The following is a 62,371-nucleotide window of genomic DNA, read 5'->3' on the forward strand; positions in this document are numbered from 1 at the left end:
CAAGGAACGTGGACTATCGTTGTCGGTCCGCTGCTGAACTCTCATCTGAGCATTAATGCAAAGTTAAGCACATACCATGTTTAAGAGGAGCTTAATCTGCTTTTGACAGTGGCCTACTTCAAACGGAAAGCATACGGAGGACCTTCTGCTAAGTAAGTGCGTTGAAAACAGATGGGTTTTGCATAAACGACACAAACATCAAAAACAGTGAGTTAAAGAGCTTGGCAGTCACAGTTGATTAAACAGGGAAGAATTGCGGCGCCTTAATGAGCTGGGTTTCTGTTTTGTGAAAAAAAATAAAATAATAATGCGGTGAAGTTTTCTGATGTACGCCGAAACTGTCAGCGTTTAATGCGCTGCTCGTCAGTTATCACGCCCTTGTCAATGCATTCAACGAGAACACATTCCTGGGTTCCTTTCAGAAAAAAAGAAATCAAACCCAATTCATGTACGGTAGCAAAGCGATAGGATGGTAACGGTTTATATCAGACATATCATTTTCATCTTTCAGTGTGCAGGTATCAAGGCAATAGTGTTCTTTATTTTGTAACAAATTGAGCAGGCATAGCCTACATTGTATAACTGAGTGAACATACATTGCTGTCCTAGTTATCACCCATCTGTAAAATAAGGACTCTTACATAAGAGTGCTGTTCGTCCTGCATTAAATACATTCATTCTGATTAAAAAGTAGGTAAAGCATGTTCTCTGGGACTGAATGCCACTTTCTGCAACTGGGTTCTTCATTTCCCCATAAACAGGCCCCAGACAGTTAGAATTGGTGACAGCATGGTGTTCTGTTAACAACTTGACTCTCAATGGCAGCAAAGCAAAAGAGCTGATCATTGACTTTTGGAAGCATGGGAAGAAAGCACACTCCCCTCATCAATGAGGCAGAGGGTGAAAATTGAAAACTTCAAATTTCTTGGAGTCAACATCACAACAGATCTCACCTGGACCGTACACACCTCTGCTATCCTGAAGAAAGCCCAGAAATGCGTGTACTATTTAAGGAAAAGCTAACTTTTGATTCTCACAAGCTTTTACTGAGGCACAATAGAGAGCATTTCACCAGTAACATCACTGTCTGGCATGGCAGCTGTACAGCTAAAGACCGCGAGTGTGTGCAGTGGGTGATAAAACTGTGCTTCCAGACCTCAAAGACATAGGCAAGGGGAGATGTTTGCAGGGAGCCCTCGGGATTATAGAAGATAGTACTCATTCCAGCTATGGTCGCTTTGACCTACTGCCATCTGGGAAGCGTCACACACTTCAAAAACCCACACTGCCCCACTTACAGGCTTGTAAACAGCTTTTTCCCCCTCATGCAGTGAGACTGCTGAACTCTGTTCCCTTTGTCTCCCTTCCCTGTACTACAGCCAAATGACTCTTGTTGTTGGTCTACTGAAAAATGAACTTTTTAACTGCACTTTAGGCCATGTTCCTCCTCCTCTTTTAATTTTTTAAAAATTGATTGTATGTGTACAGTTTTATAATTTGCATCGTGTCTCTCTCTGTTGGTGTGTTGTAGCACAGAAGACCCACCACCTCATTTTGTTGCGCATTCTTGGATTTTATAATGACCATAAAGTTGATAAAGTTGACCTTAGTGAGAGCTTTCGAACAAGTAGCTCCAAATAATTGTGTCTCTGTGGATTTGGACCTTACATGGCCCATGGTACTGGGGCATATAAAATATACTGCATATGAGACACCGTACTTGGGTCAGTCCACTGCTTTTCAATTCCAAGGTTTAATTTTCTCGTTTTAAAAAAGACAGCAAAGACATAAATCATTCATTCGCATTACCAGGCAGACGGCAATTCGCCCCTATATTTCACCAGTTTCACTTCGAACCCAAGAACGAACACTTCATTATAATGCTAGGAGCATGCCCACAGGTGGCATCACCAATTATTGTCCCTTTTAAGATGGTAATGTGTGGCAAATGCACATCGACTGACAAGCAAGATGCTAATTGTTATGAGAAAGCCGAGTCTATAATGCAGATGCAGAAATTTAGCAGAACTAATTTTGGCTGCAGTGCATAGCTAGCCCTAGGGTTTCTGTGGCCCAAAACAAGAGTGCTGTTGTGGTCCCAATGTGCTCCAACATGGCAGAGGAGGCTGGTCCATAGACGCAGAGGAGGATGCTCCTCCTATATTGAGAGGCAAGAGAGATCAAAATATGAAAATCGTTTTTCTCTCTTAGGAAAAATCCACTATTGAAATTGTGATTTAAAAGCTTCCAGCGTGACACCCGCAGACAAAAGTGGTGGGTCGGTTTTTCTCCTGTCCTCCCCAGTTTTTTGAGTCACCAGCCGCCACTGAATCACATCCACCAGCTAAAGTTGAAATGCGCGGTGCAGGGCTGGCTGTGGCCCTAAACGACCGCGCAGACTGTTTATGGCGACTCTGCTGCACTGTTTTGCTGTCACTACCCCAGGAATGTGCAAGACATAAACCTCTCAAAATCAGAATCCATCTTTGTTGCTCACTGGCAAGCAGGCCTAGAAGTGTCTTTTCAGCTTTGTTTTCAGTGACCCACAGTGCCATTAATGCCATACCCAGGCCCACAGCAACTCCATAAATTCAGAGAAGTTACAAATTGTGGTCCTAAGATGAGTTCCACCCCCATCTACGAATTTATGATCACGGATCTAGTGACAGTACAGCACGACTAGCTGTGTGTTTCTGTTTTTTCCACGCTTTCTGCCTAAGTGAACGAAAGGTGAATATACAAAATGTATTTTGTTACACAAGCTGCGTTAATGTGTTTGGTCATTGATGCGAGTGGAGGGTGTATTAATAATTCAACAGTTTAGATTAATATAGGCCCAGGCAATACCACAAATAGGTGCACTTAGGAATATAAAGAATAAGAAGTGTCGGATTTAGCTGTCACAGCATTTCCAGTGTCCTTGTGAAGTCCTGAGACAGAAGCCATGCTGCCAACAGAGGGCACTCCAGTCAAACGTGTTTCAAATTCAATATGAGGGGAAAATGTGCCATTTACAATTTACCCGATTGCAAATTAACCCCTTAAGTCGCAACAGCTTACATTTGGGCTGGAGTGGATTTATTTACATTCATTCCATTTTTTCCATTCCAACAGTATACTATTTGAAAGTGTTAAAACTCACGGTTCTCTTGTTATAATCTATTTTACGATGGCAGTGCTTTAGGGACAACGGTTTCTTATTTTGTAACATTTTGGGAGGTGAAACAGGTTTGGGGAGGGGGGGTCCTCACCTTCTATGCATTTTGGAAATCCACAGACGACATGGATCGAGGTAAAGTCAGCATCAGTATCAGTCAGTATAAAGTCAGCCAATAGTAAACTATTATAGTGACAACTGAAAAACATTTTAGGCAATGAAATTATGTTTCTAATGGTATGGCTTGCATAAAAGGACATGCATTGCTTCTCCTGTGTAAACAAACCATAACTTTCTCAGTATGCACGTTGAGAACGTTTGGCATCAGCAAGAAAGTTCTTGAGACTTTATACCTAAAAAGGTTGTTGTTTTACAAAAAGAAATTTGCAATGCGTAAAACTAAACAGAAGACTCAGCATTTGGAGACCTTGGAGGAAATCACTCATCTGAGTAAATATTTATTACTCCACAGCAGAGAAAAATTCAATGAAGTGTTCAGTGACTTGATCCCATTCTATATTGGTGAGTATATAAATACATTCACAGAATAATTTTATTACTATTCAGTATGCTTATGAAACAACGAGTAGGCCTGATTTTGAATAAGAAATGTGGCATGTGAAATTGTAGGACGTGTTTGACATGTTGATGGGGGTGGGGTATTTGACTAAAACTTCAATCAATGGACCTCAATCAATGGGTTAGTAAAATAAATAGCTAATGTAGTTTTTTTCTACGATCTTCCAGACCTGGTGCTGCTAGAGGTGGTGAGGGGAGAGCAAGGAGAGGAAGGTGGAGAGGGAGGGAGAGGCAAGGGGAAAGAGTGCTAAATTCAGAACACTTCTTCCATGAGAAAAAAGTACACAATATATAGTATTTTATACCTCTGAAGACCCACAATATCATTTGGTTATCAAGTGTCCTCTCCTGAAGCTCAGCAAAAACAATGCAGAATACTCATTTTGGTGGTCATTTCATTTAATTTGAACTGTGATTCATCCTGCATGGTGGCTGTGGCTCCAGTGTGTTTGAGCTTCTGTTACTTTGTTGCAGTGATATTTAGAGAAATTCTGACTCTTGGAAAACAAGCTCCCAAGGGTTACCTAGTAACCATTTATTTAGGGTGTGCCATTTTCAGGCTTGTTTTTAAAAAGGGGGTACAGAAGGGATTAATCTGGATTAATGGTGATGACTGACAAAAATGTAAAAGATTATATGCAATTTAAAATGAGAAAAAGAGCTTTACCTGCAGTACACAGTGAATTTGGCAGTAACTTCCTGCGTGCCACATGAAAAATGATAAGAACTCACAATTTGACATATTTTTCAGTGACAGTATGACTGGATATGGCTCTGTGGACAGTAAAATGTCATAACAATGTTGTTAAAGTGCCAATGTGCACTGTTAGGGGGGAAAGAAGCAGCAGATGAGGACTGGACAGGTCCATGGACATCCGGGCAGTGCTTTCATATGGAGAGCTCAAAGCTGCTGTTAATGGAGATCAATCAGTTTTAAGAAATATATTTTTAGAAATATATTTGAAAATATTTTATAGGTGTTGATTAATTTCTGCCAAACTTTATAACTGTTTCATGAATTTGACACAGCCAATAGTGTGGGTGCACCATCTTATGGATTTTCATAACAAACTATCTATGACAATCAAGAGAGATGAAAGAGTACAGATTGATGGTTATAGAAGCAATGGACACATTTACCCATTTGAAGAGCTATTTCTGTACAGATTCAGTTCTCTGTCAGTCTATTGCATACAGCACCCAAATGTGTTTTTCATGTTAGTTTCAAACCTCCATTACATTGGAGCAAAGTGGTTTTAATCTTGCTTGACAGCCAGTAGTGTAGTCCCCAATGTTGCCTTCTCAAAATGAAACTAGCCTGTAGCGAAGTAACTATAATGCAAATTGTACACTACATGCATGATTTTCCTGGCTATGTGTAGCAACTAGAAATTACTGAACGTGAATTGCTGAACAAGTATATGATCAGATTGCAGCACAGCTGAATGGGTCAATATGCACCATGTTAGCACCGATCCAACAAATGAGAGAGTGAAAGGGGGATGGGAGGAAAAAGGCAGAGAGAGAAAGCAAGTGAGAGAGAGAGAGAGAGAGAGAGAGAGTGATGAGACTGCTACATATTGAAGATTTATACATTGGGGCCCCTGGGTATGTACAGCCCAGCTGGAGTTCAAGTCAAATGTTGACTGAGCAGATCGAGTCAACAGATCGGATACATATCTAAGGCCAAGTGAATGTAAATGCTAAATGCTTTGGATCAATATGGAAGTGTCAGAGGCATTACCTGCTCAGATGACCAGCTGCAGATTATTATGGGACTGATCTGAGGCCACAGCATCCCAGCTAGCCATATAGAATTTTTTAAATGTCATTTTTTTAAGTCGTGGAATGTTGTGAAAAGGTTTCTCGCTTTTGATTTTGTCACAACCTCATCCTTAAAAAAAACTTTTCCCAGAGAAAAAAATAAACTGCCATTAGAACCTATTGTCAACATAGCCACAAAAAACCTTGTCTGTTGGGAGTTTAGTAAAAGAAACACTGCAAAAGTATTGGAACCAATAAAAGAAAATACTGCGACATTGTGTTGCAATAGTGTTTTGTACTGGATAGGACTGAGGCTGGCTCAATCTGCAGTGACTGCCAATGTGAGATGGCACCCGGCTTCCTGTGAAAGGACTGGAAGGAAATTGTTGAAGAACTGCAGACTGTTTCTCTCACACTTGCATTTTCCAAGCATCGATCATCACGTTGTGTTGTCACTAAACACATTCACCAAGTGGCACAAACTTATGGAGTTATGGGCGTATGTGCGAATCTGGCCTTGTGTAACCTCACTTAAGCACGGCGCAAAGCAAAGAAAGCCGATGCATTTTTGTACCATAGCTGTGATATCCTTGGCACTTAGTGACAGCAGTGTACTGTTTTGGTTGTGATATTGTCTGCACATGATTTATCATGTAACTAACATATTCTCATAAATAATTCCAAGTGGTGGTTTTTCTGTAGTTTGTTTATGATTATAATGTAATTGTACCCTATCAAATACTCGACTGCCACACAACAACTTCTCATCTTTCAAAAGTGAGAAAAAAACCAAAATTCCTGCAACATGCTGTAATATTCATGGAAATTTGGGGCTAGACAAAGGATTATGCAATGCGTCATTCCCACACTCTGAACCACAAGTATCCAACTGGTTTTGAGTGAGTCCCTTCTGTGAACTACATTACATTTCCAAATGTATGTGGATATCTGAACTTCACACCCATATGTACTTGTTGATCATCTCATTCCAAAACCATGGGCATTAATACGGAGTTGGACCAGTAGATTTTGGAACATGGTTGCGACGATTTGCTTCCATTCAACCACACGAGCTGGGCATAAGGCCTGGCTCGCAGTTGGCATTTCAATTCATCCAAAAAGGTATTTGATGGGGTAGAGGTTGTGGCTCTGTGCAGGCCAGACAAGTTCTTCCCCACCAAACTCAGCAAACCATTTATTTATGGACCTTGCTTTGTGCAGGAGGGCATTATCCTGCTGAGACAGGGAAGGGCCTTCTCCAAACTGTTGCCACAAAGTTGGAAGTGCAAAATTCTCTAGAATGCCATTGTATGCAATAGCATTAGGATTTCCCTTCACTGGAACTAAGGGGCTTAGCCCAAACCAAGAAAAACAACCCCAGACCAATATTCCTCCTCCACCAAATTTTACAGTTGGCATTATTTGGGCCAGTACAGTTGGCATGATGCATTCTGACAAGCCCAGATTCATCTGTCAGACTGCCAGATAGTGAAGCGTGATTCATCACTCCAAAGAACACATTTCCACTGCTCAAAAGGCGGTGTGCTTTACACCACTCCAGCCAAAGCTTGGCATTGTGCATGGTGATCTTAGGCTTGTGTACGACTACCCGGACATGGATACCCATTTCATGAAGCTCTTGATGAACAGTTCTTGTGCTGACATTGCTTCCAGGGGTAGTTTGGAGCTCTATAGTGAGTGTTGAAGCCGAGGACAGATGATTTTTACGTGCTACACGCGTGAAAAATGTGTAGCTCTTTGTTTTTACAGGCTAACAATGTGTATTAGAGGTTTCAGTCTGGATTTAGGAAGCACTATAGCACTGAGACAGCCCTTGCCTTAGTGATGAATGATTTGTTTCTCTCCCTGGATTGTGGCTTTATTTCCATACTCATCCTACTAGACTTAAGTGTTGCCTTTGATAAATAGCCAACCATATTCTCCTCCGCAGGTTAGAAAAATCAGTTGGTCTAACTGAACAAGCTCTTTTGTAGTTCAAATCCTATCTGTCAGATAGATTTGAGTTTGTGAAGGTAAACAAGGTGTCATCTGAGACCTCAGGGGTAAACATTGGAGTTCCACAAGGATCTGTTCTGAGTCCCTTGCTTTTTTTTCTGTACATGCTTCCCCTTGGGGACATTATGACCTGACATGGTGTTTACTACTGCTGCTATGCAGATGACAGACAACTTAATATATCGGTTAAACCCAGTTAAGTTGCCCAGCTTGCCAAACCAGAGGCTTGTCTTAAAGACATAATGGCCTAGATGACGAAGATATCCTCTTGTTGAATTCAGATAAGAGATGTATTGGTAGTAGGCCCCAAATTTTTTTGAGATAAATTCTTAATTGTATCTTTAAATGTAGATGGCTTCTTAGTTTCAGTCAATGCAGTTGTTAAAAATCTTGGTGTGACTATTGATTCAAATCTCTCCTTTCAGGCCCACATAATAATAATATCACAAGAGTAGCCTTTTTTCATATTAGGAACATATCTACATTGAGTAAGGTGATGTCCTGAAAAAATGGATCCTGCCTTTGCAACCTCTTTGTTGGATACTGTAATGCTTTATTGTCTGGTAGTACTAATTCAGTCTTGAAATGGCTCCACGTTTTACAGGATGTGGTTGCTCGACTACTTACAAGAACTAAGAAATGTGAGCATATCAGTCCAGTGCTCGCTTCTCTTCATTGGTTGCCTGTCAAATTTAGAACTGGCGATAAGATTCTACTCCTAATGTATAAGGCTTCAAATTCTTTGTCTCCAAAATATCTTACTGAGTTGCTTATCCTCTATTCTCCTTCCATATTGCTTCACTCTCATAAGGTGCTGGCTATTTGAAATTTCCAAGTATATCTAAAATTACAATGGGACGCAGTGATTTCTCTTACAGGGCTCCCTTTTTATGAAATAATCTCTCTTTCCATGCTCAGGCTGCAGACACACTCAAAATGTGCCTCTTTAGTCATTACTTTTGTTAAAGATGTCTGGGAAGGGTAAATCAAGAGCTGCCACGTGAGCTAAGGTGAGTGTGCTTGCCACTGCATGTGAATGCGTGGGTTTGTTGTTCTGTGTCTTGTTGGGCTACTCTCTGTTCAGGATAAGTCTCATGGTTGAGTATACCCCCCTTTCTTCACATCTTTTGGATATGCTGCCATAGCATAGTACACTGGGGCTTTTCCATATTACACTGAGGTCACTACATATGCAGCAGTTAATCTCATAATTATGGAGTGTCAAACCTTCTCTTCTCCATTTTCTTTATGGGGGCTTCTGCCCCTTCCCCTGTCCTGAGTTTGCTGATTGTTCCAGCCTTGTTTCTTGGTTCAAGCCCACAGCATGATGCAACCAGGAGGCCTAAATGCATCACCATGAATTGCTTATTACTATAGATCTCTCTGCTTGGACTGCCTATTTACCAGCTAATTTAACTACCACTCTAACCTGCCCAACCAGTATTTTACTGTTTGCTCTGTTAGACCCCCCTTTGCATTTCTTTTAACATTAAATTTGAACTGTTACACAAGTCCGGCTAGTGTCGGATTGGCTCCCCCTCTATAGCCTGAGTTTGGGGAATTTTTTCCCCCTCAAGTGCTCTCTTTTTGAGGGTTCCAGCCTGATTTTGCCTGATTTTATTTTGTATTTTCACTGTAAAGCATCTTTATGACAGTGTCTCTGTAAAATACAAACACTCTTTAAAATTGAATTATATTAAAATGTAACAAATCATCGCCCTTGTAAGGAACTGTGCATCATACAGTTATTATTATTTAGTGTCCTTATTATAAATAATAATGTTGGAAGTGTCACATCCATTTGTCTTATAGCATGTTTTTCTTGTAGGATCTCAGTTAAATGGACAGTTGTTGATGTAGTTTGTTTACACATTTGTACCAGGCTCTCCATTAGCTGTAAATTATTATGATTAATGCATATTCTACAAAGCCAAACCTGCTCCTCCCCAGTATCTCATTATGCAGTTTATATACCGGCTGGAGGACGGTGAAGGACACCGTCAATTGAATTCAGGTCTTGTATATTCCCAGGAAACTAATCTAGTGGAGCCCAGAGTAAAAATCCCCCATCCACTCCCATGATTAATTTTTATTTTCTCCCATATTTTTTTCCACTCATTTTTTTGAGTCATGGTGAAAAGACTCTAAGATGAGTTCCAGCATAAAATCAATGTTCCATTAAAATTTAATGTCGAAGTATGGCTTAATAGCATTTGAGCAGATGCTCCAGTCATAGAACCACTCTCTGTCTCAGTAACTGTTACACAACAACATATTTCTCCTTTGTCTCATTTTTGCTGCACCCTTTTCTGTTTGTTGATAGTGGTGGTGTCACCATAAATTACATTTGACAGGTTGGGAGAATATTACCCGTTCTCAGCTATGTACTACGAAGGTGGAATAGCAACTGAAATTGCATATATGCAGTATATTATCAGTTATGCTGCTACAGTGGCAGTGTCCTGTCAGGGAACTGAAACCAAAACCGATGGGTTACAAACCCTTTTAGGCAGCAATTCAGGTTAATCCTTCTTTTCTTCGACCTAAACAAAAGGCCAGCCAATCAGAGGTCTCATGCTGTGATGTTGTAATTTGCTTCTTACAGGTATTGTCTGTCAAATATTATTGATGCACAAACTACAAACTAGGTATAAAGGCAGCGACAGGGAGAACTTCCTGCTCCTGTTTTAATGGCGGCATGTTAAACGTTGAGTTGTCTCATCCCAGAATTTGGGAAATTGCTAGAATGTAGAGATATAAGAAAAGTTAAAAGTTCAGTGGGGCTGGATTTAAGATCTGTATTAACTAAAGTGGAATGCTTAGACAAAGCAATTAAGAAGAAACCCGAACACAAGCTAATCAACTAAACCCCCAAATGAAATGCTAGAGACAAGGGAATCAGAGAAATGCTTCTCGAAAAGAAGACGACTATCACAAATAAGATAAGATACACTTTATTGAACCCCATGGGGTAATCTGTCCTCTGCATTTGACTCTAGTTACTTAGGAGCAGTGGGCAGCCACAGTGCAGTGCCTGGGGACCAACTCCAGTTCTGAGGCCAGTGCCTGCATCAAGGGCAATGGCAAGAGTATACCTAACCTGATATGCATGCCTTTTGGTGTGGGAGGAAACTGGAGTACCCAAAGAAAACCACTGGGAGAACATACAAACTCCACGTAGAGAGCATCCGGCCGGCCAGAACTTCAACCTGATGCCTCCTTGCGAGGCAACCGTGCAAGCCACCATGCCATTGTGCTGCCTGAATGAAATTATACAGTTCAGGATGGAGTTTTAGGACTTTCATGCTGACAGGGTGGAATATTGAACGGATTATTCTCCAAACAAAACTAAGGAAGGACTTGAAAAAACAGACACTCGAGTGGAACTAATAGAGGACAAAATTGGTGAGTTTCAGAACACCAAAATACTACAACACAGAACTATCCAACACTTGGTGAATACACCTCAATGATATAGAGGGAAAGGTGGAGTATCTGGAAAACAAACTGAGGAAAAAACAATCTGCACATTTCAAACATTATGTAGGTGCATAAAATGGTGCGGTTTCTTGGAAATTTTGTTATGAAGTTGGCCTACTGGACATACAGGAAGATTTTTAAATCCTGTGGTCACATTGTGTTTTGTGGAATATTCTGTGGAAATTCACAGAGTAGACCCAGGCCGATTCATGGAAACCCACAAACAGCAGTTAAGGTATTGAAGGACGGGGTACAGGAGATTATGCTGCCTGGGGGAAAAAGCTGGAAACATTTGCATGGATTACTAAGGGACAGCAGCACAAAGCTGGTTTTTAGGCCAGACTGGACACAAACTGGGATCTCACAGGCCTTCTGCATGGATCAGAAGCTGGGACGGTAATTCTGCAAGTCAACTCAGAATGATTCCACAAAAGACATTTAATTATTGAACTCAGATTTAATGAAGGGGATTTTTCCCCACACGGACATCTGTTGAACACTTAAACTGGAATATTTCTCACGTTGTATGAATAGAGTGATGTTGCTCGCCCTCTCTCTCTCTCTCTCTCTCTCTCTCTCACAGGCTGTTTTTCTCTTGTTCTCTGTCCCTCCCTACCTCTTTGTGTGTGTGGATTGAGTGGGCGTGTCTTGGGTATAAGTGTTAGCTGTGAATAGGGGTATGGGGGTAGTGGTGAGCGTTTGTGTAGGAGTATATAGTCAGTTTTTTCCCCTCAGATTTTATCTAAACTACAAAAAATCTATCAGGTTGAGGAAGGGAGGAGAAGGAGAAGAGTGGGGGGGAAAGCAGGAAGGGAAAGATACTCATTTAAGTGATGTATTGCAACAGGTTGTTACCCTTTTGAAAAAGGTTTTTGTGTAAAATGTAGCAGAATTAGAGGAAAGAGGAAACATGATGGGTGAATCCATTAATGTTCTTTTCTTTACCTTTGGAATTTACTGCTCTTCCTGAGTCTCTGGTTAATTATAAGATAGGGAGTGGAGATAGAGAGAAGAGATAGAGGGAAGGAGTTGAGGTGATGGGGAGCAGGGCAGGGTAGGTGTATTTAACCAACCAAAATTGTCTTTCCTTATTTTGGATTAAAATAATTGTATTTGGGGAACGGGGACATGACAGAAATGCAACTGCCTCTAATCAATGTTTTACAGGTATCAATGTTTCAATGAGTGAGTAGCAAACATGCATTTACTTTTATATGCCTGATGACCCATGTGATTGAAAACTCATGGAAGAAAAGAGTAAGCTACCAAGATTTAAGGTAGCAAAGTGGGAAGTTGTTTTTAAATTTTGTTTGTTTTTTTGATGCACACTTCACTTATTTGTGTCTGTTTTTTTGTTGATGGTATATGGTATTTTCATATTCACTAAGTACAGAAATCATTACGTACATTGAATGTTTCAAAAGTTGAAAAATATGAAACTCCCGAAACATAGTGCATATTTTTGGATTAGATGCTCGGAGTACATGGATCAGTTGAAGCAGCTGCAATTTTAAGGAATGCCTGCTTAGAAATGGGATTAGTTGATATGTGGAGAACAGACTGGACGATTATTTTATGTTTAAAAAAGATATTTCAGCAGTCAAAAGGTTAACCATAGGAACAATCACCTTATTTGATCACATCGTAGTTTCCCAAACAGTTGACTTGACTGTGGAGAAAAGTAAGTCTTGAGAATGAGCAATTCCCTACTTCAGATGTTCTTTTAAAACATAAAATCAAAGATTAAAGAATATTTAGAATTTAATGACAGAGAGGAAATTGGCCCACTTGCATTGTGGGAATGGGCTAAGGCAGAGTGAAGAGGTAAGCTATTATTTCTCCTATCTGCTAGAAAAAAGAAAAGAGAAAAAACTGAGAGATTTGGAGAAATGAAAATTCTCAAGACTGAGCATAAAGAACTACACAAGACTGAAATAAAATAAAATCTTCAGGAAATTGAGAAAACATTAGTATTCACCAAACAAAAATATTATGACGGTGGACCCAAATCACTGAAGATTTTGGCTTGTGGAATTAAAAAAATTTTTTTTTGTGGAATTATTGATAAGTTATATATTACAAAATTAAATGTAAACACCTCAGAAATATTAACAAACAAACATTAAATTGTGGAAGCATTTGCAAATGATTATGAACAACTCTATAAATTCAGTCAGAAAACGGATTTACAAAAGATGAAACATTTAACTTAAAACAGATTTCAGAAGAAGAAAATATCTTTTTAAATAAGCCAGAAACTATAGAAGAAATAATACAACAAATTAAAAAGCTCAAACTAGGGAAAATCCTGGATATGATAGGTATGCTAATGAATTTTACAAAGAATTTAGGATCATACTTATACCTTTACTACAAAAAGCTTTTAATTAGGCTCTAGAGACAAAAACCTGGGCACCAACCTGGAACTCATCCATAGTTGCAGTAATACATAAGGAAGGGAAGGATGAGACTGCTTGTTCATCATAAAGACCAGTTTTGTTGTGAAATAGAGAACATAAAATATTAACAGCTATTATAGCAGACAGATTGAAGGTGATCCCTGAATTAATTACTACAGATCAGTGTGGTTTTATTCCAAATAGGCTTTTAACTGATAATATTGACACACATTGAACATCATAGAATACTCTCAAAAATTCAAGAAACAAACTTTTTTACTGACATTAGATTCAGGAAAAGCTTAAAATAGGACATTATAAATAATAGCTGATGGTTTGGCCTATGTCTCTAACAGTTTTTTTTCTTATTTCTCAGCCTCATAATGGCTTCTTTAACTTTCATTGGCACAATTCAGTTCCTCATGTTGACAAATGCCAATAACCGACTCCAAAGGCAATTGAAAGGCTAAAATCTAAACTAGATGCTAAAAGCTCTCTTATAACTGCACTAAAGAAGCAATTGAACAAACCTCACTAATCAGAAACACCTGTGATGCCATTTGTCCCAAATATTGTGATGCCCTGAAATGAGGGGTAAAAGTACTGCCATTTCTACATTGTGAAACCAAAATATAGAAAAGCCCTAAAGTAAAAGCTGAGAATGTACACTTTCACGATGTGTGAATAGTTTTATTAAAAACTAAAAAAGAAAAATTGTCTTTCCAAAATATATAACAGACTGCAGAACGGCCTAGAAAAGGAGGGAAACAACACAAAACTTAAATGGAACTCATACTCAGAACTGAACTTTCAAATGATGCCTGGCAGCACATATGCTCTGGAGCACATAAAACTACAAAAGTTCAAAATTCTGGAGAAAGTTTTCATGGAAAATATGTTCAAGATGTTTTATTACACCAAAAATTCAAGCGAAATATTATAAAACAATCAAATCTAACTGCTGGAGGAACTGTGTCAAAACAAATGTGAACTACGCCTATATATTCTATCCCTTCCCCAAACTAAGAAATTTCTTGGATAAAATCCTTAAGAAGACAGAACTCTTAAAATCACTAAGATCATAGAACCAGAGCTTCTTATTTTGGTATAACTCCGCCTGAACTAAATTTAGAAGTTAACAAATGTCTATGTAGAATATTAAAGATTGCAGACACAAAGCAAATAACCAGGAACTTGTTAAAACCTAACATAGAAATAGTAGAAATAGTATATGAAATAGCAGAAAGAGAGGAGAGAATGACCTTTAAAATGAATGTTTTTAAAGGTAATTCCTACAATATAAAAAAGATTGAGTACAGTAAGTGGTCACTACAATAAACTATTTAAAGGCTATTTTTTAAAAGTATAATAAGACAGTTGTTGCACATGATTATTACAAAACAACCCGAAGACACTGGCATGAGAATGTACATGTGAATATTGGAGCGTATGAGTGTGGATGTGGGGGTGGAGGTGTGCATGTGTACAAAATCTGAAGGTGGAATGAGGAGATACTGTGAAAACTGTACAGAAGCCTATGTACAGAAACCAGTGGTGAAAATAATAAAACAAAAGACTAGGCTTAGCAACCGAAAAGGTATGTATATTGTCCAAGAGTTTCAAGGGACTCTGTGAACCAGGGGAAACTTAGACAGTAAATTTACATAAATTTACTATAAGAAGTCATAAATACCAATGAAATGATACCTTAACCCAAATAATCATTTAACAATATAAGGGTAAAGTGGTATATGATATTTAATCACCTGTAGTTTTTGCCATCAGATATGAAAGACAAGAGCCATGTTTTACTTGTGCTATTGTTTTATTATTATTGTTATATTATTGTCATCATTATTAGTTGTAGCAGAATAACAGAAATGAAAACACCCTTCTGCAATCATGGCTTCTTCACACTTGGCAGACATTTAAAGAGAGAGAGGGGGAGAGAGAGAAAGTGAGAGAGAGCGAGAGAGAGAAAGAGAGAGGGGGGTTTGGGAGAGAGAGAGAGAGCAAAAGTGTCAATCTGAATCTATACTTTGAGAAGCATCTGGAGGGTCTCATGTAGCCCACCATATGCTGAAGGCTTTTGTTATGGAAATTGTACTTTTTTTTGGCACTTATCATCACTGCGCAGCCGAGCTGGGCCGATAAACTAAGGAGAGGAAAGAAAAGAGAACACGAGGAGGGCGCTCAGAAAACACTGAGTCACAACGCTAAATGTGAACTGTTGGTGGTAACCTACAGATGCATTTTAATTACTTGTCCCTGATTTGCATTATCACCCAGACTGCAACTGGTACCTGTATTTATCTGCATTGCAAAAAAGCAATTTAACAAAACAAAAAAAGAATAGAAGTTTAACCACATTTTTTTTACATGCATCGTATTATTGCTGTGGTAGTATATACATTTATTTACATGGTAGTTTTAAAGAGGAACAATGTTTTCATTTTTTGAGTTACCAGACCCAATCTCTATGCGGAGAGAAAGTGTAATAGAACATTTGCTTGCATTTTTTTTTCCATCCTCCATTTATGTTGTCCACATGTAATAAGAATCAGAGTAAAAATTTAACAAGCACTTGGTCAGAACAAAAAAGGTTAATAGCAGTGAATCCAGGTAGGAGTATAAACTGCCAGACCACAGAAATGCATGACAACTGGAACAGCTACTCATATCCTGTAAGAGGCTACTGTAGCTGTTCCAGTTGTGTTGTTCTGTAGTTCAGTGGCTTTGTGGTTCAAACCCCTACTGATTTTACTGCAAGTGATCCACCGTGTTGCCGTTAGGTTAAAATAGCAATCTTTCAATAAAAACAAATGTATTTTTTGTTTTTTCTTACTCTTGACAAGTGAAAATCAAGTTACTTCTGAGTCATCCAGAAATTCTTTTTACAAACACCCCCCCCCCCCTCCGATTTCACACAGTCATATGTAATCAGTAGGTGTAGAATCACTGCATGAAAATTAATTTCAGCTACGAGCATGTTTTGACAATAGGTGGCTTTCGTTATGTGCTAACAAAACCACTGAAATGAAACAATCAGAAGTATTTGCAACAGATGGCTTTGCCTGCCTAAAACTAAAACATGAACCTAAACAGGCCACACCCACATATCTAAAAACCATCGAGGATCAGAAAGGATTACGGGGCCTGGGTGCTCCCCTGCACGTCGGCTGTGGTGCGTCGACACCGATGCCCTGTCTGAAACAACCACCCCGTGACAGTGAAATCCTCCTGAATGTGTTAAACAGGGGGGTTGGGGGCATTGGGGACGGGGGGCAGGGGCTAGGGCAGCACAGCGGGCGAATCCGTAATGATCCCGGGTCACTCTGAGCGGAGCTGTGCCGGGCAGCCATTAGCGTGATTGCGTCCCTCCCATTAGAATATGCAGGGAGCCGGCGGCGCGTTTGCCTGCTGCTGCGTGACCTTCCTGCGGAGGTCGTTCCATGACGCAGTCGCCTGCTCTGCCCGCCCGCAGTCTGTTCCCAGAACATGCCAACACCTGTTCCCCTCCTGCACCGTCTCTATCAGTCCCTGTCCTCACAATGTTGGCCCCCGCTTTGTCAGGAGTCTCAACGTCACAATTTTCACACGTGCTTCAGAGGGAACATACACGCTCCGATAAGGATGTGTACTGCTTGGTTCGGTTCTCAAGCAGAGACGCTCCAAATCATTAAAATTAAAAATGTTGATTGTCTGGTTTAAATAAATAAAAAAACTGAATTGTTTTTATCTCCAAAGTTTCGCTATTCAGATTTTGAGAATAATTTTGAAATGGATAATTCTCAATTATTAATGCATTCAAAGTGTAATAGCTGCTCAAAAAGTTCAGTTGTTATTCTTTCGTCCTTTTATGGCAATACAATAGCAGTACGAGTCTGGTGTTTGAAACTGCAGCTTGGGCCATTCTGATAAAGGCAGGTTCATCATAACCAGTGAACGCACCAGAAAAGTCCTGGGGTTTATTTTACTGCTTTGCATATTTAGAACGCAAGCTAGTACCCTGGGATGTGATTCAGTGCTTGAAAGAAAACAGATTTCCAACAGTAAATTGTACTCAGTCAAAATCAAACAACGTGAAACATTAATGCACTCTGCAGTTTGCGGTAGAATTTGTAATATGATTTGATTACTCCTGATAATTAGTGCAAGTTATTAAATAGAATAAAATATTTTTTTAGCATCAAGGAGAGGGCCAGTAGCAGCATGTTTCACTGGTTCACCGGCTATAGAATGGCCATTTATTTTCTTTGGGAACCTGTGTGAGGAAGTATTGGTTGAGGAGGAGGTACAAATGCTGATTAAGAAACATGTTGCATTTTCTCAACAGTTACAAGCGAACAGATTGGGCAGTGTTTGTGTGATTATAATTAAAGAAATCTAATTTTATGTCCATTTTGTTCAGGCACATAACATGACCATTCCTTTCTTTTCTGTTAAAATAAAAAAACTTTTTATTTTTACCATTGCAGGCTGTGGGACGCCAAGATGTTCTATCTGTCCATATTCAGAATTTCTTAAGTGGAAGTCTCCCTGTTGTCTCCATGTTGGCTGAGGCACAGGTTGAAGCCCTTCTGAGCTGAAGTAATAGCTCAAGTGTATTCTCCCCTTTGCACAATAATAAGAAATCCCCTCCTCACTTTGCCTAGAGGACTGTTTTTTACTGTCTTTCTCAACCGTTGAGATAGTGGTGAAGCATGTTTCTTATAGCAGGTTTTCTTTGATAGCATGAATCCTACCTGGATGCCTTCAAATTTTGACATGTTTTTTATCCCCCCTATTCATTTTTTTAACCTGTGTTCTGTCACAATTTTTCACTGCCTGATAAAGCCGCATGCATCAGAATTCCGCAACGCCTGTTGTTACCCCAGCAACTTTTTGATTGCGGTTCCCTGCCCTCGTACTGCCTGTCATCAAAAAAAAACCTCCCTGAGCATGTTTTAAGTGAGCACCAGGGACTTAACTGCAGGATCTGCTGTAAGAATATTCTGGAAGGACGTGGTCAATAACACTAATGCACTAAGGCATTGTTATATAACTATAGTTACATTCATTCCCTGGTTGATTGTGTGCTTTTACTCTATTTCCATGGCTTCTAAACCTGTCCATGTCCGTACTATTGTCTTAAGACACTTTGGAGCAGATCTATAAGTCATGATAAAGGGGCGACTAGCCAGTCAGGTGTCACTGTTGCTCATGATGCTGTATTAGCTAGAAAAAGGAACGTATTAGCCAGGGAGAAGGTTCCTTTTTTATGAAAAGGAACACGGATGGTTATTGTATATGATATCGTTGCACTCTGGAGAAAAAATAGATTAGCGGGGTGAACTTTTTTTGCTAATGACCTGGAATGGGGAACTGGTAAGATTTTGGAAACAACATGATGGAGGATTTCTTTGTTTTTCATGTCCATTTGAATTTATTGCCTACTAATTCCTGAAAACCAGGACAAATCAGGATTACACAAAGCAGATGCTTTAAGAACAAACGTCAATTTTGCCTTATTTGTTCCAAATGCTCAAATGTTGTACTTTGTTCCTCTTTAAGACCAAAGTCCTATGGACTTTCTACAGTTTGTCATGCATATAAACAATTTCTTTGAGGATCAGCAGCATCATACAAGGTCATTTTATTCTGATGTCAATAAATATGAAACATATAAATATATAAACAAACAAAGAAATAAATATGCAAGTATAAATAAATAAATAAATAAATAAATAAATAAATAAATAAATAAATAAATAAATAAATAAATTGCTGCATAAAAGTATGCCATTCATCCACGGTAGCGAAGCGCTTTCAGCAACATGAAAAAGGTCAGGGTCCTTTGTAACTGAGGGTCTGTAGGTCTGTACCTTCTTCTCTTTGAGGTAATTGTGGGGGGGGGGGGGAGGGGGGGGGATGTGCGATTGATGAACTCGGCGTGTTTATTGTCCTCTGTGGCGTAGACCCAGGGAGCCACGAGGAGCGCGGAGTTGAAGCTTGCCACCGCGACGAAGGAAGAACAGAGCGTGGGTCACCGTGACGACGGCGGTGGCGTCACACACGCTGACGTATTTGGTTTGGCGTATACCGCTATTGCTCCGGGGTGCCAGTTACGGCAAACACGTTTTTGACTCGCGCCGTTGGTTTCCTGCACAAGTCTCTCTGCGTCAGCAGCACCAGGTGAACAGGCGTTCGTCGAAACTTTGAACAAGCCTGAACTTAGACGCTAAGGCTTTCGGAAGTCTATGCTTTGAAACTGACCCTGAAATGATTTGAGCTACATCAGTTTTCGGGTACAGCAGTGTGTGAAAAGGCATAGCAAAATGTGTAACGCATTGTCAAAATGAAATTATTTTCTTTGCTCTTGACGAAATCTGCGGTTGTTTTTGTTTGGTTGTTATTGTACCGTTTATCTCTTACGCATTTACGTCGCAAAGTAGAATTCATTATTTAATTATTCTTTTGGGGCACTTTTTTTAAAGCAGTTTAATTCTTATTTCACATGTGTAATAGCCTTTGCCTTGCTGCCTTGATTGCTTGTTTTCATCAACTCATAGCTTGAAATACAGTCACAAGTACCCACAGTTACAAAGAAATTCTGCTTCTGAAAAGCAATTTGAGAATGATTGGCACATAAATGATACTTATATAATTAATTATACCTACAATAGAAAAAATTAATACTTATTGAATTGAATTAAACATTTAAGTGTGACGCTTAAAAAAGGTTTAGTTTTTAACTTTAAGTGGCCTTTTTTGCAAATACTGTTCATTTTTCACATTTTCATAAAAAGTTCTTGTTGGCTGTTGCAAAAGAATTCAATTCTTAGCAAAAAAAAGCAGCATAAAAATACAAGAGGTCTTTTTTTGTTTCTAGAAAAGAAAAAAAACTGTCACTGTCCCTTTCGTATTTTTTTTTTCACATTTTCCTCCCATTATTTGCTATAAAATATCAGGAATCTAAATATTATTACTATTGTTATTAATATTATAGTCATTGATAAAAATTCACATGCCAGGCCTCATAAATAATTGTGTGTATGTTTGTGTGTGCACATGTGCAAGTGTGTGTGTGTGTGTGTGTGGGCATCTGTCTGTGTCTTTGTGTAGCAATTGTTCCAAAAAAAATCCAGCATCTTTTTTTGTTTTTCATCATCGTCTTTTTGTCGTTATTACTGTTTCTCTGGACGTAATCTCAGTGAAAATATTGCTTTTCTAAAAAAGGGAAGGATAAAAGGTGGTGGAGGGCTGGGGATTGGGGTAGTGGTAGTGGGGGTGAGGGTGGGACCAGGGGGCGTGGCCAACAAAGAAGAGACGGGCGCGGGGCGTGGCTCGGGCCTTCTCCCCCGCCCTCCGGGCTGGGGCTAGTTCTCGGAGCCGGAGTCGTCCTCGTCGGCGGAGCCCTTGAAGCAGGCCGACTCGTAGTGCTTGTTCAGGTAGGACTTGAGGGCGAAGGTCTTGTCGCAGCGCTTGCAGCGGTAGTGCTTGAAGGCGGAGTGCGTCTGCATGTGGGCGCGCAGGTTGGAGCGGTCGGCGAAGGCCTTGCCGCAGTGGGCGCAGGCGAAGGGCTTCTCGCCCGTGTGCGAGCGCATGTGGCCCTGCAGCAGCCAGGGCCGGCTGAAGGCCTTGCTGCACACGCCGCACTTGTGCTTGAGGTCGTGCGTGAGCACGTGCATGGCCAGCGCCGGCATGGACACGTACACCTTGTCGCAGGTGGGGCACTTGCGCGCCATCTTGCTGTCCAGGCTCCGGTGGGTCTGCTTGTGCCGGCTGAGGTTGGAGGAGGTGGCGTAGGTCTTGCCGCACTCGTTGCAGGTGTGCCGCGCCGTGCCGCCGCCGGCCCTGCCCGCCTCCGGCGTCTCCCCGCCTGTGCCGCGCCCCTTGGCCTCGCCCCCGCGGGCCCCGCCCTCGGCTTTCCGCCGCGAGCGCCCGTCGGAGATGAAGAAGGCATCCATGGTGTAGCCCTCCGTCAGGGCCTCGGCCTCGCCGCTGAAGAAGCCCGTGGCGGTCATGCCGGACTGGGGGCTGTCCGGGTGCTCCATGTCGGGGTCGCAGTACTCCTCCTCCCCCCCGCCGGCGCTCACCTGAGAGTACAGCGGCTCCGACACGGCCGACGCCAGCTTCAGCTCCATCTTGTTCTCGCCCTGGTACACCGACGGCGTGATGTAGTCCTGGATGTAGCCTGGAGACACAGAGAAGCCACATCAGCTTGTCGCAGTGCGTTTCGAGATTAGCTGCTTCTTAACCAAAATGATTTGCAGCTTTGTATATGGCTATAAAACCAATACTAGTCCAGAACAGAGCACGCTCAGTCAAGCAGTTATATCAGCGTAACTAAGTTAGCCACACCTTCCTGTTCATTGTAATGTATTCGAGAAACAAACTCCCTTCTCCGCTACACAATGTAATTTGGATTATTGCTTAGACAAGAGAAAATATTGGAAAACAATTGTCCTTTGTTCAGCTTAAACCGGTAACAACATGTTTAAGGTATAGAGCTGTCGGACTTACCACAATGTGCACTATTCACTTAAGAAAATTTTATTATCAGTTAAAAACAAATGTCTTATTTCAAACAATGCTCAATAAAGTAGTATAACTATTGATCATTGCAATAATACATTTTGTTTACATTGTCTAAAATGATAAAAGACTGATGTCTTTGAATTCAGACACGTTCACTCTAATACATACACACCTTCACTCACCTGTACACACATTCACAAACAAACACACTCACATGCCCTCACCTATATATACCCATGCGCACACGCACACACACAGACACACATGCAGGCACATGCACACACACACACACAGGTATGGAAGCAGACACAATCACAGGCACATACCCTCAAACAAAAGTGCACATATACTCATGCGCACAGATATGCAGGCATGAATGCATACAAATGCACACACCAACACCACCCACACATGCACATACACACACACACACACACACACACAGCATGCTGCAGCTGCAGCAAAGAGGGTGATAATGGAGCCCTAATATGCAGACCTGCCCTGACAGAAACACACTGCTCCTTCAGTGGAATAGTTGGCTGGCACTTGTTCACGTTTTCACAGTACAGGGAGTGAGCAGCTCGGAAACACAGGGCCTCTGTGTTCGCACACTCAGGTTACGCTGACTGCCAAGCAGCAGTCTGGGGACACATACGGTGTCTGCTGCGTGTTGCCCAAAAAGAGGGCATTAAAAGTGCAGGGTGAAGATCCTGTTACAAGCCTCCATCCCTGCTTTTAGACATCACAAAAAGCTGTCAATGTGAAGGGGGAAAGCATTCTTCAAAGTGGATTCTAGAAAATTCCGCTTGATCCAAGACCATATGGGCATTGATAATTATCTCACTGTACTTTTTTGACAGAGCGAGGTGTCTTTGATATCATGATTTTTACAGCAGGCTTGATAAGGAAACACTGACAGGCTTTTACAGATGCCTTTTTTTGGAGGCGTTATCGCATAGCTAATTGCAAGAGGAAAGACTGCAAATAGCAGTTGAGAAGATGTTAGCTGTGAAGGCTCACAGAATTAGAATATTTCCATTTTGTCTCATCAGGCTGCCCTGAGTGCTGTTAAACTGCCACGTGTTGGGGGAGAAAGCTTCTTGCTGAAGCTGTAAGATGGAGGTTTCAGTGACAAGCTAAAAATTCAAATGCAGCGTTAACTGTGGAGACAGTTCCACGTTTCCACGTGATTACTTTTGCACTAAATATTAAGTGGCTGGGCTGTGTAAAAATAATGACTTGGTATTTGCACCTCAGACAGAGTAAACTTTAACGAAACTTCTGAGGTCTTCATAAGTCACATCAGGTTGCAGGTTGCAAGTCGTCAGGCCACTGTGAGTTTTTTTCTGAAATGGTGTCTCTCTCACAGACTTTCATTCTGAATGTGCAAGCTTGCCTGACAATTAATGAACCACATTAAACTAGCAAGAAACATGTTAAGTTTCCCAAGAATTGCTGCTAAAAATGTGATATTTTAATAGTTAACAACTGTTAACTGTTAGCAGGGTGAAGTGCGCCAGTATCTGTCGAAGGATTTTTATGCTGCAAACCCTCAGACACGCCGTACAGTAAAGCACTCTTTGGTAAATAGAGCATTTAAATGGATTAATGCATTAAGCTGTAAATTTGTGCTTTAGGGGATGCTTTTGTGGTTCTCACTGCACAATATTTACAATTTCCCTTCATCCCTATTCCCCTCATCTCTTTACACACATACTATAGAGTGGATTCAAAGAAAATTCTGGGGATGTCAATATGTTTGAGATCAAAATTACAGGGGATATCTGGGTTTGACAAAAATGGTTCATTTCCTTGTGGGGGAAAAAGATGGAGGACCCCTGATAAAATCCCTTAGGTGTGAGATGTCAGTATTAAAACCAGCCATCACCAAAAATATCAGCTGTTTCTACTGGAAACGAAATGTACCTTCACCACAGTGTGCCTCGTCCATAACATTGTCAAAACAGAATGTTGCTTTCATCATTCCCACATTGCACCCTGAATTCAGTTAACATTTGTGCTTAATCACAATTAACTGTATGCCTTTATATTTCCAATACCAGCCCACATTTAGTATTAGACCAAGTCCACTGTTTTCTCTGTACAGCAGTATACTTTCGTAGCCTAGGGTATGTCTTGCAAATTTTAAAACTATAATAATCGTAACATTCGTCATACTGAATTTAGCACTCAGTGTCTATGCCACTTCACGTACACATCATCATCGTCATCATCACATCTTGTGTTTAAACTTAACAGATTACAATAAAGCACGTTTCAGGTATTTCGGGTTTCCTTTTCTGGGGTGTTAAAACGGTTTCATTTGTTCCTAAAGAAGCTCACCATCAATTAAAAAGAAACCACTCCAAACCGTACCAACATTATATATTTACCTACATCGGTTTATTGTTTCTCTCTTATGAGAGAAGTCACTTGTTGGTGGCGAGCATTTGTCTGAATGCTTTTAATTTAATTTGGCGGCGCAGACCAAGAAATTCAATAACCATTTTAGTGGGTGGCGCAGTGCATTTCGTAGGAAAATGAGTGTGTAACTGCGGGAAAAACCCATTTCGAATCGCTGTGTGCAGCAAGCAATGGAAATTAATTATTGACTGCCTTTTAATGAAATTCAAAGTTTTGCGCTGATCAATAGGCCATTGGCTATAAAATAGCGCTACACTGTTCTCGCTGGCTAGGACGGAAAAGATTTTGAGGAGAAGGGGCAGGCGATATGACACCCTGGTAGACGAATGCCAGCGCAAAAGGAAGGCCGATGTGTCGTACAGGGATTAAGGCAGGGAGAAAAAAGAAAAAAACGATCCGCGTTCATTACGAGGGCTAACGTCACCTAGGCGCAGCGCTAAGCCTGCTGAAGTGGCTGTAAGAAGCGGGTCATTAGATGAGCAATTAAAACTTCTCCAATGTGCCGTCTCCTCCCCGGGGTTAGCAAACCAGGACAATTCAGTCCTGAAGTACATAGGCTCCCCGAACTGCACAGGAATGCAGAATCAGACAAAGGTATTCCTGGGCCGTTTTATGTTCCGTCTGACTTGCGGCTCAAAAGAAATGCACCTGGTCAGTAGGCTACTAAGATTTCCAGACGCATTTTTGGTGTCACGTGCACATTTCTTCAGCGTCTTGCGCCCACGCTATGATAAACGACAATAGGGAACCCGTGTGGACGCTTTTCAGCATATCACCCCAAACCATTGGTTTATAATCATTCCAGTTTCTAACGCGCTTAGTTAATAGTGTTGTCTGAAAAATATTCGTACTGAAGCGTTGAATTAGCCAAGAATTTAGCGTGCATATTCATTTGGATACTGAAACGGGTTTGAAGTTTTCTTGAAAATGTCAAGACGTGCTTTAAAATGAACCACCGGGGAACATTGTATTTACAAAGCGCACACCAACGCATTGCAGGGCTAATTTACAAATGGATGGCACTTGCAATCCAAGTATCCTCAGTGCCTTTACCTCTCTTCCACTCCAGGTACCTTTTACCGGCTCTAATCTATCCAGCACACTGCTCTGATTTGACAGGCCCTCATTTTTAAAATTCATATTATAAGATAAGATCTAGGTATTCATGAATAATTTCAGTTAAAGTTTTGTCTTTGACTGGAAAAGCAAGAGACCATAACAGAATGAAAGTAAGGTTACCCTATTGTTTGATTATTTTTGCTACTGAGGCAGATAATTATAGTGACATATTCGTGGTATTGATTATCAGATTTAAAATAATAACTGGGACTGTGCATACGTACACACGTTTTGCGCGTACGATAAAACACCTGCCTTAAAATCTTGAAACATCGCGGTCATTCCTCAATCGGCCCAGATTAGATGTGTATGTAAGTACGGTGCATGCGCGTGTAACAAGTGTCAATCAATATCACACAAGGTCAGACAAAGAGCCTATTGTTACCGTCGCTGCCGTCCTAGGAGCGGTGCTTTTGAACATCTACGCCTGACTATTTAGACCACGTCGCCTCTTTTAAATTAAACCAAACGCGTAATTTAGCTAAACTAAGACATAGCCTACTACTTGACATCCTTCGTTAATTCGACAGGCATCCGGAGAATGGAATGTCTCAACACAAAATTATGTTTACACAGCAATAATGCTGATGTAGCGCAATCCGTTGTGTGCACAGCAGGCTGCTATAGAATCCATCCTCTGCCAGACTGCACTAAAGACACAATGCTTACGTTTGTTGGATCTAGCGTGATATCTCTTGTTATATAAGATATTCTACCCCAAAAAGATTGAATATAGCTTCTAATTATTTGAGAAAGCCAGTTGCATTGTGTGTAACTGCATGCAGACTGCTCATCAAGCATGTACTATGTTGTTTATGTTATATTTTGGGTGTTTAAAACAACCCGATGAACGATGAAGGATAGCTAATCATGCCAGCAGTAAAAACCTGGTTTAGGTAGGTGCCACTGAAATGATTCATTATATTCTTTTAATATTTCCCCTTTAAAGTTTCTTTATTAATCCCGAAAAAGGATTAAACATAACTAGTTTTAGCTTCGAACACTCCACGCTTATAGTTCAAACAACCGCATCGTTATTTTTTAATAAAATGCCACGTTATGCAAAATAGAATCATTGTGCGCAATCATCAGATTTTTAAATAAGAGTAAACTAACGAATCCTTTTTGGAAAATCGGTTTTGACGATGTATCAATTAATCACGGAATCCCTTCAATAGTAGTGGTTTAGATAAATGTCATGAAGCCTTTTTATAGAAATAGTCTAAATAAGGTAAGCATAACAACCAAAAGCACCTCTGTGTGATTCCAGCTGGTAGATGAAGCTTGTTGGGAATGCAATGAAGCGTGGCATTAATGCGATTGTATAACAGGTGGATAGTCACAGAGCCAGCAGTGTGCAGCAATGTTTTCTATCTGCTTAATGCAAAAAAGACGATAAAGAACAAAGGGATCGGACATCTGGCATCCTAAATCTGGGGACAAAATGGGTGAGATGGCTGAGGTTTGAAGGACATCCAAACCAAATGCCTTCTCCTGCCTGTACAACGGCTTTGTGTGCTTTCCGTATATTGTCTACGCGTACAGAAAAGCACAGGGCCATATTCATCCTTATCTACTAAAATAAAAACAAGAAACGCATTAAAAATAATATCTTTTTCTGTTCTATGAAGTTTTTCCAAGCAACAAGCGGGCGCTTTCTTCGCTCACGCATAGTGTAATCCCGTGTGAAGCGATGTGCAGTCCTGTTTACTGTATCTGCGAAGTCACGTGACGTATTCGAATGCTGCCACAAGCGTTTTTCTTTTTGTTTTTTCTCTCCCCTTTCTCCTTCCCTTCTTTGGTCCCCGGGTTGTACAGTACAGTGATGTCTCTTGTGGCAGCATAGTTTTGCATGACTGAAATTCGAACCCTGCTGGGCTTCTAAGGCCCGGAAGGATGTAAGGATGGGGATGGGGGAGGAGGGTATGACTGCAATGGAAACTCAAGGGCAATAAAAGCTAAGGACAAATGTATTATTCCCGTGCTGATCATTCGTCTTTGGTTTTTTTTAAATAGATCACACAAAGGCTCGCTGGACCCAAGCGATGGTGATGCTGAGGCACGCGCGTATAGCCTGAGTGTGCGGGCACAAATCGCCCAAATCCAAAAGGTAGCCCCATGCAACATCTGCGCAAACCGAGTGCTCTGTTGTGACCTGAATTGTGTTTGCGCATCAGTAGAGTCAAAAACAGTAAAGTCTGCCCGTGTAGAGAGAGGGAGGGTGTGGGGGATGAGGGTGGGGATTATTTAGGATACCCATGCAACAACACTCGGCTTTATATAACATCTGTTTTTAATTCCATGACTACTGCCGTAAACAAGAAGGTTATGGCTTAATTTCGCCATAGGAAAGTAAAAACACAACTACTGCGTGCGGCTTTATTTATTCTATTATTTCCATTTTTAAAATGAACACTTCGTTTCTGGTGTCAGTCGCAACAAAAATTTTCATATAACACTGCCATATTTTAATTGTAATAACAACAGCACTTTATTTGGAGTAAGAATCCACATACGCTTACCATTTTCACTTAGTCGGACACCCAAGCTGGTCACAGAGTCTGTGATGGAGCGTGCAAAAGTGTATGAGTCGTCCAGGTGGTGGTGGTGATTGGAGGCGGCCACGGCAGACGATGAGAAATCATCAAGCTTGATTTTCTTCACCAAAAACGAACGGGGCATGTTTTTCAGCAGATTAAAACACAAGCCTTAAAGACGCACATGAAAAAAGAACCTCTGGCCAAAAAAAAAACAAGAAAGCAGGTTGATGGTAATCCTTATGCAACTTAAAGGCAACCCCCCTCCCCAAAAAAATAACCGGAAAAAGGATGACACCAATGCAGCGTGCTACGATCCCGTTGTCTTTCGAAAAATCTTGTTCAGCACTGGATAGCTCCTGTGATGCAGCGGGCGAAAGGGACAGGAAGAAAGAGAGAGAGAGAGAGACAAGAGAAAGAGGAAAGAGAGAGAGAGGAGAGAGAGACTGTCAGACTAGCTGAGATCAGCAATCACGCTTGGCTTTATATGGGGCGCGAGCTCTGAGATCAGGTGGTGCTTCGAAATGGAGCTGCTTAGCTTTAATCCATCAAATGTCCCCAGGGACACACATCAAATTACTACTGAACCGTCTGTGCATCTACACGCAGACACAGGAGGAGAGACTACGGCCAGACCGCCCCCCCTCCCCTCACCCCCGCTTTTCACCATAAGGAAAGAAAGGAGAGCGCAGACAATGGAGGCATGCGGACGACACTACATTCAGGATCCGGCTCTCTATTGTTTTCCAATGAAGTAGCACAGTATATGTTGGCTTGTAACCGCACTGCCTTTCCACAACTTGGTACCACCCCAACCGCCCCCGCATCCACGCTCCTCCCGCATCCACCATCCCCCCTCATCCACTATCGTATTTTCAAAACAGAGGCTGCGATAGTCTGCACATTGTCCTTACAGTCAGAGCTGGCCTCCGCTTCTTGAGCTAAAGCTGTGTTATGCTGTTATGCTGACATATAGATTATTTTGCGACCTGATCATAAGCGACAGATGTGTGTCGTCTCGCTAAACAGGGCTAATTAACATAATCACTGTGACCGATGCTAAATATATAATTGGAAGTACACGTATTAATTAGTTGGGGGGGGCTATGGATTCCACGTGAATTCTGGTTCATTTATATCTGAGCATGTTGCCTGATTTTATTTTCAAGGTGTACGTTTTTCAGATTTTTTTCTTCCCACATCAAAGTCTTTACTTAAGTAGCTCTACATTCTCACTTAGACATTTAACTGCATTTAACTGTTTTTAAGTATGCACACGTTTAGGAAATGTTTTGTTTCCCTTTTAATCTAACCAGTTACGTATGAAATATCACTAAAGCAGTAGAACACCACCATCTGTGTTGATGGCTAGAGTAATGCACTCCCCCCCCCCCCTTTCCCAAACACACACATGCTCACACAAAGGGAAGCTCTTACATTTTATTGCAACTGGTTTCATATATAGGCCCCTATAGATGTCTGATGCAGTATCCTTTTTAAGCACCCATTTGTCTAATGGTTACAATAAAATCAATGCATCTTCAGTAGCCGCTGCTTACCTGTATTTTATATTTTAGGTTTCGGTCAGAAAACCTTATGACAGTTTCAGTTTTGGCCTTTTTTGTGCCTATATCAACGATTGAAGAACAAAGGCCTGAATTAAATCAAGACACATTTGATGACTTTGACAATAAATGCAAGTGTTCCTTTTTTTCTTCACAATCAGGCAAGTTGGAAAGGTGATATTGGTGATCACTGAACTTGTCAAACTGTTTTCATGAAGTAAAGAACACATTTATTTTCAAACCAAAGTTAAGGACAGTTGCAAATGAATCCATCCTATAGTTTGTGAACATAATGGTTGAAGATATTTCCATTGGTTTGTTATATTTTAGGTTGCAAGTGTTAAAGCGAGGGCACATTGTACCTTTTAGAGAGTGAAAGAAAATGAAACATGATTCTATAAAAGCTATTTAATACACCACATTATACAGTATATACATTTTAAACCCGCATGCCGTTCGACTGTTGACTGTGTGTGATTTATGTCACTGAACTTGCACATTGAAATCTTTAAATCTTTATATTTCATGATTTAAAAAAAATATTTTGCGAATACATATGCCATGGGGCAACTCCCATCCTTAAAATCCAAATTATTCAGAAGGGAGAGTGATTTTCGACTGGTGCCTTTGAAATGAATCTGCTCTTAAGTTACATTAAGAGGTTCAATTCAAACCACTTTGCTAAACAACTCTCTCTCTCTCTCTCTCTCTCTCTCTGTGTGGAGAATGAAAATACTTTGTAAATCAAAGTTAAGGACAAATGATGACTGACTCAAGGCCTAAATAAAGCTTATGTTATGCTTCCAAGGAAACATTCTGCTGACACTCAAATGTAATTCTAGCTTAAACTGAACATAAAACTCACTGGGTACAGTAATAGCAATAATACTAGGTACCACTATCTGGGCACAACACAACTAATTGTAAATGTATATAAATGTAAACTACTAGAAAACTCATGTTCAACTAAATGAACAAACTCGTTAAATTACAATTATCTTCTGCACGTAATATAAACTATGTATAAATAACAGTGCGATACAGCTAGGTAGCGGTTACATATATAGCAATATGTTTATCACTTTATTTATTGTACTGGCTACCCTGCTAACATTACGGAACAGCAAATTTAACTAGAACGTCAGATAAAGCACTTATAGACCAGTGTGAAAGCAGATTCAGAACTATGAAATTTATTAAATGGACCATCAATCAAAATTAATTCAAGTTTTTGTCATCAATGTAGAGACAATTATCCACAAACACTACTTGTAGGAGCTGAAACTGAATCAGTTGGTCAGTAGTAATAATGAAACCATCAGCACAGGAAGTGTTGGACTTACGGCCTCTGACCCGTGTCAAGACTCTTGGCAAGGAGTGACTCTATTTGCACTTTTTTCCCCAAGTGTTTTGGCGAAAGCCATTAGCTTGTCCAGAGCACGCTGAAACACAATGCCCCATGCAAATTATGTGCTGGTGAGAGGGGATGGTGCTGATATGGCTAATGAGTTGAAGTCATGGAGAAGGGGCCTCTTACTGCCATCTGCTTGACCCTTAAGGGCCCGAGTCATCCACTGTCGAACAGATGACAAGAACACCCTCCAGGATGTACTGTAGGTGTAGTTGTGTCAGAGAAGACTACACCAGCATGACTTCAGAGGGTTCGCATAAAGAACTGTGGAGTTCTGTTGCGAAGTCTTACGGACAGAAGAAGTCAGTATTAATCTCTACCAAAGTTATGGAAAGAGGAAAGTGTGGATTAAGACAAAACTGCTCATGATCTAAAGCACCCCCCTCATCTTTGAAACATGGTGGAGGCAGTGTTATGGCTTGAGCATGTATAGCTGCCACTGGAACTGGCTCATTTGTCATAATTGATGATCTAACTGTGGACGACAACAGCATGATTAATTCTGAAGTATATAGAAACATCTTATCTGCTCAGATCAAACCAAATGCAACAAAACTCTTGGAACAGCCCTTCACCTTGCAGCAATGAGAGACAATAACACACTGAGAGAGAGAGAGAGAGGTAGAGGTAGAGAGGGAGAGGTAGAGGTAGAGAGGGAGAAACAGATAAATTGGATGCAACAAGTCTTTGAAGCAAGTTGCTTTAGTTGAGTAATTTAATTCTAACACAGAAGCAATGCCTGAAGGACACAGCGAGAGAGAACCATTTCTCCATACTTTTAGGACAGCAAAGAACATGCATTTAAAACAGTACTGTGTTACTTCTCAACACAATAACTCAAATGTTTTGTAATGGTTCCAGTACCCATAAAGCTATGTCTTGTGTTCTTTGTAAAATGTATCAGGTCTATTTTGTGGTGCAGAAGAGCACTATTCATCTCTGTGCATATTAAGATTTCTCGTGAAGAGGCAGTAATTAGCAAGTTGTTGTTGACAGGTCACAGTGACCCTTTTGCCTCTTTTTTCCGGAGTGAATATACAGCCCCCATTTAATGGGATGATGTAAGCATCTGTTCTGCCCATAATTCATTTTAAGTGCAAGAGTACTGTCTCTGTGTTTTCATATGCAAAAGAAGTCTTTGAATTGAATTGTCTCCCCATTCTTGACTTAATTAAATGGATTCCCTGATTCTCCGCACACTGCTTCCCTGTTAGTGCATAGACTGTTCTAGAATGATCTCTGTCCCCTCGTGGGTGTTAATTAGAGTGTGTGGCACACCGCCTCTTTTGGCATAGTTTCTTTTCAATTGTATTATTCATTCATTTTAACTGACTGAATCTAGTCCTTAATGTGAATTATTATTATTATTATTATTATTATTATTATTATTATTATTATTAATAACAAAAAGTACTTTTTGGATATTGTTGGAAATGTTAAGTCATTATATGTCCCTAAAGATGGATGGTAAATGAATAGTTTGCTCACTTAAAAGAAGCAACAAAAATAAAAGGTCACCGTGAAAATATTAAGTAAAGAGAAAACTGATTATTACAACTAGCTAAAGAAATTGTGAAAACAGTTCAGTAAAAACAAAACAAAAAATGAATGCAGTACAGATTTAATAGTCAGTTGCATGTTGTCACCACACCTGTATTTTGTAATAATAATTTATTCAAGACTGCAGTCATTATTATTGCTGTTCTCAATGTTTTGAATGGAATTAATTATGATGCTTTCATATGGACTAATCATTGGCTGTGTAGTCATTGTATTGTCTTGTCATTCCTGTATTTTTTGTATGCTCTGTATGACTTTATGGTTTTATGTACACACCTGGCGGGTTTACCCGGCAATTCATTAATTTGCTGGGAGAAGAGGCGCAACGGAAACTGCAATCAACTAGTGGTTCAATCGTGAGGTTCAATTCTCACCCTGACCATGTAGTTGCGGTAGCATGGGTGATTCTAACACTAACAGACAACCCTGTGAAGGCGTAATACATTAATCCATGTTGCTTAAATATCACACTGCTTCGGGTTCACGCCCCTGCTCGACCCCTTCCCTCGCCCTCCCCCTCCCCCTCTCCCACACATGCACACCCACAAATACGCTCTTTGATATTCCACTTGTAACACGCAGATTCTGACACTCCTACCTGTGGCTAGCAGTTTGGCAGTCTGCGTGTGTCGCCGTGGCGACTCACGGCCCTCTGACCCCATTGGTTGATCTTGCCTGTCCAACCGGCCGCGGGTGTCATTCCAAGTCTGATTGGGATCTGCTTGGCATGTGAGATGCTGGATGCGCCCCCCAGCAGCCCGACTGGCTGTGCCACGCACCTTCTTCAGCTTTCTGCAAGAGAGGCCCACGGAAGCAGCCAGGCTGAGATTTAACCCGCGGGTCCCCAATGACAATCCCCACGGTCCCCTGCCACCATGCTGATAAGACCCCATTTCCATTTCAAGAGAGAAAAAACTCACAGTTCAGGCCCATGATGAAACATTCTGAAAAGGATCCTATACTCTTTCTAGGTCTGTTAAATCTTAATAAATATATCATCACCCCAAATGAATAGGACTATTTCCTTGGAGTCCATTCATTGTGTTTTATCTTAGCTTGAGGCCGTCACATATATGCTATGCGCTAACCATTTCCCGAGCTCCTGAACATGACTGTGAACTTGCCTCAACCCTCACACTTACTGTTTTCCTGTCTCTAACCAAAATTTTAGCCACAACCCCAATTATAGGCCTGGAAATAATCTCAAATATGGTATTATAGGCTCTAGTGTTAGGCCCCAAAAGTGAAAAAATAATTTAAATAAATAAATAAATACATCCCTTTCCCTAACTCCTAAACGTAACCCGTATCTTATCTCAACCACAACACATACCATTTTCCAAACCCTAATCCTAATTCTAATTTCAACCATAATTCCACCCAGAGGAGGGAAATCAAATTAAAATGCATTAAAAACAAGAAGAAAATAGAAATATAAAGAAGAAATACAAGGAAATGTATTTTAAGTAATATATTTAGCAAAAAATTATTTCACTGAAAAAATACCTAAATATATAAGGCAAATAAGAGGGCTGAGTCTAAAAAGTTTTAAAATTTCTACATGGCGAAACCAAAGTGCATAAAAATAATTGTAAAGAAAACCTGAGAATGTGCACTTTAACCACATCCAAACTACAGAGCCAAATCAAGAAAAACTGAGAATGTGCACTTTAACCACATCCAAACTACAGAGCCAAATCAAGAAAAAACACATCTCTGTCCCAAATGTTATGGAGCTCTGCATATGCCCAGCTATCACAGAGATCGAGTGATGATGCCGTAATGATGCAGTTTGGACAACAATGCACCTGTGTCATATACACACTGCGAAATAATCGCATTTCAGCCGAGCGTGCGCTTGTTTGTTAGCTCTTTCTTGTTTCGTTGCGATTTGTTTTTGTACTCTTTACACAAATGAAAATAGAGACTTTGAACAGAAGTCTTCCTTTCTCAGCCCGTGCTCATTTCCACTTCAAAATAACATGCCGATGAAAAACAAGGCAATTAAGGACACTTTTTTTGGGTTGGGGATCAGAGGTGAGAGATTCAACAGCATAAATTAAATGCCGCAGCGGTTGTCTGGTCCTGGGAGTTGTTTTAACTCCCTTTCAGAGTCGTGCGGTGGTAGGATCCAGGAGAGGTGAGCACTACACTGCCTGGCTAATGGACGCCGCTCAGGTTGAGGGGTGAGTGTACTCCATAATTACAATGCTGATTAGCCGGGGAGAGTTTGCAGCTCTTTGTGGTTCCCAGTGCTGCTTTCCAAACATTTTCCCTCTCATTAGAGACTCAGGATACATCCAGCTTGCTCTCTGCATGGGTGGAAAAACACTTCTTTGAGCCTCATGCAGACAGAGGCAGCTTCTGGAGTATTTAAAACTGAGGCTTCTCTGCTCACGTAAACACACACACACACACACACCTTTGAATTAATTCACAGGGAAGCTTCAAGAACTGACAGTGTTGATAAGGACCAGCTCTGTTAATAATGAACCTTCCTTTTCCCAACAGTAGATTGCTTTTTACCCCCTATTTCAGTGGCAGCAGACCACATTTGAATAAAAATTTTGTTTGGATATCACTGGGTCAAACTAATTTAAAACACTAACAGCAAAATACCCCCTTCTTAGGTCAGTTCAGCACGGCTGTGTGTTATTGTGGAATTAGATTATTTGCCATATGCTTTCTAGCTGTGTCGCTCCACAAGAATAAATGTCCTATTTGCTCACAACGACAATACCTGTAGTGATAACAAAATAATGATGTCCCTTTGGGACCAAACTTCATGGATTCATTATAAATTTTCACCACAGAATGTTCAGTAATTTTCTAACAGTCCATTTCCCCCGTTTGGAGGACATCACATTGTCTTTGAAACAGAAGGAAATGAGGGAATGAAAGCTCAACACAGATAGAAGGTTTATTCGTTTGGAAAGCACACTCCACCGAAGTTCAGCATTCAGCAGCTATTTACCAATGAATTAGCATCAATGCACATTCATGCTGTTTATGAGTGAGAATTATGTTTCAAGAGTTAATTTCACTCTGCAAGGATGTGACCTCATTGCATCTCCCCATCTCACTTATTCAACAGTTCATCGCATAAGCAACTTTGAGAATCTGTCACAGAAAAACAATAGCACTCAAAGTACCCCATTACTCTGCAAGGCTCTGAGTCTTGTAACCTCTGTGTTAATGTCGGTGAACGATCCAGTTATTCACCTACTCACAGTGAGATGTCTTGAGGGAGGATGTTGACAGTGTGAAATATGAACTTTAGACAGAATTGTCAGGGGTCAATATATTTACTGTCGTTTTGTGTGGATGGGTGCAGCCTACTGTGTCTCCCCTGTTCCAGAATGACTGAAGGGAAATGCCTCTGCTCTGCCTTGCCAGTGCTTGTCCGGTGCCACTGTTGGAGAATGTCCCAGGCATTCATCCTAATGGGTACCAGGTGCTACTCATCCAGCACTGCTGGGTTTTTACATGTTTAAGGTGTAAGATCACAAATACAGCGGTTACTGGTTTCATTTGACGCATTTGCCACTGCGGCAGAGGTTCTGCCGGCCAGAGGGAAATGCTTGCAAGGTTCTGACAGTACGGGGCGGCAGTGTGTCATTTTTCCTCATAAGGACAGTGTAATGGTGTAAAAATTATTTTTAGTAATATTTCAAAGTTGATGAAGTGATAATGGCGAAGGCACAATGGTGATATTTTCATTTAAAATGGACATGGTTTCTAAAAACGCAAAAATTTATTTCAGGGGGAAAGCCTGAAAATGGCTGTCTGCATAAAAAAAATAATGAGATATATGGCTGAAGCCTCACATAACTTCTGAAAAGAAAGCTGTGGTTGTTTTGCTGCTATTCCATTAAGGACATCCATAATTCACCTCACTTTGGCCCCCTGTGTCTGCACGGCTGTTTTCTGTGAAGCCATGCTTTATTTCTGAATTTTAAAAAGAGGTCTGGTTCACAAGAAATAACACGGAGGACGAAAACACTCTGTCTGAACAGTAGAATTCACACAGCTTTACTGCTAAATGATGAACATTCAGGAGACAGCCTCGTCACACCATCAACATGCACTTTTGTGTTGATATTCCATTAAAATGTGTCTGTTTTGGACACGGAAAGTGAAAATCGAAATGGTCACACAGACAGGTTGGCAGCTGAACCTGTGCATTTGCTTAACACACGGAACCCTGGATGTGTTGAGGGGCTCCATATCACCTGTACGGAACAGTCTGACAGCAGAGTCCCTGAGAAACTGAGCACTGCTCCGGTAATGTTAATCACCAGACACAATCAACAAACTCAGATGCTCTTCCACCCTCCCCCTTTCCCATTCCCATTTAAAAGTAGACACGTAGTCATTATACCGAAATGTATACAGCACCAGCAGCAAGGCAGAGTGGCACAATCACGTCTAATAATAACCTGATAATAATTTCACCAGGTCTTACTCTCTGCCGTAGCTGTGGAATGAACTGTGAGCTGAACGTAACATGATTTTTCCCCTTTATATTCCTGTGTGAAGCATGCTTTCCAAATATGGACATGAAGGAAGATAATGAGTCTGTACAAACACATTTATTTAAATATAAATCGAGAGTCTTCTGATGCTCGACAGGTTTTCATCATGTGTCATTTTTAAATGAAAGCCTCATTTTCAATGTCTAATTTGTTCAGTATTACTTTTTTTAGCAAATCCTTTCTACAATTTTAGAATATTGCATTATGATTGTTAGCTGAACATTTTGATGAATTTAAACAATGCAGTCCTCATATGCAGTGCACGTGTATTCCTTCTGAGGTTTTTCTAAAGAATAGACACAGAATTGAGGCTGACAACGTGCTGCTGGTGGCTGTTACATTCTATTTTAGGCAAGACATTTGGCTCATAGACTATTTTTTGTATATTAGTAGTATAGACAATAGACTTTCCTTTCTGTGGCTTTAATGAAGACACTCTGCCAGACTTGAAAGGGGATCCTCAGTCTTAACCATACTATTGCCATCTTGAGTGCAAGTTAGCATGTAAAATATCCCTCATGCCCTATTTGTCTTACATTGGCCTGTCATACTGTGCACGTGTTTCTGTGTGTGTGTGTGTGTGTGTTTCTGTGTGTGCGTGTGCGTGTGTGTGTGTGTGCTTTTGTTATCCACAGGCAACTGTACAATAAGTGGGGTAATTACGTGCTAAAGCAGGATGAAGCTAATATGTTTTTTTTTTTTTCAGGCAAGGGGTGAGATAATTTATGTTAATAACCTCCCCCACCCCCCAGCTCAGCTTGCCCCAAAACGATTGCAGGCCCTTTTCCAAAAAATCTTTTAATCCTTTTCAAAAAAAAATCTGTTCTCCACACCTTGTGTGGGGACAGCTGCATGGAAATGAAGGTCTGTGTTCCCCTCTCAGTCGGCCAGGCCACAGGGCATTGGTCGGGGGCGGGGCCAGCTGAGAGGGGTGTGTACACTGAGGGGTCTAAAAGAACTGGGGGATGCAGTGACACGATGGAGCTCAGCTTGACTCTGGTGCTACAGATGCTACAACAACGTCGCTGGCTGGGTGTGCATACTTAGGAGCTCATTCCCATCCCATATTTTTCTCTAAGAAGTACAGGTTTTATCATTAGGTCTATTTTCTTTTTGAGGCACAACTGACCTCTCTGAATAATGAATAACTATGGTATGAACTTATTGTAGGTCGCTTAGAATGAAAGCATCTGCCAACTAACTGTAATGTAATGTAATGAATAACTATGACTTTTATCACGAGGAGTAGGCTAAATTTTGTGAATGTAACATTTGTAAAATATTGTAACATTTGTGAATGTGATCTGACTGGCCCGGGGGGTGAGGGACGGAGGAAGCCCTTAATACCTAAATTCTCAAAAATGGACCCAAATTGACGCAAAACATTTAGCCCATGCTCCAGTCCAGTGTCCAAGTGCTCATTGTTGATATGCAGCCTGTTATGAGAAAAAATCATCTCACATGATGACTAGTAATAGAACAGGAATTGATCTGGAACATTAACATTGCTAACAGGCTATGGGGCAACCTGTGAAGGCATGAGAAACTCAGCAGCTGGACATGGTTGGTCTAATGAAGTCAACACACCTGGCTCACCTGCTTCTTTGACGTGACAAAAATAGGTTAAAGGGATAGTTCACTTTCTGGAGTTTCAATTGGCCCTGACAGCATTTTTTGTTCTTAGACGGATACTCTAGATACTTGCAGACATTTCTGACAACCTTTCAGCTTATCAAGGGCTGTTGTCAGGGCATTCACAATAGGGATGGTGCCGAATACAAATGCCATATTCGGCAACAATCGGATAATGCATTCTCCCTCAATGTTTTCTCCTCTCAAATTTGACCAATATTATTTGGATTCAGATCTATTTTCCCATCTCTGTCACCATGCGATTCGCTCAGAAGTCAGCACCAAGTTTCTCAATTAGAAACACAATGGCGGGGAGACAGCGAATGAGAGTTTCCTTTAACACTAGATCACAGCCAGGCCATCATGCTTTGGGGACTTTATAATTAAAATTACTCCCAACACCATGAATGCTATGTCCTCCTCCTTCTATGACGTTCCTAAATATTTAGGCTCTAAATACCTGTGTTTATAAAAATTTTAAAAATCCACTCAGTAAATAAATATTGACAATCTGTGCCATTTTCTTCACAAAACCCCCTGGCAGAAAACAACAGGCACTTTTACCCAGGTGCAAGCATGTCGTTGCCTACCCCGGCCTGCTATTTAACAATTGGGCATGGATGAATAATTGTGGATGCTGTAGTTATAGAAACGATACACACCTACATATTTTCATGTTTTCTCTGAAAATGAGAATAGCTACACAATAACTGCGTGAAATATAACAGATTTCTGTGCTTGCATTTCCAGCAAACCACCAAAGGTGCACGTTCTCTGTGGAATTGAGAGCGACGGTGCATAGAAAGTGCACTCCCAGGAGAAGGGAGCGAGGAGTGTGCTGAATGACCGAAGAAATTACTTTATTAAAATATTGCACTTTGTATTTATTTAACTACTTTTTCATTTTGTGTTTTGTCATGCACATTTTAGGGCTTTTCTTAGTGTTCATGTAATAAGCCTCAATACATTTTCCCTTAGCCCTGTGGGATAAGCAAGGATTAATTGAAAATGTTAATTTTCACACACTACATAGTACATACTACTTAGAACATACTACCTCATGCATATTACTTAGTACATACTACACAACAGTATATACTACATAGTACATACTACTACTATACTACCAAAATCCTAGTACCTAGTACCTCCAACTTCTGCCTATTAGCTACTAACTACTTAATACCTGCTACCTAGTGCATACTACTGAGCCCCGCCCCCTACTACTTAGATTTGACTGTTTGTTTATGAGAGCCTGTCATAGCTATATAGCATATAGGACATTGTTTGTTAAACACATCTTTAAAATGCAAATAACCTGTTGTTAAACTGCATTATTATTGATGTCATTGGAAAATAATGACTTTAATGCTTTAATATCTCAACAATAACAGTGCCAGTGATTATAATGATACAAATCTGCCATTTAATACAGCTTCTGAGTTAAAATCAACCCACTTCCGCTTTACACCACTCCCATTGAAACTTCATTAATATAAAAAACTGCAGAAAGGGAACTATACTTTTGTACTTCACTGAAAGTCACCACAGATGCATAACTGAAGTGATGTTATATATCCTATGTTTCATGTGATTTTGTTCTTCAGTCAGACTGGCACTTCATCCCCACCTCCATAAATCGGAACACCTTTTATAAACACAATTATTTATTTTTAAATTGTATTCATTCTTTTAAGACTGTTGCCTTTTAATGATGTGTCTTACTTTAATTGAAGGGGCCCACAGATTTTTTGCTTGAATATTTTAAATCTGATACATGCCTGACACATCGTAATGCCTCTTAAGCTAGCGCCCGCGTGACATCTCAAGAACATAAATTCCTTTATTATATCGGGAATGAGCTGAGGTGAGCTGAGCCGATTCTGTGTGGCCAGAGCCGTAATGACTGTCCAATAAATAACCCCGGCAGCCCAGCTGAATAGCGTAAAGTCCTATGGGTATGAGCAATAAACCATACGTAATGGCTGCGGTCTGCACAGAGAGGCACAACAGCTAATCATAAAACACACTGTACGGTGTTGGACTCTTAATTGTCAGCCTTTGTGAGGGGAATTCTAAGGCGAACGAAGTAAAGGAATGCACGCCGCGAAAACCGCGATGAAATAATAAGGATATAAGAAAAAGAAGAGCGGCGCAGACCTGGCCAGGCTACAGTGTCAGATTTTCCACTCCTTCCAAACACGGCTCCAACGTAGGATGATTTATATTCCTAAACATTGCCGAACAAGGCACATCCAATTAACCTAAAATCTGTTCGCAGATTCCTATTTGTAACCAGACCTGCCCGAACAGGGGAAATGAAGGAAATTGACTTCAACCACATTTCCATTCTAATGCAATATGAATTCTGACATGCTTAGCCAACGGGTCCCAAATACACGCGCTGTCACCGGTCTACTTTAGAGAGGTAATTAAATGTTAATTATGATGGTCATCTCACCTTGCATGGGGGTATGCCTAAACGATTGTTCTAATTATCTTATTTTAATTCACTGGGTTAATTAAATTACGCAGCCCATCCCACCCAAATGAAAAAAAGAAAAAAGATTTGCAATAAGTAGCGAGCTCAAGGTCAAAGCAACTGGCAGTCTACATCTGCCAGGTTTGTACCAAAAGGAAAATGGCTGTGCCTTTTTAAATCAGAATGAATAAATGCTGCATTAGTGCAACAGTGTGCTAGACTGAATTTTTGATTAGGGGAGGCAGATAAAGTACATCCGCTGTGGTGCCTTTGAACGTTGCCAGCTAACAAGATTGGCCCTCATTCAATAAAACTGCATGCATTTGTTCATAACTTCGAGTAATGCCGAAATGTCGAAAACAGTGCATATACCTACCTTTACCACATATTAATTTTCATTCGTTACACTGATTTGCAACTTAATAATTCAGATATTTTTTTAAAAGCAGCACTAGCACAAATATTTTACTCTGAATTAAGGACAGAGCGCATAGTGAATAGATTTAAACCTGACATTTAACTTTGACAGGTTTGAAAAATGGTTCTTTCATTTTCTTTTTTTAGATACAGTGCATTTGCAGAGGTCATGAATTGCAGTGTTTTTTCAAGCTGAAGCAAAGAATCACTTCGACTGTTTTTTTTCCTCCAAAGTTATTGACCAAGTGCATTGTGGTTAGCACTGTTTTTGATAAAGGTTTGCTGAGTAATGCCGAATGGCCCCGCAATGAAAGCCAGGCATCGACTCAGCAGGTGCCTAATCTGTGGACCGCCGTGACAGACCTCTTGAATGCGAGTAGCAGAACCGTTTCGGGAAACAAAGGACGTCTGAAACGGTTTGAATGAAGTACAGGAGATCGTGGCAGTCTTCCCCTCTCACCGTCGTTGCCCAGGTAGGGATCAATTTCCCTGAGATTAAGGTGACTTACAAAAATGATTGCTTTCGTCCCCCTTCTCTGCGCAGTACAAGTTTTTTCAATTTCCCCAGGCCTTTGCAAATCGGAGCATCCCACAAATCAGGAAAACATAAGCAAACTGCGGCTGCTTTGCAGGCCTCACCTTGGGACCTGTCATCATTTGCATATATATTGAGAGCATACGTTTTTGGTTTATCATAATGGGGGGGGGGGGGGTGGAACTGGGGAGCATTCTGTCACCTGTTTCATTGGCCTTGTCCCCCAGTGGCCTCCTGAGACAAAGGCAGACTGATAATTACAGCGAGGGGACCAACATCGCGATGCGTTTGCCTCTTGCCAAGGTTTGCTCCGTGCTGTCATTAAGGCGGTGTGCAGATAACGGTCCTCAGGATGCAAGATTAAGGCCCGTTTCCCTCCAAACAAAAGAGAGAAATTCGCTGCTATCTACGGACCAATAAAACAGAGCCGTTGGGAAGCGGTTCATGCAGCGCTTCATTACTCGGTAGGCCCTCGTCATTCTGGTATATTGTAACGGGGAGAGAAAACAAACGGCGGGTTCTGAGGCAGAGAAACATCTCGAGCGCACAGCGGCTCAGCTGCGCTCGTCACTCTCACGAGTTTGAGGGGTCTTCGGTGACCCTGTTCGGGAGGAACAAAGGGACTGGCGGTGAGATGAGTCACATGACTGGCGTGTAAAATAATTTAAAAAAATATCAAGAGCTCTCCAAGGAGCTTTTCCAAATTTAGAACTCGTGGCTGGTGAGGTGCCAGGCAGGTCCCCTCAGAGATTCAATGTGATTTATTTATTTATTTATTTATTTATTTATTTATTTATTTATTTATTTATTTATTTATGTATTTATTTATTTATTTATTTATTCTATCCTGTTGGTCTGATTTCAAATGGCTGGACAGTTCATGAGAAATAATCTCATGTTAAACTTTAAAAAGAGTGGCAGCCTATTTGATACAATGTGCTGTTTGTATTTCTACAATCTGGTGTGGTCAGGATATTAACACAATAAAATGACACATATGAAACAAACAACAAACCACAAATGATTTTGGACATTGTAACAATAGTTGATTTCCCAAATTCATACTTATTATATTTTATTTTAGTTTTTTTTTACAATTTAGTTCATGTGGAAGTTTTACTTCCCAGAATTTAATTCCCAAGTGTCATAAATGCATAATGTTTCTATTTTATCTGCCTTTATAACCAGTCAGTGCCTGTTCAATGTAGTCAGCTTTTTTTCCATTTCTCCCTCTTCACCGTAAGAAAAGGATTACCTTTCATTTATTCTCACTTGAGGAGTTGTGACAAAAGGATGAAATCATCCTTAAGGAAAGAGAGTCACGTAGTGATGAGTACATATAGTGATGAGTGTGAGTGTGTGTGTATGTGTGCATGCGTGTTTGCATATGTGTGTGTGTGTGTGGGCACAGTCAATGCAGCATGGAAGTTTCTGGAAGCATCTCAGAGCTGGGAAACGTACAGAAGGCTCTGGCACCTGGGTCAGGCTTTATAAAAAAATAAAATAAGAAGAGCTTCCTGGTTTCTTGTCTGGTCTGATGAGGGCAGATGTAATGTTGCACACTGAATAACAAGGCAGCTGCATCTGTGCTATCTCTGCAGAGCGTCAAAGAAGGACACTATCTGTTCAATCTTTTATATCTTTTTTTGTCACATTACTGTATGGGAGTTTTTCATCCATCATCCATGTAGCTGGTGCAAACACAGACCATGAGAAGACAGAAATGTTCTGATTAAAAAAGAGAGTTCTAATTTCCTTTTTCAAAATGCAATTTAGAAAAACTAATCTTGTCTCAAGTTACCGCTGCACAAACTGCACATTTGTGAGCCAGTGACTATTACATACCCTGCAAGTCACACAGTACTACAGGAGAGCCAGTGACTATTGCATATTTTACAGGCCACATAGTACTACAAGATAGTCAGTGATAATTTCACACTGTGCAGGTCATATACAATACTACAGGAGAGTCAGTTACTATTACATATCCTGCAGGCTACACCGTACTACAGGAGTCACCGTACAATGACTATTTTACACCCTACAGACCCTACAGGTACTACATGAAGTGCTAGCAGCAACTGCCGAAGAGACCCATCACAGAAAACAACTTTTAGCGTATTTTTGATTCCAGAATGAAGTAAGGTCTGTACAATAGTCTTGTAATTGTTTGAGAAAGAGAATAGTAGAAGGCACCCATCACAACAGCACAATGATCTCTGCATCTTTGCTTCCATTAAAGGCTTCCTTATTTTTCCTTGTGTGCGAAATAAGAGCTTCCCGAATCTGTCCCCCCAGCACCATCACCACAGGGAGACTGGAGTGCATCACGCACGCTCATCCACTCATCCACTCACATTAGAATAATGCAGCAAATGGAGCCTTTCATTTGAAGTTCATTTGCTACTTAAGGGTCCAAGTCTTCTTTAAAATCGAAAGATGCATTCCATTTCCCCAACCCCAACCCCCTGGCGCCAAAATCACTAACCTTTAAGTTTGAGAGAACAGACAAGCATTTGTTTCCCAGATTCCATCTAGCCCGATTTCATATATCACTGGACTTTTTTTATTCTGCAACGTGGCACTTGCAGCAAAAGTAACATCTAGAAAAACCTGGTAAATTTAGCAAGGTTTCTCATCTCACTAAGGAACCTTCTAGAACAAGTGATTCTTGAACCCGGTCCATCCCCCCCCCCCCCCCCCCCCCCCCCACCTTGTGCAGGCTGGTTTTCCATCTCTCGCTTAATTAGAATTGTGTTTCTTCATGTTCACACAAGATGTGTTTTAATTCTTCTATGGTTAAGCAAACTATAATTTAGCATGGGGCGGAAGACCCAAAACATACCCTACGTAAGTGTCTGAATGCAAATGACAATGCCGGACTGACACACAGCAAATGCACGGCCCAGTTGTACATACTCAATGTGTGTTCTTATGTTCCTGTATAAGTAATAAACCCAAGTCCTCAAGGGGGCAATCCAGGACAGTTGTGATAAGACTGAGCGGAAGAAAGCACAAATCAAAGATAGCATCATCCCCTTGCTGTGCATGCTTAGCACTGCAGCATGTGCTTGTGTTGCGTTAAGAATTTCAGGTGATATTTTAGAACCGTAACAATGAACTGTGCGTAGCTCAACGCATATGTGTTGGCATACTTCCAGGTGTGTTAAGAGGAAATCTGAGTTGTCTGAAGAGGATTTTGAGGCTTCCGTTGAGAATTTAGCAAAACTACCTAAAGCCCAGCCTTCATACTCACAGTTGCTCAGCTTCAAAATTAGGGCTGTTTATTCTCCATTGGTACTTCATCATTACATTTGTCACAATGTTCAGTGTATTACAAAAAGCTGATCATTGAATGAACAAGTGAATCAAGCGAATGAACAAATCATACCCAGTGAACATCCTGTTCCCTGCCACTGAGGGAAAAGTATAGTCTAGTAGGGACTGAACTGGGCTTGTAATACAGATCCATTATCAACAGCTGCTTATTCCTAGTCAGAGTCGTAGGAGGTGCTGGAGCCTTTCCCAGCATGCATTGGGCAAGAGGCAGGAATACACGCTGGACAGGGGTCCATCGCAGGGCACGCACACCATTCATTCAGCATTCACTCACACACTCATACCTAGGGGCAATTTAGACTCTCAATTAATCTTTGGGCTGTGTGGGGAAACCGGAGTACCCAGAGAAAACCCACACAGAAAGGCCCCGGCCTCGAACCAATTAACCTGCATGTCTTTGGATTGTGGGAGGAAACTGGAGAACCCGAGGGAACGGGGAACGGACACGGGGAGAACTCCACACAGAATGGCCGCAGCTGGGATTCAAACCAGGCGCCTTCTTCGCTTCAGTTTAAATAACGGCTCAGCAGAATACTCAATTCTGATTGGTCAAAGGGTGCGCATTAATTTTGAATAATGGCACGCCTCGGGCATTTAACAATTTTAAAATCAATGCGCTACAAAATGTTTTGATTTCAACTTCAATTAATACGATAGGGCAGAGTAACCTAGCCTATAATCCTTGCAGCCCATGTGAATAATTCAATAAATAATTCAGTGATTTTATCTGAAACATGATGTGTTGGTCATTTCTATCATAGGCTATTTTTAAGCAATATTTTATGTCATTTGTGCCCATTTTTTCTCATTAATGTGAGACAGTGTAGGCTATGCATAGCGAATGACACAATGTTGCGAATTACACAAGGCGGCAATAGAGTTTAATCTTGTGTAATTCGTAACAGTGTGGCATTTGCTATGTTTACATTGCATGGCCAAACCATTTTAAAAAGCAAGACAGAGGGAGGTAAATTTCATTGAGTTATGGTTTCATGCAACATAATGACAAAAATAACCAAAACTGGTGCTAATTGTATTGAATAAAAACAAGAGGGGTCTATTTTTTTCCTGATAGAATCATTGTTTTCATAAAATCACAGAATTAACGATGAGATGGTTTTGCTTAACAATGGTCCAAATATCAACCAGAGTTTTGCTTGACAGCGCTAAAACACTATGCCAAAGGGCCGTGGAAGAGTATTTCAATTTCAGCTGATTATGTCAATAACAATCAGTAAATATTAAAGTAAATAATATGTAATCATTGCTGGTAGCCGTTGTATAAGCAGAATGACCCACTCTGGGCTGTCCCGTTATTCCTTACGCATAACCGGCTGTATGAATGTATATTATGTAAAAACAAAAGCCGTGTAAGTCACTCTGTATAAGAGCACCTTCTAAATGCATCGAATGCAATTATTGCCTGGGAGCGTGATGTATGGAGGGATCCGATTCGCCCAGCTCTCAGGGCCAAGGTCGGCTCCTCGGAAAGGGCAGCTAGCGAGAGGCTGCGTTCGCCGCCGTGCGGTGAAGTGAACCAGAAGCCGCGTGATGCAGCTTGGCGCACAGCCCGGCGGCTGCAGGCACTGCCTGGCTCCATTCCGTGTCTGATTCCGGGTCTTACCCATGCTCCTTCAGTCAGGTGACAACAGCATCACCTGAGAGCTGGAGCGTCGTCATTATTGTTTCTCCAGCCATGTCCAATGTTGCTACATTTGCAGAGAGCGCCTTTTCTCATTGCCGATAATGTGCCAGAATGTGAAGTCTGTGAGCTACCGTTCGTAAGACGCACTCAGCAAAATAAATCTGCAAGACATGGGTTGAGCAACACTGAGAAATGGGCTCCTACACAGACAGATGAATGGTAGATATTTACAGATGAATGAAAAAGGAAAAAACAGGGAACTGCTTTAAGTGTAGACTGAATAGACTACTGTGAGATATGCAGTATGATTTCTTAGGCAATGCTTCAGCGTGAAATGCATCTCTCCTAGGCCTCATTATTGCATTGCGACACAGTGTTAATAACAATGATGTCATAACGCTCAAAGGAACTCCACGTTGTCACTGATGGGGGAATCCCTCAGTTGTCAGTAGAAGCAATCGCACAAAGCGTGTGTGTGTGTGTGTGTTCTCCGATAAAAGAGGCAAGAGAATGATTTAATAATTCATCTGCATTCCCACTGATTTAGAAGAGAGCGCCACGCGCTCCTGCCCCATGTTCATCCGCCTGTGCTCGCTGCAGGCGTTAAATATTAACACGCTCTCTCTGTGTTCTCTCTGCCCCCCCCCCACCCTGTTATGACTTGGGGCGGTCACACCATGGATGGGGCGGGGGGGGGATTTCTGGCATGTCATCGCCAGAGCGGTGTACTGTAGATTTAGGTACAGCAGACGGCCTTGGGACACAGGACAGGCTACAAAGGCAGACTGGGATCTCAGGAGACCTCAGATCTCATCCAGCAGTCTGGAGGCTGTACCAGCCGTGGGCGCGCCAGGGCCCTGCCAGCTTACACACTGCTCATGCTCAGATTCTCAGTGGGCGGTTCGCTCGAGCGAGGCACGCTCGCCACGCATCTCCTCGCACTATTTACCTATAGTTTACGTTTGAATGACACCGCCACCTTCGCCGTGGACAAGTGCATACATGTGATTAGCTCAGAGATCTAGTAGGTGGTAAATAGTGGATGGTGATATAGAACACAGTGAGTTCCTATAGGAGGACATCTGTACTTGAGTGAATCACTGGCAGTAGGTGGTCCATTGAGGGGCAGCACACTGCTACAGACTATAAGTTTTAGAACAATGTTATGCAAAACTGTTTATTTCTCCTTTTTTTAAAAACATTGTTAGGGGTTGATTCATCGACACGGCACTCGGTATTAGCCAAGAATACATGTAATTGGCATCAGTGCCTCCTTAATTGTTTTATTAGGATGTCAGTGTTTTACATGTGCTACCTGGCCAAGACAGGGCATGTGCAGCAGAACAGAAGACCTCAAATCTAAATATCAAGACCAAATAATGCAACAATAATAAATTATACAAATAAATTATCAGCAGACATCATGCCATAAAGGGGAACTTATAAAGTGAAACAGTTATGTAAAATTCATACAGCAATGCATATTTATAGTGTGCTGCTACAGTTGAAGCTAAAATATCCATAGCTAACTCAGCAACGCAGAGCCTCTTTTTCCCAGTCAGTACCTTATAGTATAATGCACTACCCAGGATGTAAGGAATGCCGAAGCTCATCATCTGGTTTGTAGACAGAGCATCTGTGCTGTTTTGAAAGGTTAGACATGGCCACATACTGGAACAATGGATTTGATTTTCCATTGGATTGTGTAATTCAGGTAGAACCTATTCACATTAGGTGTATTCATAGGCTTTTTATTGACAGAGCTGTTAAAAAAGATCACGATGCATACATAAATGCTTAATAAATTTAAAAAACTGCATTATGCACTGTAAAAAGTACACTGCTCATGGTAAGTGGACCGTAGTAAATGTTAGTGAATGTGTTCCTAAAAAAAAGGTCAGTGTGGTCAGACTGAGCAAACGCCATAAGGCTTTGGGGAACGTATCGAGATGTAGCTATTGATTGGAATCGTGTGTGGGATGAATGCTTCTGAAATGTAATACCATTCATCATCACAACTCTTGTGTATTTAATTATTTCTGAGTACAGTGAAAACAACTTTCTTCTTTTGAATAAACATAAATGACATCCCCCACAAAATAAATAAATAAATAAATAAATAAATATGTGATATGCATAGAAACTCACATCACTTAAATTTAGTGGTGGGTAGTACATAAATGCATCTGCCTCACTATATTATATTGCGATTATGAACTAAATTGTGCTGACAAATTTCACATCACCGCACCATTAGCAAAAAGTTCTCATGAAAATGTGTCAGCATAAATCCACCTTTAACAGAGTTTGTATAAGTCCTAAAAAAGATTAAATGAGTTGATTTGACACTAAATATTTTGCTGCTTACAATGTACCACATTTGGATTTTTAAATGAATGCATTGGATTATATTGATTTATGTCTGGCCTTGAAATGCACATGTCAGGTTTTATTCCGCAACAGAAACCTACTGAAAACAGGATTACTGTGTGTGTTCTTTAATCCTCTTTATCAAATCAAATTTTTTACAAACTATTATGCATATATTTTGTAAATCCGGCAGCCAGTGGCTGCAAGAATTTGATTTTGTCGTCGTCACCCTGCAGTCAGATAAGCTACTGAGGGAGACCCTCAAAGCCTTTGAGGCATTTTTTTATCCCCTTCCGAATTCAGTGTTCTAGAACTCCATTGCTTTTAATTACTAGTACTGATTGTTGCATCAGCATTAGAATGTTTTCAACTGACAATTCTAATGACATATTTACGATCTGCCACCTTCAAGGGTTAAATACTATTTGAATTTTTCAGGTGAAATTTATTTCCGCGCACAAATCTATTCGAAGTGGCCAACTCACTCTTTTTACTCACCAGAGAGCAAAGGACATAGAAGGAACCGCTGGCGACAGGAAGCGTCACCGCAAATTCTCGCAGACCTCATCGCTCGGGGCTTACCTGGAGCGCCCAGCGACTTCGTTTCCACCACAGCTTGTGCCGCAGCGCCGCGCGTGAAACAAACGGCGAAGGCTCGCCGGCGGGGCCCGAGTGAGCTCAGCACCTGCCGGTGCTCAGCTGGCTCGGCCGCGCCTGACCGCCCGCGCTTAACGAAGAGCCTCGTCCCCGTGTTTAAGGACTCTATTTAAAGGGGCGGCCAGCACCCGAAACTCACCAGGAATGAAGCGGATATAGAAATATATATATATATATATATGAATTAATGAATTTTAAGGACCAGTAACATACTGTTTATTCACACACATTGAAGGAGATACAGACACACATATATACTGGAAGAGACATACACACACAGCACACACACAGGGAGAGACACATGCAGGGACATAAAACACACACACACACACACTCACACACACACACACTCTGGGAAATTCTCGCTCCGGGAGGTGAGCAGCTGCATTTTTAATCAAACAGCTCCCTCCTGGAGAACAGCCAGGGGTCACGCACATATGCCAGCAGGAGGGAGCGGTGCCCCTCCGTGGCGCTGTTCTCCTCAGGCTAGCGGTGGGAGCCCTGGATGATTCGCCCCCCTCTGCCTCCGCCAGAGCGGGACTCAATAATCTGTGTGCACAGCCGAGTTCAAATGTAATTTAGCCCACATAACGCTGCTGCTGGCTGTGACGTCACGCCTGGTGCTTCAGTAAGAGTCTGACTGCAACCCCTGGCTTAGGGACCATGGCCTTTATCTCAGCGGGCTAATAATCATACCTCTTTTTTTATCTGCAGAGCAACTTGGGTTTGAACTTAAACTTAGGCCCATTAAACATTTTTACCACTAATAGCACCCCTTCATGTAAGGCGTTGTTTGCTTGTTAGAGTTTTAAAATACATATTTTCAGTTTTTGTGTAACTTTTGTGTAACACTGTACAACCTGTTTTGGGGTTACTTTAAGTATAAGCTTTAACCCAACCTATCGAAACCCGTATACCAGCCATTGTGAAGCTGGCAGGTCACGAGAAACTTCTTTCAGCATCTAAAATATTCTTCACACAAAACTGTTGGGCCCAATCAAATCATGCAATTAAACAGAAGTAATAAAAAGCTCCAGAAAAATGCACTGTCCCTTTAAGGCTGTTGGAGAACCTAATCTGGGCCAGGGGCACAAAATGTTTGTAAAAACCTGTGCTGGCCACGTCCTGTAGGCCGGTGGTCCTCAATCCTGGCCCTGGAGAGCTGCAGGGTCTGCTGGATTATGTAGTTAATCAGCACTTAACTTGATCCATGTAGTTAATTACGCAATTAACTGACCTCACGTCTCATCTTTCTTCTTGTGTCTAACCTGGTTGTATAATTTAAGATGACAAGAGAACATACGTAATGTAAAAAAACAGGTCTTAGAGACAATCCGCACTTATCTACAGTCTAGAGAGTATCCACTTGGTCAAGATGACTTGAATACCCTGAGCGTCGTGGCTGTGCTACACATCCAAGCCAGCAGACCCTGCAGCTCTCCAGGACTAAGACTGAGGACCACGGCTCCAGGCACTGAATGTGCTGAGGACGCTAGTTAAGAGCCAGTAAATAAGTCACACTGCAGGCAAAAACACTGACAGTGTTTGAGTTTGAAAGGCAGCGACAACACATTGAGTTCTTACCTTGGCAAAGCAGCACCCTCAGTGCTCCCACAATGCACCTGGTCCCGCGGGTGCCTCGGGAGTTGGGGAGATTCATCCTGCGTTGGAAAGGAATGTCTGACGTGTCCCCGCTGATGCATTGGAGCCAGAGGTGGTGACGGCAGGCTCTCCCTAAACAAAGGAGTGGAGGACGAGGTCACGATGAGGTCACCATGTATCACAATATGAGGACTGGGACTAGCCTCTGATTACCCTCTTACGTTTAGTGAGCTCCTTCCAGCAAACTCATAAAATGAGGAAAGGATCATTCAGACATTGGTCTGGATTCAGTTAATGTTTGTTGTTCACAGATAAATAACTGCAAGTACTTGCTTTTTATTCGCAAACACGGTTTGGTTTCAAGATCATTTTTGGCGATTGTCGAACATGCCAAACAGTGAACAGAAAAAAAATGAACATTTGTATGTATTTAATAGTCAAGTCAAGGACAAATGAGGATTGTATCCAGACCATGTTTCTTTTCCACAAAGGAGGAAATGAAAGTGTGCTTGGGAAGGAAAGAGAAGACAAACAAATCTTTCTGTCTTTATGCTTATTTAATTTCCCTGTGTGGAGGAGCCATTTTGTACTTGTTTTTCCAAATGATTTACTAGTGACTTTAAGAGTTAAGGTAGAAAAGGCAGAAAGCAATACTTGTGTACAGATTAGCTGTAGCTTTCTGGATAAGTTTAAGACCTAACATCTGATGCCTGTTCAACCCAGGAGAGTGCGGGATAGCCACTGGCGAGCGGACCTGTGGCTCAGAAGATGGCACCTGGTTCAAGCAACAGGGCTGTGGTGCTCAGAGTCCGGGAGGCAGAGCGGTGGCTCTGGAGGCACAATTTGCGATTCTAAACCGGGGAGGAGGGGGTACGGGGGGGGATGTAAAAATTGCTTTAAGAAATGCAAATGTAAATGCAAACTCTGACAGATCCCAGAGATTCCGCTCAGCAAATTTACTGGAGCTCTGCTGTACGTGCGGTGGTTTGGCAAGCGTCGAATGCGCCCCAGGGTCAGCGCTGAGGACGAGGGTGGGTGGTGGGGGTGGTTGGGGGGTGAGCCATTTTCCTCAGACCGTCTGGCACAGGGCGATATGGGGGCGGAGCGTCCAATTATACGGAGGGGTTGTACAACTACATTTTAATCCACTGGTGTTACCGGCCTGATAAAAGGATTCTCTCTATCAGCCCGCATTTAATTCACACCCTCATCAATCAGCTGTGTCACCGTCTCCGGTGCCGGCCGTGGGTGTGTGAGTTTGTGTGCGCCCGTGGTGTCGGGGGGGGGTGTGTGGAGCAGGTCCCCAGGGGGGCCATAACAGGCCTGGGCCACAGATGCTGTCGGAAATTAAAATGCGAGGAAGAGAGTGACGTTCACTACAGCCATTATGCAGGACAAAGGTTTTTCAGGAGTACAAACGGCAAAAAGTAGCGAAACAAACCAAATTCGGTCAAGGCGAATATTTGGGGCGTTGACTTCCAAACTGTAAAATTCAAATTTATTTTCAGAATAGTAATCCAACAACCGTAATAGGAGTAATTTAATTAAAATGAGGCACTGCCAGCTGGTGTGAAACAATGCTTTTAGAATGCTTGGCTGTGTACACACACGCACACACACACACACACACATATATATATGTTTGGGACAGACGTTTCTTTTTTCTTCTTCTTGACTTGCCTCTGTACTACACAATTTTAGATTTGCTGATTCTCTGCTTTTATTAAAGGGTATTATTATACACCATTATGCACAGAAATTACACCACTATTTTTTTACATAGTCCCCCCAATTCAGGGCACCATAATATTTGGGGAATATTAATGATATGTAAATGAAAATAGTCATGTTTAGTACTTTGTCACATATCCTTTGCATGCAATGCCTGCTTGAAATCTGTGATCCATAGACAACACCAGATGCACCCTGCTTGAGCCAGTACCTGTTGCAGCCATACCAAACAATGTTTGACAAATGGGGGGGGGGGGGGGGGGGGGCTGCGTTGGAGCTTTGGCTGTTCCTTTTGACCTCCACACTTTGCTCTTGCCATCATTCTAATACAAGTGAATCTTGGTCTAATCCAAAAACACTGGCCATGTCTTGGGGGGACCTTGTGGCCTATGTCTCTGTTTTTTTTTTTCAGACTCATAATGGCTTCATTAAGAATGGCTTCATTGACACAACTCTGGTCCTCATGTTGGCAAATGCCAATAACAGTCTCCAAAGGTGCCCAAAAGCCTAGAATCAAGACTAGATACTGAAAGCTCTCTCATACTTGCATTAAGGAAGCAATTGAACACACCAGACTAAGCAGAAACACTTGTGAAGCTTGGCTCTGTCCTCCACAATTTTAGATTTTTAATCAAGCAATGTACACGTGGTTAAAGTGTACATTCTCAGGTTTTATTAAAGGGTATTTCTAATATATTTTGGTTTCACCTTGTAGAAATTACAGCACTTTGTGTGAATCTCTTTAGCTTTGTTATGGATTGAAGGCTAGTATTTTTTCTGTATATACTTTTGTGCAATATTTTCATAAATGGGGCATAAAAATAAAAAAATCTCTCTCTCTCATTCCAAATTAGCCACGTCTCTCCCTCTAATTACGCGCAAATGCAAACCTTTGAATTCAGGCTCATCTCCACATCGAAGGAGGTAACAGGCATGCAGTGGCGTCTGAAAGAGAAAGACCCAAGCTCGCGCTGGCTGCACCAGTACAGGCACATCCAGATAATCTCCCCTAATATCACAACCCATTTACCATCAACCCTTTTCCAGGAACGACTCTCCACACGCGATAAATTCCACACAACCTGTTAATGTCACTCCCTGCTTCGTGTCAACACTTGTCAGCGCAGCCATGATGGCAATAATGAGGTCAATCTGCTCCACGAAAAAGCCATCCACCACCAGATTATTTCTGTTATTAGGTTTTACTGGTCTCGAAAGCAGGGGCATTTTCAATAAGCAACGCTAAAGCATTCATGCTGTTCTGTGGAAAAAAATAATAAATTCACTCTATAAGTCATAATACCAATATCTCGTAGTAGCTGAAATATGCTGATTTATGAACCCTAGGTATATCCAACCAAACATATTCACTGGGCTTATTTTAATAAAGAAACCATGTATATTTTCAGGCAAAATAGGCGGCTGATTTCCTCTTGCATAGGCATGACCAAAACAACTTCACCGAGTGATGCGAGTTTGATTACAAATCACAACGAGCACAGAAACCGAACAAGATGGCGGCAAACGCAGACTCGGAAGCGATCGTCTCCCAGACTTTATATTGTGATCCTCTGAACGAGGACACAACACTAAAGGTTTTGTCGGGTTTATAAAGTTTATATGACAATGGAGTTGGTGTTTCATTAAGGGAGAATAATTCATTACCCTGACCTCCCTCCCCTCTGCCTCACAATCAGGTCTGATTGAGTCGCTCTGAGATGTCTTTTGTAGCTGCAAGAGCTCTTCAGCTAAATGACACTTAGCCAAATAGCACTTAAGTACCTGCTCAATATTTCAAAAGACCAGCAAAGAAGGTGGGTGGCTAAGGTTTTTTTAAATTCTTGGAGTAGGTGGGGGGGTGGTGGGGTCTCGAAAGCACAGGTGGAGGGTGTGCTTAACTGGCCCGGGACCTGCCAAGTCCTGATTATTCTGTCTCTCGATGGCTCGACTGACCTGACACTTGACACCACGCATCTCAGGACCGGCCCGCCCCACCCTGGGGTCACACCTCTGCGCCCTCCGGTTCAGAGCCTCGCCCTCTCACCAGGGCTGCAGTGGCCCCTGCGTCCCTGGGGTGGGGGCCCCTGCACTGAGTATGGGGGAAGGGCAATTATTTTAACTTGGACCTGTTGATGGGGGATGGGGGGCGGGTCCTCTTATGGTGTGATAAAGAATTCCCCACTGCCTCTGCTGCAGTGCATGGATTACCGTGTCTGTATGATAATGATCCTCAATGCGCCATGGATGATTAAAAAAATGTTTTAAATCATATTCATTTCTGTCTGAGTCTTAACATTTTGACCTCATAAAGCTCTTGCCTCCTCAAGGAATGCACACTCCTCCCCACCCTCGACAGAGACACAACACTGAATTCACTTGCATATTCAGGGTTGATGATGCATATGCATTTTTATTATTAATAAAAATTACCCTTGCTAAATAGCACATTATGAAATAATGACGGAAAAATGCGTAAATTCAGCCTAGACTGTGACATGGCAGGTGTGAACTGTTGTCATGGCATGTTCACATCCAAGCTACCTGACAGTCACAAACATAGCGCTGTGAGATTTGCAGTTACTTCTAAACGGACCTTGCAGAGGCAGATATCTGTTCACACACTGCAGGAGGGGTGGAACACGCAGCGTTGCCAGATGCTTTTGACACATTCTTTCGCATTTTGCTTTTGACTACCTTCCTACCCCCAATCTTCAATAGACTCACATACTATTTTCTCAGGCAATATCCTTTAAAAAATTCCCATATTTATATAGTTGTACATGAGAATCGCATTTTAGCTCTGAAACCTGCGCACTGAATCCCCCACCCTGGTAGCAGGCTTTTAGAGAAGGCTGCTATCGCCGTTGGAATTCACAGAGGACTGTGCAACGGGGGCTGGCTGAGGCTAAAAGGGAAATTGTTAGATGATCACCTATCAGGGACTGCAGCTTCACTGCAATAAGCTGTCATTACGCAGAGGCGATGAAGCCCAGATTAAACGCAGTACCAGGGACAAACGAGCAACAGCCTCGAACGGGCCGTCGCACACTCCGAGGACAAACTCAGTCCATTCAGCAAAGAAATATAGGTCTCAACAGCACAGCACTGATTTAGAGACTCGGAACCGCTTTTTGGGAGGTTGCACTGTCCCGCGCGGAATGGGTAAGCATAAAAGAAATAAGACGAATTTGCCCGCGCGGTTCTACAGGAGGCCGCCGCGGAAGGGGATCATCCATTCCCCCTGGGGCGGTTCTGCGGGAGCGCTGATGCCCCCGCGCGTCAGAGGCGGGGTCAACCTTCCCAGCAGCCCCTCTGTGATCAATGGCCGCCGTTCTGAAAGAGCCCAATGTCAATCGATAGCCTCTCGGGGGGGAGAGGCTCTGTTCCATTATTCCGAAACGCCGAGCGCTGTCACGGCTTCACACCTCAACGCCGAGCCCGGCATTTAAAGAGATCGGGGTCGCGGGACCTCGCCGTCGATAAGGAACGCGTCGCGCCCGTCTGCTCCGAAACGGCCGGTCCATCCAAACGAACCGCAGCGCCACCTTGTTATAAACTGACCTTCCCGCCGCGCGCAGCAGCCGCAGCGCGCCGAACTTTCGGCGACAGGAATAACGGCCGCTTTCCCCGCGGAGTCTTCTGTTCCCCATCTGCCCGCCGTTCCCCAGCGCCCAAAAGCCAGAGCGGCATAACTTACGGCCGAGAAACACTATCAAAACGAAAACGATGGCGATCCCTCCTATTTAACGATAATGGGAGCGCCGCGCAGATGTGCGGCAGCATTTAAAATGTAGGCCTATACCTATTTTTAAAAAACCTTTCCGCACAATATAATTCCCCACTCGCGCTGCTGATACCACAGAGGAACCGTTTAAACACAGACCATAGCACATTACCCGAAGAACAGTCATGAAGTTCGCCAGCCTGTTATTTATTTATATACAGAAAGAATAAATAAACTGAGTAAATAAAATTCTGAAAATAAATTTGATCAATGTTCCCACAGCTGTAATCTGAAATAAATTCACGCTTGCTTCTCTGCAGATATTAACCCAACTCAGTGAAAAAGAAGAAAAAGAACATTAAGAAAAAGAGAAATGAAGGGTCTGGATAATTATGAAGCAGAGCTAATGGTCGGGAGCAGGGTAATGGGGGTGTGTATGGGGAGAGATGGGGGTACCCATAAAAAGTTTACAGCACTGGTTATTTGGTAGGTTTTTGACGAACAGGCAGTCAACAGGCGAATTGGCTCATGTACACTTCATTATAACCCCACAGACCTCGTAGACGCTGGCCTTTTAATTCACTGGGGCCCAGACAACATCCAATCACAGCAGCAATTAATCTTCACCCTCGAGAAAACCGCCCACATGGGAGCAAAGCATGCGAGCGGCGGGGGGTGGGGGGGGGAGAGGATGGGGGGGTGCATGGGAAACGGCGGGGGGAGATGCTATCCGGGGGTCCGGGAGGGGAGAGGGGAGGCCAGCCTGCAGAGGGTGCGATAAGGGATCGGGGGGCAGGCCTGCCCAAGCCTGGGTTATTCACGGCCTGTGGGAGATTACAAGGCCTGCCTTTGGTTGATACTGACGGCGGGGGTGAGGGGGTACACCCTCTCACTTCTTTGTTCCAGCCCATCTGCTGGGTCTCACAATGGCCCCTGGGGTAAGGGGGGGGGGGTGTTGCCAGGCACCTGTCAGAGAGGGTTGGGGGGATGGGGGGGGGGGGGGGTAAGACCAGGAAACTGGGGGAGGAGTGCAGAGAATGACGGAGAGAAAGAGGGAGTCGATTGAGACCTTTGTGCCGCAAGTACGCAACTTGTTGAAGGCGAATGAATGGTGTCAGAGCCGACAGGTCCTGTTTGTTTTGTCTGCATTGTTTCTTTTCTCATCCCTCTACGAGGATGAGAGGGCGGGCAAATCTCTTTGAAATGAAGCGTAGGGTAGCGGCTGGAGAGGGTGAACGGGGGAACGGGGGGGAGACAGAGAGAGAGAGTGAGAGAGGGACAGAGAGAAAGAAAGAAAGGAGAAGAGGGAGAAGGACAGAGTAAGAGGGAGAGTGAGAGAGAGAAAGAGGAGAGGAAGGAGTGGAACAGAGAGATAGAGAGAGGAGAAGAGGGAGAGGAACAGAGTGAGAGAGAGAGAGAGAGAGAGAGACGGACAGAGCGGGAGAGAGGTCTGACAGCTCATATCCAGAGTGAATCATCAGCTCCATAGGCTGGCTCCAGCAGCGCTTCAGTCATGATGAATCCCGCCTCAGGCCCGAGCCCTGCGTAGGGCTCAGGGCGCATCGATTGGCGTATCAGTCTTGTTGAGAAATGAAGAAGGAGCTCCTTCTCTCCCTCCCCGAGTTTGGGCAGCCACGTCACCCACTATCAGACCGAGGATGTGAACGGGATGAGCTCCTGCCGAAATGCGGGGACCCTGGGAGGTTAAAACAGAGCTCCCCCACTTTACAGCAACAATCGGCCATATTCCTAAAAGTGCCACTGGATTTTATAGCATTATGGATTTTGTAGTATTCTGGCGGGGTGCATTTTGTAAGTTGCTTCGGCTAAAAGCGTCAGTGTACTACAGAGAAATGAAATTGAACTGAATTTCATTGAACTGAAATATGAAAAAACCCCATCGTAGACATCTCATCAGGATAATGTGTTTTCTTAATGAAATTATTATTTTTTTGAAAATGGCAATACTTCAGGAGTGAATAAAATCACCTATGACATTTGTGAAAGACAAGCTACTCTGTGGGGTATTGAAAAGGTCACATTGTAATTAGAGAGGAGAAATACGGGAAGGCTGAGAATAATTGAGTTCACGTTTTAATGTTATGTATTATTTTCAATGGTATCGTTTTTATTTTTGCTGTTATAATTTCCATCATAATTGCATACTTCGCTCTCTCATGCCCTCAGGGAACCCCGGGTCATTTTTATATATTTTTAAAGATCTTTATCGATCCGAGTCTGCCCGGGGGACATACCGGCCTTAAGACATACCGACGATTTGGTTACGTTGTGAAAGTAAGCGTTTAATTTCCTCCCGAGCGCCCGCGTCCCTCAGAGAGGTTAACCAGCCTTCTTCTGAGTCGCAGGCAAATTGGGGGCGCAGCGATTACGAGGTCGTTTCTAAACGCTCGGATCCCTGGTGCAGCTGTTGCTTTAAGGGCCCTTTAAGGACATTCGGGTCCTTCTGAGAATCTCAGTTTAATCGGTTGAGGAGGCGATAAGTAACTATTAGCCGCCACTAGAACCATGACTCACTCCATGCATTTCAGAACGCGCAGAGTGGAAACGCGACGTCGTTTTCTGGAGGAAACCGCTAATTATTTTTAATGAAAGATGAAATCTGAGAATGGCGCGATGTATTCGAGGCACTTCAAGGCACTTTTTGATGCACGACACAACGCTCTGAGCAATTTTTTTTATCGCTTCTGCAGCTGCAGTAAACCTGTCCGAGTGCAAGCGTTAACCGCGGGAAACACAACGCACGTACAAGAGCTACCGTTCTTATCGCTTCTAATGAAAACTCCAGGCTTTCACAGGCCACTGTAGTACTTTTCAGAAATCCTCTAACAAAATATGAGCTATCAATAAAGAAAAAGATTACACCCCTGTTATTTTTAATAAGTAAACTTGGAAAAAATAATCAGTTGTTAGAGGTGTTAGAGAGAAATCCTTAGCAATTTTTTAAAGGTTAGGACTTCGGTAACATTTAAAATAGGCCTTGTTTTTACGTCACAGGCCTTAGAACCCCCTCGACAGTCACTCCCCCTGGCCCCCAATCCCTGCATGACATACTCCACCCGACCCCATCCACTCAAATCAAGACACGCCCACCCGGACATAGAGCCCCGCCTCCACGCAATGCCCCCATGTCCGGCGTGACACAAATCCAGTGTGACATTAAGGTCACCGTTCATAGCCATTGTTCCTGGTGTAAACAGCTCATGCGTGAACCTCTGAATGTCTTCAGGCTACTGTATTGCTGAAACATGAGCAACCGGCCAACTGCTTCGGCCCAGATGGACGAGCGGGCATCCGGAACGTTCCGTGAGGGTCTGTCCTCCCCTTTGGGTTCCTCCTCATAGTGCCGTGGTATTCCAGGGCTTTGTGCTTCTATACCCGAGGCTAGGGGTCGGGTGATTTGGGGGGGGATCCATACGGGTACCAGAAGTGAAAATGACTGAGGATGGGGGGGGGGGGTACTAAATATCCAGAACCATCCAAACTGTTTTGTTTTTCAAGGAAACTGAGCCAATTTAAGGAAACAACTGCTGCTATTTCAGCTTCTGCCTTCCATGGTAATTGTGAAACAGTGAAGCATCCTCTTCAAATGGCTTATTCTCTGGGGCTTAGAGCTCATGATTTCAGAGCGTAACGAGATACGGGATCGGCTGGGAAAAAGAGCAAATGGGACTAAATTGAGCTTTTCTCCCTCAATGTGATCTCAGTGGGGTGTGAGAGGGGCTAACGCAGCCAGCACTTAAAGGCTAAAGGTGGCCATATGGCCCACCTCTCTCCCGCCATCATGTATTGGTTTTGAGTTGCAGTGCCCCCCCCCCCCCATCCAAAAACCCTGAAGGGCACCTGTCTGAGTTTTCACCGGAGAGACCTCCCTGACCTCCTCGGTTGGCCCTGGCTCGAAGACAGTCCTCGTGGAGCAGCTTTCCCACAATCCCACACAGCCCCACATTTAGACCCCGTGAGCTAGCTAACGTCCTCCGTGTCCAGAGGAGTGGGCTCAGAAACGGGTCGCTATGGGGAGGGGGGCTCCTTCTTCTCTGAGGTTGCCTTGACATTGTCTTTAACGTGTTGGGGGAGGGGGAAACTCCCTCGGGAGTCACAAATGCCACATTTCATTTGAAGGGCGTTAAGCAGGTTGTATAACCGTTTCTAGCTTTGTAACTTGGTTGTGTTAAACAGACCCCCAACACGGAACTTTGCACCACATCGTATTGTCTCAAGCCTAGTCGTGAAAAGGAAGAGCAAACACACAGATAAATTATCTGGGATCTGAATGTCGGAGCGCTCCTGTTGCGGGGCTTCTGGTCTGAAGGCAGGAATGAAGACCAACAAGCTGAATAAATTAACAGCGATAAAAAGAGTTGTAATGGCAGAAAAAACCCACCTGCCTCTTTCTCCTCTTCTCCCTCCCTCTACCTCTTTCCCCTCTGACAGGAAGTGATGTTCCCTGTTGCTACAGTTCAGCACTCTTCAACCCACAGACTCACACAGCTCTTCACCATTAAAGGTGACCCTCCCTTTCGAGATGATGCGTATCTGGCTTCGGGCCTGATAAATATGTATGACCGCGCTCATTGTGAAACATTTGACACATTCCATTTGCTTAAAGGACACGGCTTGTTCTTATTTTTACTTCTTTTTATTGTTTGCTGTTATATCATTTAAAAGGAGACAAGGACTGCCAGGCATGAAAGATGCTAGAGAACGAAAATGAAAAGCTATCCACAGGCAGATGATAACATTTCTTGTGGTACATAAGAAAAATGCATCTGCGTATCAAAATTTGCTAGGCTTTGCCAACAGGGCCCTTCAACACTCTGCTGCATACAAAGGGCTGACAGTGAGGCGGTCTGGCCAATCGGAACGCGGCGCAGCCGCGAATTAAAAATAGCCCGGTGTTTGACCTGAAAAACTGCGCTACGTTGGTGAGAGATCAAATAAAGCGAGCCAGAAGAATATGAATGCGTGTATCGCAACAAAGGTCCCTTAATCACAGGGAAAGATGCACTCGTGTTCCGGTGCTTTTTTTAGCTGCTTTTAGCTGGAAACAGCAGACGAGTCCAAAGGGTCAGAATGCAAGAGTGGCTCACACAGAGAAGAACACAGAACGCAGCGAGTCAGTGTGTTCACAGAGATACTACTGGAGCAGTCAC

At 42.2% G+C, this 62,371-nt stretch overlaps 1 protein-coding gene across 1 annotated transcript; it reads right to left on the minus strand.

Annotated features, from left to right (window-relative positions):
• Nucleotides 1-15,201: 15,201 nt before the first annotated feature.
• scrt2 (scratch family zinc finger 2) lies at nt 15,202-28,650 on the minus strand. Its single transcript, XM_064299180.1, has 2 exons — nt 27,981-28,650; nt 15,202-21,571 (listed from the first exon to the last, which is right to left on the minus strand). The coding sequence occupies exons 1-2, from the start codon at nt 28,138-28,140 to the stop codon at nt 20,754-20,756; spliced, it is 978 nt and encodes a 325-aa protein (XP_064155250.1). The 5' UTR covers nt 28,141-28,650; the 3' UTR covers nt 15,202-20,753.
• Between the last annotated feature and the right edge of the window lie 33,721 nt (nt 28,651-62,371).

The sequence above is a fragment of the Anguilla rostrata genome, chromosome 11, assembly GCF_018555375.3.
Source record: "Anguilla rostrata isolate EN2019 chromosome 11, ASM1855537v3, whole genome shotgun sequence".
Classification (NCBI taxonomy): Eukaryota; Metazoa; Chordata; class Actinopteri; order Anguilliformes; family Anguillidae; genus Anguilla; species Anguilla rostrata.

Bases quoted from the DNA above. Each gene is read 5' to 3' on its own strand.
- scrt2 (XM_064299180.1), bottom strand. From the start codon at position 28,140: ATGCCCCGTTCGTTTTTGGTGAAGAAAATCAAGCTTGATGATTTCTCA. The intron at 21,572-27,980 runs GTAAGCGTATGT...CTGTGTCTCCAG, and splicing joins TGTCCGACTAAGTGAAAATG to GCTACATCCAGGACTACATC.